Consider the following 70562-nt stretch of genomic DNA (forward strand, 5'->3'; position numbering starts at 1 on the left):
CAAGAAGAGGAGAAATTATTTGGTCTCAAAGACAAGGTAGAATAAATAGATTTCTCAGTCAAATGTTAGATCTTTAAAAGAAAGGAACATTAAGAGAACCTGGAGTACTATATGAAAAGGCCTATGAATAAGAGGAAAAGAAAGAATCCATGTCAAAAGTACAGAAGTATTTTCAACAAAATTACAGTTAGAAAATGTTCCTAATCTAAAGAAAAATGTCTTTCAAGGTACAGAAAGCATACAGAAACCAAATAATAAGAATCAGAAAAGAAAACACCACAACACAAGAATTAAAACACTAGATATACAGAACAAAGGAAGACTATTGAAAACCAGGAGTGGAAAACCAAGTCACATTTAAGGGCAAGCCCATCAGAATAACACCTGAGTTTACTAGTGACTTTGAAAGCCAGAGGAATTCTGTGAATGAACTATTTTATCTCCTTTTTTTTTTTTTTCTGTTGTTGGCTTTTCTTTTTAGAACCCTGTTAAAAACCTAGAAAGAAAACCTTTTTTTTTGTTTGTTTTTTTGTTTTTCAAGACAGGGTTTCTCTGTGTAGCCCTGGCTGTCCTGGAACTCATTCTGTAGACCAGGCTGGCCTTGAACTCAGAAATGCACCTGCCTCTGCCTCCCAAGTGCTAGGATTAAAGCCATGTGCCACCACTGCTTGGCCTGTTTATAAGTTCTGAAAGACCACAGATATCAGACCAAGTATACCTAGCAAAACTACCAGTCATAATTAAAGGAGAAGGAAAAAGATGTTCATGAGAAAAAACATTTATAGGGAGGCTAAAAAGATGGCTCAGCAGTTAAAAGTACTGGCTGTTCTTCCAGAGGACTTGAGTCAAAATTCCAGTACTCACATGGCAGGTCATAGCCATCTATAGTTCTAGTTTCAAGGAATCTGATATACTCTTCAGCTGCCAAGAGCAGCAGTCACACATGTGGTGCACAGCCATACATGCAGACAAAACACCAATTTACATAAAATTAAATGAAAAGATTTGGGGAATCCATGTCCATGTAGCTAGTTCTACAGAAGATACTGAAAGAGAATTATATTTGAATTATATCTCTTATATTTGAAGAGAAGCTTAAATACTTCAGGGAACACTCTTCCAGTTTTTTACTCCATCCCCTTCCCATCTGCCACTGAGAGGTTGTTCCCCCCCACCTATCTACCAACCCCCGTTACCCACCCACCCACCCACCTGTACCTTATCCCCACGATATCCCCCTTCCCTGGGGCATCAAGTCTCTACAGGATTAGGTACATCTCCCACTGAGGTCAGACAAGGCAGTCGTCTGCTTCATATGTGACGGGAGCCACGGAGTAGCCTATGTATGCTCTTTGGTTGGTGGCTTAGTCTCTGGGAGCTCTGAGAGGTCCAGGTTAGTTGATACTGTTGTTCTTCCTATGAGGTTGTCATCCCCTTCAGCTCCTTCAGTCTATCACCTAAGTCTTCCATAGGGGTCCTCAACCTCAGTCTAATGGTTAGCTGTAAGTATCTGCAACTGTCTCAGGCTGGTTGAGCCTCTTAGAAGGCAGCCACATTAGGCTCCTGTCTGTAAGCATAACATGGCATCAGCAATAGCGTCAGGGTTTGGTGCCTACACATGAGATGGATTCCAAGTTGGGCTGGTCACTAGATGGCCTTTCCTTCAGTCTCTACTCCATTTTTGTCCTTGCATTTCCTTTTGACAGGAACAATTCTGGGTCAAAAATTTTGAAGATAGATGGATGGCCCCATCCCTCCACTGGGGGCCCTGTCTATCTACTGGAGGTGGTCTCTTCAAGTTTCATCACCTCAGTGTTGGGCATTTTGGCTAAGGTCAAATATATAGATATCTATCTATCTATCTATCTATCTATCTATCTATCTATCTATCTATCTATCTATCTATCTATCTATCTCCAGGAGCAGTATAGCTGGGTCTTCAAGTAGAACTATTTCCAGTTTTCTGAGGAACTGCCAGATTGATTTCCAGAGGGGCTGTACCAGTTTGCAATCCTACCAGCAATGGAAGAGTGTTACTCTTTCTCCACATCTTCACCAGCATGTGCTGTCACCTGAAGTTTTGATCTTAGCCACTCTGGTGTAAGGTAGACTCTTGAGATTGTTTTGATTTGCATTTCCCTGATGGCTAATTTCTTTAAGTGCTTTTTGACCATTCAAAATTTCTCATTGAGAATTCTCTATTTAGTTTTGTACCTCAGTTTTTATTGGGTTATTTGGTTCTTTTTGGAATCTTAACTTGAGTTATTTATATATTTTAGATATTAGCCTTCTATCGAATATAGGGTTAGTGAAGATCTTTTCTAAATCTGTAGGATGCTATTTTCTTATATCACGTACTGACTTCATCATGATAGTGGGTAATTTCAATACTCCTTTCTTACCAAGAAAAAGGTCACCCAGACAAAAACTACAGAAACTCTGGAGTTAAGTGATGTCACAAATCATATATATCTAACAAACATTTATAGGACACCCACTCAAACTCTAAAGTGACCTCACAGTCAATTATTGTACTACAAGACCCAGAAAATGAAGTAGTGCTCATATTTGATTCTTCTGGTACTTAAAGAGATAGAAAAAAGTGAGTAAAGATGATCCTATTGTTGGAAATGATGAGACTTTTGAGTTAAAAGACCCAAGATGTTGGTTCAGATACTGGTAATAAATTCCATGGAGGGGTTCAGAGAGATATTCACAGCAGTTCTCAACTTGTGGGTCTTTCTTACTCTTTTGACAAACCTTTATCTCTAAAAATATTTACATTATGATTCATAACAGTAGCAAAATTATAGTTAGAAGTAGAAACAAAAATTTTAAGGGAGGAGTGTTCACCACAACATGAAGGACTGTATTAAAGGGTTTTAGCATTAGGAAGATTTTGAACCACTGGTAAATAAAAAGATAGGTGTATTATCTAGTCTGATGACCTGAGTTCAATCTCAGGGACCCACATGCTATGAGGTTAGAACAGACTTGCAAGTTTGATCAACATGTCTGTTTCTGTACCAATACCATTCAGTTTTTGTCACTATTGCTCTATAGTACAGCTTGAGACCAGAGATGGGATACCTCCACAAGTTCTTTCATTGTTTAGGATTGTTTTAGTTATCCTGGGATTTTTGTTTTTCCATATGAAGTTGAGAATTGCTCTTTCAAGGTCTGTAAAAAAATTATGTTGGGATTTTGATGGGAATTGCATTGAATCTGAAGATTCCTTTTGGTAAAAAGGCCATTTTGACTATGATACTCTTACATATCCATGAACATCTTTCCATCTTTTGATATCCCCTTTAATTTGTTTTTTCAGGGACTTGAAATTCTTGTCATACAGATCGTTCATTTACTTGGTTAGATTTAAACCGTTATTTTATATTATTTATGGCTATTGTGAAGGGCGTTATTTCTCTGGTTTCTATCTCAGTCTGTTTATCATTAGTATAAAGGAGAGCTATTGATTTGTTTGAGTTGATTTTATATCCAGTCACTTTGCTGAAGTTGTTTGTCAGCTGTAGGAGTTCTCTAGTAGAACTTTGGGAGTCGATTAAGTACACTATCATGTCATCTGTGAATAGTGATACTTTGACTTTTTCCTTTCTAATTTGTATTCCTGTGATCTCCTTTTGTTGTCTTATTGCTCTAGCTATAACTTCAAGGACCATACTGAATAGATATGGAGAGAGTGGGCAGCCTTCTCTTGTCCCTGATTTTAGTGAGATTGCTTTAAGTTTGCTCTGTTTACTTTGATGGCAGCTATTGGCTTGCTGTATATTGCTTTCATTATGTTTAGGTATGTGCCTTGAATCCCTGATCTCTCCAAGACTTTTAACATGAAGGGGTGTTAGATTTTGTCAAAGGCTTTTTCAGCATCTAATGAGGTGATCATGTGATTTTTATTCTTTCAGTTTGTTTATATAGTGGATTATGTTGATAAATTTTCATATATTGAACCACCCCCGCATCCCTGGGATGAAGGCCACTTGATCTTCATCAATGATGTTTTTGATGTGTTCTTGGATTCAGTTTGCAAGAATTTTATTATTTTTGTGTCAATGTTCATAAGTGAAATTTGTCTGAAGTTCTCTTTGTTGATTCTTTGTGTGGGTTAGGTGTCAGGGTGACTGTAGCCTCATAGAATGAATTAGGTAGTGTTCCTTCTGTTTCTAATTTGTGGAATAGTTTGAGGAGTATTGGTATTAGTTCTTCTTTGGTAGAATTCTGCACTAAAACTATCTGGTCCTGGGTTTCTTTTGGTTGGGAGACTTCTTCTATTTCCTTAGGGCTTATAGGACTGTTTAAATAGTTTATCTGATCTTGATTTGACTTTGGTAAGTGGTATCTGTCTAGAAAATCATCCATTTCATTTAGATTTTTCAATTTTATAGAGTACGGGCTTCTGAAGTAAAGCCTGATGATTTTTTAAATTTCCTTAGTGTATGTTGTTATGTCTCCCTTTTCATTTCTGGTTTTGTTAATTTGAATACTGTCTTTGTGCCTTTAGTTACATGGGCTAAGGGTTTGTCTATCTTGTCTATCAAGAACCAGCACTTGGTTCTATATATAGTTCTCTTTGTTTCTAATTGATCAATTTCAGCCCTGACTTTGACTATTTCCTGCCTTTGAGTGTGTTTGCTTCTTTTTGTTCTAGAGCTTCAGGTATGGTGTTAGGTTGCTAGTATTAGATCTCTCCAATTTCTTTATAAGGCACTTAGTACTATGAATTTGCCTCTTAGCATTGTCCCATAAGTTTGGGTATATTGTGCCTTCATTTTTATTAAATTCTAGAAAGTCTTTAATTTTTTTCTTATTTCTTCCCCTACCAAGTGATCATTGAGTAGAGAGTTGGTCAGTTTCCCTAAATATGTGGACTTTTCTGTTGTTTCTCTTGGTGTTGAATTCCTGCCTTAATCCATGTTGATCTGATAAAGACGAAAAGGGTTGTTTCAATCTTCTTGTGTTTGTGGCGGGTTGCTTTGTGCCCAATTATATGGTCAATTTTCAGAGAAGGTTTGAGAAGTTTCTGTGTAATGCTGGGATAAATATATATATATATATATATATATATATATATATATATATATATATATGTATGTATGTATACATATATACATATATGTATATATACATATATATGTGTGTATGTGTATATGTATATATATGTATATATGTGATATACATATATACACATACATATGTATATGCATATGTATATGTTTATGTATATATGCCTTCTACCTTAGTAGACCTTAGTAGAAATATATATTTGGGGTATGTGAAAGGTTCTGTAGATAGACCCATTTGGTTTATAATATCTGTCAGTTTCATTGTTTTTCTTTTTTAGTTTTTGTTTTGATGACTTGTCCATTGGTGAGAGTGGAGTGTTGAAGTCCCTCACTATTATTGTGTGTGGTTCAACATGTAATTTGAGCTTTAGTAAAGTTTCTTTTACAAATGTAGATACCCTTGCATTTGGGGGATGGTGTTCAAAATTGAGACTTCATCTTGGTGGATTTTTTCTTTGATGAGTAAAAAGTGTTCTTCCCCATTCTCTTTTGATTACTTTTGGTTGAAACTCTATTTTAGGTATTAGAATGGCTAATCCAGCTTGTTTCTTGTGTCCATTTGCTTGGAAAACCCTTTTTCAGCCCTTTACCCTGAGGTAGCATCTGTCTTTGTTGCTGAAGTGTATGCAGCAGAATGATGACTTCTGTTTACATTTTCAGTCTGTTAGCCTGTGTCTTTTTATTGGGAAATTGAGTCCATTAATATTGAGAAATATTAAAGACAGATGACTGTTAGTTCCTGCCTTTTTTTTTTTTTTTTTTTTTTTGCTGGAGGTGGTATTATGTATGTATGATTCTCTTCTTTTGGGTTTGTTGTGCGATGTTTAATTTCTTGTGTTTCCTTGGGTGTGGTTAATGTTCTTGTGTTGGAATTTTCTTTCCAGTATTCTCTGTAGGGCTGCCTTAGTAGAAAGATATTGTGCAAATTTGGTTTTGTCATGGAATATTTTGGTTTCTCCATCTATGGTGATTGAAACTTTTGCTGGGTATATTAATCTTGGCTGGCATCTGTGAAACTTTTGCTGGGTATATTAATCTTGGCTGGCATCTGTGAAACTTTTTTTTGCTGGGTATATTAATCTTGGCTGACATCTGTGGTATGTGGTCTCTTAGGGACTGCATGACATCTGTCCAGGATCTTCCGGCTTTTAGAGTCTCTAAGAAGTCAAGTGTAATTCTAATAGGTCTGCTTTTATATATTTGTATTTATATTATATTTTATTACTTGTAATATTCTTTCTTTGTTCTGTACATTTAGCATTTTGATTATTATGTGGCAGGAAATTTTTCTTTCCTGATCTAATATATTTGGTGTTCTGTAAGCTTATCTAACATTTATGGCCATCTCTTTCTTTAGATTAAGAAAGTTTCCTTCTGTGATTTTGTTGAAGATACTTTCTGGTCATTCAAACTTGGAATCTTTACCATCTCTTATGCCTGTTATTCTTAGGTTTTGGTCTTTTAATAGTGTCCCAAGTTTTCTGGAGTTAGAAGCTTTTTACATTTGGCATTTTCTTTGACTGATGTATCAATTTCTTCTATGGTATCTCTATGCCCGAGAGTCTCTCTTCCATCTCTTGTATTTCTGTTGGTGATGGTTATGTCTATAGTTCCTCTTCCCTTTCCTAGGTTTCTCATCTCCAGGGTGCCATCATTTGTATTTTCTTTATTGCTTCTATTTCCATTTTTAGGTCTTGGACTGTTTTATTCATTTCCTTCAGTTGTTTGATTGCATTTTCCTGTATTTCTTTAAGGGATTTATTTGTGTCCTCTTTAAAGGCTTCTACCTGTTTGATTGTGTTTTCCTTTGTTCCTTTAAGGGATTTATTTGTATATTCTTTAAAGGCCTGTATCATCTTTGTGAGATGACATTTAAGGTCACAGTCTTGCTCTTCAGATGTGTTGTGATATCCAGGGCTTGCTGTAGGAGAGCTGGGTTCTGATTGTGCCATATATTATTGGCTTCTGTTGATTATGTTCTTGTACTTGCCTTTCACTATCTGGCTATTTCTGGTGTTGGCTGGCCTGGTGGTCCCTGGGACCACCTTTGGATAAGCCTCTGGGACTGGTTGTCCCGGATAGCTGCAGGCCTAGCACATTTTTTTGTTGCAGGTGGAGGTGTGGACTGGAAGGATTTAATTTTTTATCACCTGAATAATATTGAATTGTGTAAACACATCACATTTTCATTATTCATTCATGAGTTATTTGACATGTAGGCTATTTCTAGTTTCTGGCTATTATCAATACAGCAGCAATGAACAGGGATGAGCAACTATCTCTGTAGAAGATACAGAGTCCTGTGCATATATGTTCAAGAATGGCATTACTGGATATTGGAATAGAGTGATTCTCAGCTTCCTGAAAAAACTCCATGCTAATTTACATGGTGGCTGTATGAGTTTGGATGCATACCAGCAATGAATAAGTATTCCCATTTCCCCATATCCTTGCTCTAACTGTGGCAAGATGAAATCATAAAATGGTTTTAATTTGTATTGCTCTGGTGGCTAAGGATGTTTCTTTTAGTGGTTTTAAGCTATTTGCATTTCATTTTATGAGACCACCTTGCTCAGTTCTGTATCTTATTTATAATTGAGTTATTTGCTTTCTTGATGTTCAGGATTGTTTTTTTTATTGTTGTTATTGTTTGCTTTTTAGTTCTTTATATATCCTATACACTTACCCTCTGTTAGATGTATAACGGGCAAATATATTTTTCCATTTTGTAGGCTGCTGCAATTTAAACTGACCTACTACCTGTAGTGAGATAAACGCTGTAATTAAATGTCTCCCAACCAAGAAAGGTGCAGGGCAGATGAATTCAATGAAAAATTCTACTATATTTTCTTTTAAAAAAAAAACCTGACAGTTTTTAAAATTTTTATTTATTTATTTTATGTATATGAGTACACTGTTGCTCTCTTCAGTCACACCAGAAGAGGGCATTGGATCTCATTACAGATGGTTGTGAGCTACCATGTGGTTGCTGGGAATTGAACTTAGGAACTCTGGAAGAGCAGTCAATGCTCTTAACCATAGAGCCATCTCTCCAGCCCTCTACTATACTTTCAAAGGGAAACTAACAGTGATACTCCCCAAATTATTCTACAAAATTGAAACTGAAGGAACATTTCCTATTTTTTTTTGTGTGAAGCTATTATCTCCCTGTACCCAAACTGCACAAAAATCCAATTTAAAAATTCCAGATCAACATCCTTTATGAATACAGATGCAAATTTTTTCAATAAGGTTTTGCAAGCCAAATTAATAAAACTCATCAAATAGATTGTTCACCATGGTAGAGTTGGCTTCATCCCAGAGATGGTTTACAGATATGTAAACCAACAGATGCATTCCAACACATAAACATCCCGAAAGACAAAAGCCACATGATTATTAGGTGCAGAAAATGAGTTTGATACAATTCGAAAGACTCAATGATAAAGCTCTGGAGAGAGTAGAACGTGAAGGGACATACCTCAACATGATAAAAGCAACTTACCACAAGCCCACAGTCAACATCATCCTAAACAGCTAGAAACTCAAAGCATTTCCACTAAAATCAGGCATAAGCCAGGCATGGTGGCACATACTTTTCATCCCAGCACTTGGGGTATTGGGGACAGAGGCAGGCAGATCTCTGAGTTCAAGGCCAGCCTGGTCTTCAAAGTGAGTTCCAGGACAGCAAGGCTGCATACAGAAACACTGTCTTGAAAAATCCAAACCAAAGCCAAATCCCGTAATTTGAGTGTGGATGACGCTTTCCCCCTTGTATTGAAGGTCAACCTTATGGTAGAGGAAGTAGTGGAAGACATGATGAGCTCCCAGAGAGAAATGTTCAGTGTCCCTGGCTCATTACTAGGGAATGACCTGTAAGGAGACAGTTGTCTGAGTCCAGTCCTCTAAAGGGCAACTTCTTCATCTTGCTGGTAGGGTCAAACTGAGTTCATATTCCCAGGCTCAGGAACTAAATCCGATTCTGTGGTTTCAGATGTTTCTTGCTTGTCTGATAACCAGTAAATAATATTAAAAAAAAGAAGTTACCTGTTAAGGAAACTAAGGTACACACCTTATAAACGTCATGACCTAATTGACTGCCTGCAGCTTACCCACCCCTTTGTGCCCTTACCATTTTGAGTTACAGGCCAGATGTCCAGAATGGGGCCTGACCACCAAAGCTCTGACTCATGGACCTTGAAACCGGGTGACCCAGATAAGGCCCAATCACCAATGTTCACTCCAGAACCACAATGGAAACTCCTTTGTTCAATCCATTGTGTCCAAATATGAGTTCCATATGCTACAGCCCAGTCTGCTTCCACCTTGACTTATGGTTTCATCCTTTAAATATGTTATACTATTTCCCTTCAGGGATGCAGTTCAGATCTTGAGCTGGCCACCTCCCTGTGTGCTCAGAGAATAAAGCTTTCATTTTAAGTAGCTGTCTTTGAAGTGAGTTTTCTCAGCTTCTCCTCGAATCCAACAGATCCACTGTGGTACTCTTGGTTCAAAATCAGTGTGATCTGGAAGATTGGGAAATTTTACATTTCTGAATGTAGAATTTCCTTGGGACCTTGGGCAAAGAAAGCTTTCTGTCTAAAGTTTAAAGGTTGCTTTTCATACCTGTTGAATCCTTTATGGAATACTTCTGCAGTGTAATTCCATTTTTTTTACAGACATTGTATAATTTAATTCCTTGTTGATATGTTTTAATTTTCTTGGCAGAAAATGGATAGATTGAAACACAAGATTTGAGAAAGCCTTAGCTTACCCTTCCCAGATCTCGAGCTTGCATGTCAGGTCCTCCTTTCTGTTCCTGTGCCTCCAGATTGACATAAGGACTCCATCTAAGGTGATGTATTGAGTTTTTTCCTTGAGGTATTGAGTCTAGAGGCTCCACTGTAAAGCTGTAGCACTATTTCTTTCAGGAATAGGGTGCGGAGTAGGAAGGGCCCACTGAATACACAAGGCAGCAAGCACATGTACTAAAAATTCTGCTGAATGTTTCCTTAAATGCTACAAAACTTCAGGTTGTGCCAGGTTTGTTAGAGCGAAGATCAAGCTAAAAGGGTCGTGAGTGACAGCTACTGGTTCGCAGAAAGGCTAATTTCTCTTTAATTCCGCTCATAGGAGGCAGGAGAGTTATTCGCCAATCAACGGCGCTGTTATTCCCCTGTCCAATAAGAAGCGCAGGTAATCGAAGGGTTCCGCTATTGCTGCCATTTTGAAGCCTGTGCAGCTGCGGGAAGAGTCGTGGAAACTCTGCCTCGGTTACTGTCCCTTCTTCCGATTTCAGGTTCTTTGGAGAGGACACAGGATGCATCAGAAGCAGAGGATGGTGAGTGTGTCGCGGGCTTCTGGATTCGAGGGTGGCAGATTTGTGACACTGCCAGGAGACCAGCATCCAGTTCTGTCCCTTCTCTGTGAAACGGCTTCATGCCAGTCCTTTCAATGTGGGTCCGTGCCTCGAACTTGCCCCTCTGCAGAAATTGTAACGCTGGCAGGTAGGTGATGCTGAACCCCAGAGTGCATTTTGAATGACAGTGAGTGTGTGAGCGCTGTTGCCGGTCTTTCTGCCCCTGCACTTTCGTTTGTCATGCTTTAGTTTTCCTCTGTGATCACGGTGTGTTTTTCTTTTTTTCTGCGGTTGGGGTCCGAAAAAACAAAATAACACAAGCAGGCACAAGAGTCCGGCAAAGCAAGATCCTTATTTTAACTAAGCAGCAAAAGCTGACCGGTCAGGGACAATAGCATAGACTGCGTCCCTGAAGGAAAATTGCGCAGCACGTTTAAAGGATGAGAGCACAGAAGGGGAGTGGGGTGGGCTTTAGCATTGTCCAATCGTCTTTTGACCCAAGGGGTTGGGCAAGGGAGTCGCCAATGTGATCTTGAGCCGACTCCCTTGGCCTGTCACCGGAAAGGGGTAAGGTAAACATTGGTGAGGAGATCTCCCCGGGGCACCTGGTTTTAAGGTCTTTTTCTCAGAATCTTGGTGGTCAGGCTCCATCCTGAACATTTGGTGTGTAACTCAAAATGATGAGGGAACAAAGGAGCTGGTTCCTAGGCTTGGGAAGGTGAACTCAGTTTGTTTGATCCTGTCAGCAAGATAAAGAAGTTGTCCTTGAGATGCCTGAATTCAGACAACTTTCTCCCAACAATTTGGCCAATTGAACTCTAGGCTTTATTTATGTCAAGCAAAGGCTCCTTGTTGTGTAGAGGGCATTTTTCTCCTCTGGAAATCTATTTCAACCTCTCTTTTGAGCTCTCCTCTTTTTAATATAATGCAGGTCAAAATAGTTAAAAATAGAAATATGGAAAAATGGGGGGAAAGTCTGAGGGAAGGGGATTCATGTAACTGTAATTTCGTTTTGCTCTGGTGGGCTTCTCCAAACAGAAAGAAGTAGGAGAGTTCATCAATCAGTATTTAATTGGAATACAGTTCTTGAAATATTAAATCTTCAGCTTTTTTGCCTTCAACTACTTGTTCTATGTAGATAGTAATTTCTGACCATCGAGAAAGTCTGCGAAGTCTGGAGACCAGGCTGGCGTCAAAATTATAGAGATCTTCCCGCCTCTGCTTCCCAAGTGCTGGGATTAAAGGCATGAGCCACCACTGCCTGGCTTTCTTTTGTGTGTGTGTGTGTGTGTGTGTGTGAATGGAACTTAGGTTTTCTTCAGTGGCTAGCAGGTATTGTGAGAACTCAGCCTAGTCCTTAGCTCTGGTGTATCATCTTTAAAAATTTGCGTCAGGAAAGCTGATATACCAAGTGACACAATTGTAAATTTAAATGTGGAGTGTGTGTGTATACCAATGAAAAGGCAGAGACATAGTATTAGCATATAATACCCATTTCTTGAACAGGAGAAAGGAATATGAATGTGTATGTGTGTATATGAAAATGACTCTAAATAGATGGATGGGGGGAAGAGGGAGGGATAGTGATCGTTTGTAAGAGTTTTCAGAAGGGAAGTAGTTCCAAGGACTGATCGAACTAAAGCAAGAACAAAATTCAGTGGGGGATCTCAGTAAATCCTGAGGCTCTGTAACTAGCACCTAGGATGCCTCTAATAGAATCGTCTCAATTCCAAAGGGCTTAGATAGGCCTTCTCTTTGAGTTGTGTTTCCTATAGTACAGAAAACCTTTTTCCTGGTTTTATATATGCAGTGGCCATCTCGTGGTTATGACTACTCTCTCCATCATCTTGAGGTCTCCATTGAAACTGGGGCTTCATTTTTACTGTGTCACATGTTCGTCCTTGGTGACTCTCTGTGTCCTCAGTCTTGCATCCTTCATGCCCCCAAGTAGCACCACGTAGACTACTCAGCTGTGACTTCTTCTTCCATCTTTGGATGGAACCTGACCCACTAGGACTACAGTAGTATCAGTTTCTGTGTGACAATCCCAGGGAAACAACCTCTTCCCCAGAGAACTCCTTGGCTGAAGTCTCAGTTAAGGTTTTTTTCTTTCACATGAATTTGCATCTTTACACTTGAAATATTTGATGGGTAGTGTCTTGCCTTCATGTAACTACTATTCCTACTGTTGAAGCCAGATCAACAAATCTTTTCCTCCCCAAATTGATTTTTTTGGGGATCAGTGTTCTTTTTTTTCCCCCAAGTTTCAGCGATTTATTCATCAGTATAATAAACTCCTAAAAAATTCATGATTTCATGCATTCTGAGATGTATTTCCTGCTTAAGTGGAAAATTGTGCAGATGGCTTCTGGAAGACCTTTATTATAAGCAGTTTTACAGTGAACTTCATAGTTTAGAAATCTGGGCCTTCTTCCTTCAGTTTGCTGTAGTCCACATTTACTGAGTAGAACTTATATTGGGACCCAGTTTGTTCCAAAGCTCTGGGTTATTCTTCCTGTTCCAGCTGACATTTGGATTGAACAGTGCCAAGTGCATCACATACAGTGCTGCTCCAGTACCCCCTGTTCCAATAAATACGAAGCAAAGAATAAAGCTGGGATGCTTCTTAGCTTGCCTGAGAATCTGTCGGAGCATGTTTGTGACACAGGTCTACCTACACAGAGAGAGAAGATTAGGACACACATTAAGCTGCTTCTGTAACTTGGCTCTGGGTCAGTGTTCTTTACAACAGCAATAGAAAACAAACTAGAACAGATAGGGATGTGTGCACAGTCCAAGGAGAGCCCCAGGTGTGTGGTGGTGGTTGTCTTCATGGTTGTTGTGGTGATCATCGTCGGTGTCATCATCGTCATCATCATCATCGTTGTCTTCGTCGTCACTCCCCTGCTCCTCCTCGTCCTCCTCTTTTCTTCCTCCTCCTCCTCCTCCTCCTCCTTTTTCCTGAGACAAGGTCTAACTATGTAGCTCTGGCTACCCTGGAACTCACTATGTAGAAAAGGCTGGCTTTGAACTCACAGAGATCTACCTACCTCTGCCTCCCAGATGCTGGGATTAAAGGAGTGTGTCACCATATTTTTGTTTTTATATTTGATTTTGATGGTGGTGGTGGTGGTGGTGTGTGTTAATGATACCTGATATTATTTTATAAGGAAATCATGGATGTTTTAAAAAATATGTACATTTTAGATTTTAGAAAACTAATGAGTGTCTTTGATTATGAAAGCCAAGAGCTTTACTCACGTTTTAAAAGGTTTATTTTTTAAAAAATTTTATTATATTTTTTTTCTGTGCATTGGTGTTTTACCTGCATGTATGTCTATGTGAGGATGTCAGATCCTGGAACTGGAGTTGTAAGCTGTAAGTTGTAAGCTGACATGTGGGTGTTGAGAATTGAGCCTGGGTCTATTTAATCATTGGTTTAAAGGACTAAAGATCATAGACACAAAGTATCGAGTACTTTGACAAATTTTGAAAGTAGATTAAAATATTTGTGATACAGCAAAAATAGAGGAACATTTCTTTGTAATATATTTTTTTTCTACTGTTCTGGCAGTAGTTTACCAGATAGTATGTGGGACTATCTGAGTGAAACGTATAAACTGAACATTTGGATAAAGTTCGATCATTGAAGTCTTGGCTCACTCAGTAAAAGGATAAAACAAAAATCCTTGTTCTTCATGGCAGTTTTTGGGAAATTGTTGCTAAGTGCAGACATTTAGTGCAGTAAGACATTTAAGAAAACCTTGTTATAAACTGAGTTAGGCATCAGTTTTTACTTAGGAATACTGAAAGCATCAGGTGGGAAGGGGGACAGCAAAACAGAAATCGTTGTAGGTTTCAGATATTGTCTGATGACATTCAGCTTTTGGACTGATGACACATTAGTGTAGGGTGGTAAGGTATTCTCCACAGAGACATGGACAGCCACTCAGGAATGGATCATCCACAGGATCAAGGTTAAGTCTGGAATTCCCTTCTTTCTGGGCTTCTCTGATTCCTTGGTGAATGGAGGAGTCTTGGTAGAGGACCGTGATGGCCTGAACGTAGGGAATCTCACCATTTTCCTTCTCTTTTACAGAAAAGATCTAGGGGAAATAATATTGTAGTTTGAGGCTGTTACGTTGTCATTAAGTCTCTGTGGGCCTTAGTTTGTGCTGGGTCTAGGCAGTGTTACAATGAAATATGACATCTTTTGTCTAGGTTAGACTTTTGTCTGTGATTACCAATGTACCTGAGACTTTAGGCAGATAAAGGAAATTTGGCACCACAGACAAGGAGTTTCCCATAGTAACCTGTAACAAGCAGGAGGAAATGGAGAACCATTGACAGTTTCTTCTGAAGTGGGTGATTTCCACTCAAAGAGGGATGGACGATCAGAACATATATTGTGGGATATCCCATGTAGCGTCTCTGCTTGGATGCTGAGCATCTTCAGGTGGCGCACCTGGAATCGATGCTGTACTTGTTTTTGTTATTTCCATATCTCTGTGAGTTCCTCTATAATCTATCCTTTGTGACTGCAGTGTTCCTCATGCAGACAGTGGCTTTTGTCTAAGTTCCTGTTGAAGCACATAATCCCACAACAGATGTCTTGTGAAAGACACTATCTCATGGATTGGGTCACTGCCTGAATGAGAGTTGGTGGAAAGGCTGTATCCATGGTTAGGAATGTAGGCTTATAATCATTGTAACTATAAGGTTGGGGCTGGAGAGAGCTGGCTCAGTGGTCTTAAGAGGTCATCTTGGAGAGGATCCAAGTTCTATTCCTAGCACCTACAACCATCTGTACCTCCAGTGCCAGGGGATCAGATGACCTCTCCTGACTTCTGGACACTGTTTTCATCTGTACATATTCACACAGAGACACATACATATCATGTGCATACAATTAAAAGTAAAGTAAAAATAAAAAAAAGTCCTGGTAGGCGAGGCTACCTGTCTAGTAAGTCAGTAAAATGCTTTTTCCCTCAGGGTTTTGGTAGGAAGTCAGAGAATGGAAATCCACTAATCAAGTGGTAGAATATGCTGGCTTATGATACAGAAAAGACAGGAAATCTGAGCCCTTACCTCTAGAGAATGTATTAGCCATGGTAGTCTTTACTGGCAGATGTCCTGATAGCTGTTAATTCTTAGAGCCTGCACACCAAGGAAGACAACAAGCTTTAAATTTTAAGCTTGTTCACACTCATTTTCTGTGTTAAATTATCTCATTTTCTTTAAATTCAGCTTCATTCAAGTTGTCAGGCTCTGGACAGAATGAAGCCAAATTTTGGTTAAAAATAAATCACACATAGCCCTTTCTCCTGGATTCTGATGGAGTCCTTGTTTCCTTTGAAACTTCATGAGCCAGGCCTTGACAATTTCTATTTCTTTTGGCATTCCCACGTTCTAAGTTCCTGTCAAAGTGGCCAGTTACTCTCTGCTTTTACTTGCAAGTATTCCTAACATCTTATCTTCTGAGTGGCTCTAGATCCTGTCAAGTTGGCAGTCAATTTTGACTTCCCATCGTGTGGGTTATTTCAGGAGCCTGTGACCTTTGAGGATGTGGCTGTGAACTTCACTCTAGGAGAGTGGGCTCTGTTGGATTCCAGTCAGAAGAAGCTCTACAGAGACGTGATGACAGAAACCTTTATGAACCTGATGTCCATAGGTAAAGAATATGCTATGAGTTCTTAATCAGTTAGAGACCGGCTGCTTCTTGTTCATGTGTGTGGCGTTGGAAGGGAGCTTGATGGTGACCGTGATATTCCTGGTCATATTGCACAATGACAAAATGTAGAAGTTAGTAAGGTTTTGTGTGATACTGACTTAAATCATAATGATTTCTTTGGGTTTGCTTTTTAGGGAAAACAGAAGATAAAGAAAATATTGAAGACAACTACCAAAATCTCAGGAAAAATGTGAGGTAATGCTCAAAGAGAGAGGAATTTATTCCAAATATTTACAAGTGACAGGAAATCTGAGAACCAAGCAAATGGTTTAGTACATCTCCATGCAATTGATTTAATCTCAAAATTTCTCTCCAAGTGCACTGAGCTGGAATATTCAGAATTAGAGGATGACAACTCTGTAGTGTATGAATATTGCCAAAATGTAGTGCAACATTAACCTGTGTAAGATCTGTTTTAGTGTTTCATTGTGCCTAAATTATTCTTTATACAGAAAATTATATAGTATATTTTATCAAGTTACCTTTCATCTTTGGATGTAAGGTCTGTGCAGTAAAATGAATTTCAGGTTTAGATTAAAACCTGTTACCAATAAATTACATAAAGGATTTATTTTAAAACCCATAATGTTTGATGCACACCATTTTTTAATGACTATTCAACTTCATTAACTGTGGTACACATAGTTATAAGCAGTAATATTTAACAATTTATGTTTGTCTGCTGTCTTCAGGACCTGGGTTGAATGTTCAGTTAGCTCATTCATATTTACAAATTCTCATAGAAGCAAAATCAATCGTGCTATTCTCCCTCTTCCAGGGTCTTTGTATGTGGCCCAGGTAGACTTAACACTTGCTATTGTCCTGCTGCCCCAGAATAATAACAGGGGCCCAGCTTTCCACACTTCTCTTGGTGACTATAAGAGTATAGTTATGCTTTTCCCCATTTTTGCAGAACTCAGGTGGTTGAGAGGAGTTGTGACTACAGAGATGGTAGTCAGTGTGGAGAAACCCAGCAACAGATTCCAGAACATATCATTCATAGAGACATACTTCCTGAAATAACAGTGTGTGAAAACAGTGTGCTTGCAAGAGAAGCCCTTGTTCATTCATCTTCACATGTGTACCTCAGATGTGAAACTGCAGAGAAACCCTATGGGTCACAGGAACCTGTGGAGAAGGCTTTTACACGGGAGAGGTGTTGGAAAGATTCTACGTATTCTGAGTCCTTTCAGACAAATCAAAGTCCTCCTCGAGAGACACCCTATCAAGATAAGCAATCTAATGAAGCCTATAGGAGTCTTAATTCTGACCAGTATTGTGAGCGAATTCACGCTGGAGATAAACTCCATGAATGGAAGCAAGTTGAGAAAGCCTTCTGGAGGTACAGTTACGGTCAAATATATGAAAGGATCACCATTGGAGAGAAACAGTTTGTGTGTAAGCAGTATGGTGAAGCCTTGGTTAATTCCAGTCACCTTATTAAACATGAAGTAATTCACCCTGAAGAGAAATGTTACATGTGTAAGCAGTGCGGGAAAGCATTTAGATATTCCTCATCCCTCCAGAACCATGAAAGAATTCATAGTGGAGAGAGGCCATATGTATGTAAGCAATGTGGAAAAGCCTTCATTCGTTCCTATGACCTTCTTATCCATGAGAGAATTCACAGTGGAGAAAAACCTTACACATGTGAGCATTGTGGAAAATCTTTCACCCATTATAGCGGCTGGTACAGTCATGAAAGGATTCACACTAGAGAGAAACCCTATGTATGCACACAGTGTGGGAAAGCATTTGCATGTTCTACATCGTTTCGGAGGCATGAAAGAATTCACACTGGAGAGAAACCTTATATATGTAAGCACTGTGGAAAAGCCTTCACCCATTCCAGTGCTCGTTACATTCACGAGAGAATTCACACTGGAGAGAAGCCCTATGTTTGTAAGCACTGTGGAAAAGCATTCCTCCGTGCCAGTCATCTCAACAACCATGAAAGAATTCACACTGGAGAGAAACCGTATGTTTGTAAACATTGTGGGAAAGCCTTCATCCAGCGTGATGCTTGTTATAATCACGAAAGAATTCACACTGGAGAGAAACCATATGTATGTAAGGAATGTGGGAAAGCATTTAGGATTTCCACATCCCTTCGTGACCACGAAAGAATTCACACTGGAGAAAAACCTTATATATGCAATTATTGTGGGAAAGCGTTCAGGGTTTCCACATGCCTTCACAAACATGAACGTGCTCACACTGAAAAGAAACCCAGTGGGTAGAACTTAAGACCGTGTATATCATGTGGAATTCTCTTTGATCAAGTTGCTGTTAGGAAGTGCATGCAGGGTCAGTCAGATGGCTCGGGTAGAAGCACTTGCCCCAAGTGTGACAGCTGTAGTTGGATTCTCAGAACCCTGTGCAGAGAGAACAGAGTCTCCAAGGCTTGCCTCTGACTTGCACACATGTGCCATCATTCGTATACATACCCTCACATACACATAAAAATAAATGAGATAATTTAAAATACCTTTTGTTAATTTTTTTGAGCCAGGGTTTCTCTGTGTAGTCCTGGCTGTCCTACAACTCATTTTGTAGACCAGGCTGGCCTCTAACTCAGAGATCTACCTACCTCTGCCTCCCAAGTGTTGGGATTAAAGGTGTGCACGACACCGATGCCTGGCTTTAAAATACATTTTGATGTTGTTTTCTGTTTTTGGTTATGTGTAGGAGTATGGGTATGTGCATGTGAGGGCTGGAGCATGCAGAGGCCAGAGACTTCAGGTTCCCCTGGAGCTGGAGTTAAAGGTGCCTGTGAGCTTTCCCATGTGACTGCTGGAAATTCAACTTGGGTCCTTTGGAGAGCAGTATCTACTGAGCCATCTTTCTAGTTGCATAAGTGTAATTTTTTTTAAAATCTGGAAAGAAATAGCTGGAATAGGAGACCTTAAAATGTAAGGTATTTGATGTTGGATAATAACCAGTTCCATCAAATGTTTAAGGCACTTTATTTTTGAAAATTACATTTAACATAAATTACAAATCACGAAGGTTACATTTATATAGATATATGTGCATGTTGTCCATATACCAGAGTATGCGTGTGGAATTGGACAGCTTTCAGAAGTCAGTTCTGTTCTTTCCACTCTGGAGGTCCTGAGAAGGAACTCAGGTTGCCTTCAAAACAAGTACCTTAACCTGCTGGGCAGCCTTGCTGTCTCTGCTCATGCCTTTTACTCATTAAAGAAGTAGAGTCAAGAAAATGACAAAACTGAATACAGTGGATTTGAACACACCTAGGAGAGTTATGAAGAACCCATTCCAACCAATGAAAACTTCAGCATTAAAAATAATATAAGTCATATGTTGTTTCAAATAAGGTAAAAGGGAATTCTCCTGTATGTTGTAAAAGCAAGAAAATTGAGCACTCCGAGCAAATGCTTTCTCTTGAAAGTCTGATTTTTGTGGAATTTGTGAAAATGTTGGCATGATTTTGCCTATCATTTCTGCTGTTTGGAAAACCGAGGTTATAAAATCCTGTCTCAAAGAATAACAGTAGCAACAGTATACACTACATGCGTTGAAGTGTTTTTTAGTTTGATAAATGAATTTGTACTGAAGTAAGTTCTCATGATGTAGATCAGGCTGGATTATATTAAAGGCGTGTGCTACCAAGTCATGGTGATTGATCTTATTTCAATGGGCATTTTCTAAAACCCAAGTGAGGTAGTACCTTTTTCCATTTCATGTAAAACTGTTTGATTGATGAAGCTTTGTGAATTGTAAGAGTCAGGTAGACTTAATTTATATGTAGTTGTTTGTCGGCTCCTTGCAGCCAGCAGGTCCAGGAGAGAGAAGAGAGAGGTCCATGTCCAGCCAGGTCTCTCTGGGGCTGAGCCCAAAGAAACACACCCAGCCGGGAGTCTTGTCGAGCAGGAATTCAATTTTAATGTAACAATCTCTTATTTATATAAACCTAGAGCGTAGGGAGGAGGGGATTTGGAAGGGTGCAATGACATAGGGGGTGGGGAAGGGTGACAGAGGGTATGGGGTGACTGACAGGGCCAATTGCAAAGCTCTACATCAGCAACAGCTGAGCAGAGGCAGGGCCAAACAGGTCCCATTGAGTCACTGCAGGATGGAAGTGACTAAGACAGATCTCAAAACTCGAGCCTGGCTCTAGTTTGTCTTTAAGGCCCAAACCAGTGCCAAAATGGGGCCCAACAGTTTTTGAATAATTGTGGGTCATTTGAAATTGAAAAATAGGCTGCTTGTTAATTGTTAGTGTTTGCAGTTGTACTTACATGGTGGGTTATATTTTTCTTGCTATTCTTAATTTATTGGCAGTTTCTTTAAATTTTATGTACACAGATTTTGTATTTTGCACCTTAAAATATATTTTCTTCAAGTAAGATGTTTTGGGGGCAAAATTGGCTTAGTGGGTAATGCCTGAGGAGCTGAGTCTGACTCCCAGAGTCCACATGACACTATTCATTTGCTTAGAGAAAGTCTCATTGATCTATACATGTATAGCTCAGAGTTTATACCACATTTGAACAGGGCAATCAGGAATCTGTAGAAAAGCCCAATAAACATAGGTTGTGTGGGAAATGGTTCTTTGCATTCTAATGCTTTTAGAGCCACGAGACAACTTTACGCTGGAGAGAAAGCCCATGAAAGTAAGACACAGGATGGAAACCAGTAAGGATTGGAGGTCATGAAATGTCTCACACTTAGAAAAACATCATGAACATAAACAATGTGGGAAAGCATTATATTCATGAAAGAAACAAAATGCTATAGGGAATCATTTCTATATAAGCCAGTAGGAAGGACTTGTCTCATTACAGCTCTCAGGAAAAATCAAAGGAGTCACACCAAACAAAACTGCCATCCCTAAACAGTTCAGGAAAGTCTGTTTCTTCTAGTTTACTTCACAAATTTGAAGCCTCTGGAGAGAAACTCTATAGATGTATTTAAAATATTCTCCTTTGATCCAGGTGGTGGCAGCACATAACTTTAATCCTAGTTCATGGGAGGCAAAGGCAAGAGGATCTCTGAATTAGAGGCCAGCCTGGTCTATACAGTGAGGTCTAGGACAGTCAGGGCTCCACAGAGAAACCCTGTCTTGAAAAACCAAAAATTCTCTTTTACTTACCTACACATACATGGAAGTGAGTTATTGGAAAATCTTATGTATGCAAACAGTATGTGACAGTTGATTGTGGTGTTGAACTACTTTAATCAAGCTCCTAGGCCAGCCTGGTCTACATAGTTCCAGATAAGGCAGGGCTCCCCTAGCTCAACCAAACCAAACCACCACTCCCCCACAAAAAAAAACCTATATGACAGTCTTTCCTCATTACATTTCCCTTAAAACTCATGAAAGAATTCATACTGGAGAAAAAGAATTGTGTAAACCTTCATATACATAACAGAGAGCTAGAAAGAAGCCTGTACATCAGCAGTGTGAAATGTCATTAGGTCATGTTCACAGTTAGTACAAGACTCACCAGATAAATCCTATAAACATAATGTCTAAAAGTATTACTTCCATTTACCATTACAGGTGTGAGTGGGATGACACTGGAGAGAAACTGCATACTGTATACATGTATATGGGAAACTGTCTCAAATCACTTTCATCCACAGGAGAGCCATTCTATCCAATCACCTTCAAATACACAGAAGCTCAGACTGGAGGAAAAAAAAAATGTAAGCCATGAGGGCAAGCCTTGAATAACTGTATTTCTAATTGCCAACATGAAAATACATTGGAGGATAAATTTAGATGCACAAAATGTACAGATCTCAACATACTGCAATATTTGTGAGCTCATGAACATTCATAGTAGATTTTTTTATAAGTGTAATGCATGTCAAATTGCCTGTGGTCAACTTGTTTCAATCCACAAATATGACGCACACATTTGCACACAGGCTCAAATTTATCAGTTGGAAGACCAAGAAAGTGGATTAGGTTTTAATTTTTTTATCTTCTTATGGTTATTTTGGTTATTTTCCCTGCGTATATAACTGGGCTTCACATCATGCAATGCCAAGGGAGGCCAGAAGAGAGTAATTGGGCTTACCCAGTTGTAAGCTACCATATATGGAGGCTAGGACTTAAATCTGGCACTTTTGGAAGAACAGCAGTGAGTAGTTTTTTTGGTTTTGATTTTGTTTAAAAGACAGGGTTTTTCTGCATAGCCCTGGGCTGTCCTTGAACTCACTCCATAGACCAGACTGTCCTACAACTCAGCAATCTTCCTGACTGCCTTTGGAATACTGAGATTAAAGGCATGTGCTACCACCTCTTGTGCTCTTAACTGCTGATCAATCTCCAGTTCTCCAAATTTTTGCTTTTATTAAAATATAATTACATCTCTACCCTTCCCATATTCACCCCCCACTTCCGCCCAAATTCTTTTGTATTTTTTCACTGTTGTTACAGGTACATATAAATGAATAAATCCATAAATATAATCTGCTGAGCCTCTTCAGTGTTTCCTGCATGTATATGTGTCTAGGGCTACCCATTTGCTATTCGATAAGCAGTTAGGGCATTTATCTCTGGGGAGACTAGTTCTCCCTTTTCCAGTAGTTGCTGATTGACTCTAGCTCTTCACCTAGTTATGGAAGTCCCTTCAGAGTTCCCTCAACTATATTAGAAAGTCAATTGTTGGAACTATTCGGATCTTTGTTTTTAGACACTGTTTCCTGGGTGTAGCCTTTATGTCATTTCTAGAAGGTTCCATCTCAAAGCTGACTTTCTGGTCCTCTGGCTCTTAAAGTCTTTCTTTCCCTCTTTCAGCAAAGTTCCCTAAGCCTTAGTTGCTGGAGTTGAGTGTGTAGTTGTACCAATAGGACTGGGTATCCCATGATCACTTTGAACAGTTCTTTCTCTAATAGATTCCTGGCGCTGCAAAAATAAGCTGCTTTGATGAGGGAACAGAACTACTTATCTGTTGGCCAAAGGATAAGATTTGGAGTGCCATTAGGAATCACACTGAGTTAGAAAAGTGGACATAGTAGGTTCTCCTCTAGGGACTTTGACCTCTAGCCATGAGTAGCTGGTTAGGTTTACAGTACTAGGCAGGATTTCTCTCTTGTTGATTGGGCCTTAAATCCAACTGGACAATTAACACCCAAGATAAAAGTGCTGCTATTTTATCATTGTAGATATGTTACCAGTTTAGTCATTGTTGGTATTCATAGCTTTACAGTTGGATGGGTCTACTGAATGTTGTTCTTCTTCCTTGGTAACTTGCATAGCATCTTCTGATGCTCAGAACCACAGGGAAGAGGCTCTAGGTCAGTTAAGCTATATTACTCCATGTCCTGTGTCCAGAGTGTATCATGTCTTCAGCAATAGGGGCTTACCTATTGTTGGGATGCAACAAAAGACAACAATAGCCTACATTGTTTTGGGGCTCTCTGGCATTTCCTAACCAACTTGAAAGGGTTTTGTTGCATGCATACACACACACACACACACACACACACACACACACACTAATTTTAGGTAAGTATAAAATAATGATGCCCTATACCCTTTCTGATCATTTTTAGTTATTTATTCCCCCCCCCACCTCTCCTCAGTTGCCCTCCTTTTCCCCTCTATTTTTCTCATTTCTCCATATCATTTGTGTCCTGCTACTTCCATGCTAGAGCCCCCTGCCAATCTCTTTTTACTTTCCTGTGTCTGTGGTTATTTGATATTCATGTTTCAATATTCAGTATTAGAACCACAAAGAGAACTTTTTGGGGGTTTGTCTTTTTGGGTCTGGGTTATTTCACTTATTACAGTTATGTTCTAGTTCCACCCATTTACCTGAAAATTTCATACTGTCACTTTTCTTTACATCTGACTAGATTTCCATTGTGTACGTGTGCCACAATTGCATTACTTGTTCATCAGTTGATCAAAATTTAGAGTGCCTCCATGTCCTAGGTATTGTGAATAGAACTGATGGCTGAGCAACAATCTGTGGAGTAGGATGGTGAGGGCTGTTGGCCGAAGGGTGGTCTAGCTGAGTCATATGGTAGATTAACCTTTAGCTCTTTGAGCATTCGCCACACTGATTTCCAGAGTGGCTGAGTCAATATGCAGTCCCACCAATTGGGGGTTCTCCTTTCCATGCACCCTCTCCAGAATTTGTTCTTTGTTTTGTTGATCTTAGCCATTCTGATTGAGAGAAAATGAAACCTAGTTTTTTGATTTGCATTTCCCTAAGGAAAAGGGGTAATGGATAACCCCTTTCTGTTCCTGGTTTCAATGGCATTGTTTCAAGTTTTTCTCCGCTTAGGATGATGTTGGCTGTAGGTTTAGTATATTTACTATGCTTTGCTTGCAGAATGTGGATAAATCAAATTGGGAATCGATCTGGAATCTTTCTTGTGAATAGCTTTCATAGCGCCTTCCAAATACTTACATTTGCACCCATCCATACATGCTGATTTCAGCCTTGGTCAGAGAAGCTACTGTTTGCCTTGGGCAATGACTATTTCAGAGACTCATAACTGGTGCAAGTGTTGAGAACAAATGACTTAAAGTAGTTCATCCCGAAGTGGAAATTTCTGGTTTCTTTGAAGACTCAGTTATGTCATGTGACATTTCTGAAAACTGTCGTATGAGAAGATGTTTTTGCTGAAGCAGACGCATGGGAGGATGTTTTGCTAAGAACAGACAGGTGTTTTTCTAGAAGCTCCCTGGATAAAAGGCATGTGATATTTTGCTAGAGAAATGCTTGAGAGAACACACGATATGTGGAAAGGGTATAAATATAACCCAACAGACAGTGGATGATGCTCTGTAGTATTGATTAATGTTGCCACTCTGCTGATCATTGTTTGTCATGACTTCATAGAAACACACCAAAGAACTTCTGGTGGTGTTTCAGTGGCTTCTTGCCATTTTCATGGACTCGAGCTGATTGGCAAAGACTTGTAGTATCTTCTGGATCAACCTGGAGTTGCTGATTTGTGAATGGTGTTTGCTAGTGGATTGAGCTACCACTACTGATTCCTGTGAACTGAACTGCTGATATCCTGACAGCATAAACTGTATTTTCCCCAAAGAACTATGTCTAAACAGATCTACCCTATTTTTTTCCCTATTAACTTTTCCTTTCCACTACTTCTGGTGGGTGGTGGGCTAGAAGGGAGGTTAAAGCATTTAAGTACCCTTACTAAAGTAGGTTTTGAAAAATTTAAGCCTACATACCCCTAAATGAATGATCCATATCACTATGTCCTAGGATTAGGGAAAATTGTGGAAGAGGAAGCAGAAAGAATTGGAGTTGGAGGATGTGGAAGAGTATTGGAAATGATTATTTTCTCAACATGACATGGCTGTTGCGCTCATGAACTGAGAGCAGCTGCTGCTATTTGCCCATTAACATTGCATCACAGGTTTAGGGGCGGGCCATAAGATCTACCTCTCTCCAAAGAGATATAGGTAGTTAATGGCAGCAGGACCATTATTATTCCTCAATCATGTATCTTCACTAGTATGTTGCCCCTAGTCAAGTAAATAACTCTTGATCGTTCTCTTGCAAGCTACCCTAATTAAATGTAAACACACACACACACACACACAGACACAGAGGCAGGCACAGACCCAGATGCAGACACAGACATTAAAGTAGGAATGGGAACTTATTGGGAAGTTCGATTGAAGGTGAAAAGGGAAAATTTAAGACAATTGAATGAATATATGATCAAAATACATTATAAATATATACATGAATATGTATACATTTGAAGGACTGGAAACATGGATCAGTGGAACTTGGTGGATCAGAACACTTGGTGGTTTCCAGAGAACCAGAATTCAGTCTCCAGTCATGTGGTTCACAAATGTCTGTTAGTCCAGTTCTAGGGGATCTGTTTTTTTGTTTTTTGTTTTTTGTTTTTTTGCCTCTGCAGTTGGCTTTATACACACAAAGGCACACAGGCATATGCATAAATAATATATAAATTATATCTTGTGAAGAAATTTTAATATATCTTTTAATAAGGATATCATTAAAAGATCCAGGGCTGGAGACATGGCTCAGCTGTGAGGAGCACTTTTTACTCTTTCAGATGACCAGGTTCAATCTCCCAACACTCACATGGCAGCTCACAACCATCTATAATGGGATTCCAGGGGATCAGGTACCCTCTTCTAGACTCTTGGGGCACTAGGCATACAAGTGACACACAGGTGACATACATGTAGGCAAAACACCCATGTACATAAAATCAAAAGTGTGGGACTGCATAAGGGTATCCTGGGTCATGGTTGAACAGTTGCCTAGAACCCCGAGACTCTGCGTGAGAACTGGCAGGAGTTCGGGTGCCCCAAGAACCCAGGGTCCTGAAAAGCAGTTCAGTCTCCATAGAATTACATTGTTCAGTCACATAGGCCAGACTATAGGCCTCAGGCCCTAGGGATTTACATACTAATGAAGGCCAGACAGCCCCTCCCAAAGTACAGGGGTAGAGAGTGTGACTAGAGGCCTAGGGACCTAGGGATTTACATACTAATGAAGGCCAGAGGGCGGAGCAAATTAAGCATGCCTCCCCAGATCCTCCCCCAGTCCTCCCCAACCCTCCCCCTTTCTCCCTCCCTATATAACTCGGGACTGCCTTGAGTTTTAGGGGGTGTACTTCCAGATTCATCTACCATCCACTATGACAATAAACCCTTTTGGAACCAAGGACTTCCTTGTGTCATTAGGGCCTGCCGCCGCCGAAGCCTCCAGGCTGCTGGAACCATAGACCTCCTGCCTACATGTGGGACCTGCCGCAGCGTGGAAGCCTCACTGGGACGCCACAGCTGCGGCCCCCTGTAATTTTTCCCCACAAAAAAGGACTACTGTGATGGCTATTTTTGGTTGTCAACTTTACTACATCTGGAATTAACTAAAACCCAAAAGTAGTTCGGCACACCTGTGAGGAATTTTTTTTCTTAAGTCATTTGCAGTGGGAAGACCTACCTCTACTCTGGGCCACACCTTCTGGAAGCTGATATAAAGACATAGAAGCTTCCCTCTCTTTACCTGTTTGCTTTTCCCTTGCTAGCAAGTCCATTCCTTCCTTGGCACTAGAGCCCATATCTTTGGGATTCTGGCATGTACTGAAGACTAGCTGACATGGCCAACTATATGGACTGAATAACTACTGCATTCTTGAATCTTCCATTCACAGGCAGCCATTGCTGGATTAGCTGGACCATTGGCTGTAAATCATTCTAATAAATCCCTTTTCTCTATATATAAAGATTCACTTTATAAGTTCTGTTACTCTAGAGAACCCTGACTATACAGTGAGATATCTATACAATGGGTCTCAAAATAAGTAAGTAAAGACTATTCCCGAGGGTTTGTAATGTAATAAGTGAGATATGTCAGTATTCAATCTTTCAAGTTCAGTGCCCAGCCTCGATCTTGTCCATTTATTTCTTTCCCACATTTCCATGTTGTCTTTGTTAATCTGTATTATGATCCAGATTATATCCAAAGTTACCTTTAATGTTGTTAGACTCGTTTTTCTCCATGTCTCTGAGAACATACTGAGAAGCAGTTGACATGGGGATCAGTAAAATGAGATTGAGAAAACTTGGCCTGAATATGGGCAGTAGCGTGCCCATGGGCAGAAAGGCAAAATGCATTTGTAAGTTGTTTTTTTTAATAACCTGGTGTGTGCATTTTCTATTGCTACCATTTCAAAACATCAAAGTATATCATCTGCTGACTTTGGACCAAGGAACTTCTATGTCTAAATACATTTAAAAATATATCTTGAGTCCTTATTGAATACTGCTGCCATATAATTAATTTTTCTGTGCACCCAGTAATTGTATTTCCTGGCTGGTATTTTAATTTTCTTGATAGAAAATGGAAAGGTTGACTAGCAGGGTGTGTTAGACTGCACTCTTAATCCTTGAATTCTGGAGACAGAGGCAGTTGATCTAAGTCCTAGGCCAGTCTTGTCTTGTTCCAGGATAGCTAGTGCTACTATATAATGGGAGACCCTGCTTTCAAACAAACAAACAAACAAACAAGCAAAAAAGAAAATGAAATGGTTGAAATATATATTGCTGTGAAACATATATATATATATATATATAATGAAATATATTTTTATATATGTGTGAGATACATATATGTATATATATATATATATATGTGTGTGTGTGTGTGTGAAAAAGCTTCCAATGCATTTATATCATTCAAATAACAGCAACAAAACAACAACAAAACCCAAAATACTTGCTCACAAACACCTGCAACATAAGAAGAATCTCTGCGATGACTGAAGAATTCTGTGGTCTAATATGATGAACATTGTATTGAACAGTGGAAAATCACTGAAGAATTAGACTTTTGACAAGAGGAAAGAATCATGCAACAATTTATAGTTTAGCTATCTCAGGTATCATAGTCAACAATAATGCATTTTTGAAAACATTATATGATTTCTATCCAGCATAATCATTCTCTTATTTACCTTCTAAAGTCATGAATAAATATTTTCAGAATAATGTAGGTTAGAGTAGTGGTAGATACACAGAGGTACAAAGATAGGCTCTATTTTTTAAAATAAAAATACAGCCCATTGAATCTAATTAGTGCAGCCTCTATTTGCAATGTGCATAGGGTCATACATTATGATATGGCTAGCCTACCAGTGGCTATAATCCTAAAGGGAATCACCTCCCCACCTAGAAGCCATTAATCAACACTGGGATCTCAGTAAGAGGTGGGACCTCAGATCACACCTCAGTCTATTGTGGAAATTTTCACTGCCCGTATCTCATGGAGATCTTGTGAGTGTCACCATAGCTGCTGTAGATTTATTGATGCAACAGCCACGCCGTGGACAGAGCACAACATTTCCCAGTCCTCCCGTTCTCCAGCTCTCACATCCTCACTTCAGCCTTTCCTGAACACTTGTTACCATTGTTTTAATGATTGTTTTCAACTTTTAGTCTAGTAACCTCTGTTTCTCTCTCTCTCTTTCTCTCTCTCTCTCTCTCTCTCTCTCTCTCCCCCCCTCCCTCTTCCTTGTTGTTTGACTGCGTTTTCTGTGTAACCCTGGTAGTCCTACAACATGCTAGGTAGACCAATCTTGCTTTAAACGCACAGAGATCCACTTGCCCCTGCTTTCGGAATGCTGGAATTAAGGTATGCCTATCCATTAATAACTCTTAATGGTCTGTCTCTATAGACACTAGCTAGCCTGTCATAGAAAATAAGCTTTTAAAAATTTCTGTCTTCAAAATATATATCTCATCACCAAAGAAAGATATCATCTTAGGGTAAAAGAATAGAAAAAAATTATTCAAAGCCAATAAAACCAACAAACTATGGGTATTTAGGTAAGTTTTATGTTAAATTAACATAACTTGTCACTTAAGAAGGCAGACTCTCAATTGAGAAAATGCCCCCATGAGATATTCTTGTATGTAAGTCTTTAGTGAATTTTTGAGTTGGTTGAGTTTCTTGAGACAGGATCTCCCCTAGATATTTCTGGCTGATCTGGAACCTGCAGTGTAAAACCCACTGGTCTTGAACACATACAGAACACATCTACTCCCAACTCTAGGGTGGTACTAAAGGCATGCAATATCATGCCCAGTGATTATTTTCTCAATTAGTAGCTGCTGTAGGTGGTCTCAGCTCATTGCAGACAGTTCTACCCCTGGGCAGAACGTCTTGCATGGTATAAGAAAGAATCCTGAGCAAGCTATGAGGAACAAGCCACTAAATTGCACTCCTCCATGGCTTCTGCTTCAGTTCCTGCCTCCAGCTTTTAGTTTTAGTTTTAGTTTTTGTTTTTGTTTTTGTTTTTTTTACACATAATATGATTTTATTCACCTTTAAAGATAAAATAAATTATTGACACACAATTAACTATATAGAGATGGAAATAATCCTGTTGAGTAAAGTAAAGGCAGGTGTTTCATTTCTTATCTCATGCAGAAGTTTTCTTTGATTCTTTACATTATATTGCTCATACAAGGCAGAGAACTAGTAAGGGACCATAGTAGTGGATTTCTAAGGAAAGGAAATATAATACAAACGCCATGAAATAAAAGTCTAAATAATGGAAGAGGAAAAGTAAAGTTGTTGGGGATGTACAACATCTACTATTATAAAAGTATATAGCTTTTAGTTTTTTGCCTTGACTTCCTGCCCTGACTTCCTTTGATGGTGATAGACTATGATGTGGCATTGGAAGTGATAAAAAGGTCCTCACTCTCTAAATTGATTGTAGTCATGGTGTTTTATCACAGCAATAGAAACCCTCAATAAGGCAAGGGAACATATTTATTATAATATCAGACAAAACAAACTTTAAGCCAAAACTAGTCAGAAGAAGGTCATTTAGTGCTTCTTAGAGAAAAAGCCACCAAGAGCATATTATTACAAGGCTAAACACAAATGCCACACACGCTGGTATAATCAATTTCATAAATGACATAGTTCTGGGTCTAATATTACAGATTAAGCTCATCATTGTAAGTGCCTTTAGTAACTCTGCAGTTATCAAATGATGTGCCGTTTGAATCTAAACAGTCATTGAAACAATCATAAATGGACTTTACAGGAATCTGCAGATAATTTACATGAACACTAAAGGATAAACATTCTTCTCAGAAGTCCAGTTGATCTTTCTTGAAAACTGACCATATACTAGGACCAAATAACTGCCAACAAGTATAGGGAGACTGAGATCACAGCTTGTGTTCTATTTGATCACAATGGGATGAAGGTGGATAGAAAACAATAGAAAACAGGGAAAGTGCATCGATTGATGGAAACTAAACATCACACGTTTGAATGGCCATTGGGAAAAGAGAAAAACCAAGAAGGAAATTTAGCCCTGGCCCTAGAGGCATTGCAGGTATGGCTTCTGTGTCACATGTGTGTCAGTAGGTGGCAGAGAGGGGAAAGCCTATGAATAATTAGAAAGTAGCCTATCACTCTGAAAAAAAAAGTGATCCTGAGACCTCCACCAGTCAGCACTGAAAAGACCCAGATAGACTTCCAGGGTAGGAAGCAAGCTGGAGACTAAAAGAACCCTGCCCTAGACCTCGGACCCAGGCAGGAGTGAGCCCAAGACAGACAACCCTTGCATGGGGCCACTAGAGGAGGCCCAGGCTAGAAGCAACCACCAGACTGGTGCCATGGGGCCTGGACAGGGAGCCGGCCTGAGATAACCACCAGTCTGGTGTTGTGCAGGCCTTTGGGGGCAGACCATGCCCATGACAACTCCTGCCTGGTGCCATAATACATAAACTGGAGAGTTGAGGGTAATATGATGTGACTAGCCAGTGATGCCACCTGGGACTATGGTGGGGTCATAGTCTGCGCTACCACCAGGAACATGTCTGGGTATTTGGCCCTGCATCAGCAGCAGGGGTCTGTTACCACCAAAGGCCAGGTGGATGTCCCTGGTCTGAGCGGCTACTCTGGGGCTTGCTGATGTCTGAAGGCTCTACGGAACTGGCCCCACCTCTCATCTGGGCATTGTGGGAGAGCTGGGCCTAGGGGTGGGAGACTGGGAGAGCTGACCTGTCCCTAGCTAGTGTCAATACTAGGGAGAGTAGGACCTACACATTTTGGTAGTTTTGGGTGAGCTAACCCTGAGAATATGAGCATGGGAGGTCTGATCCTGCCACTTGTCTCCAGTGTAGTGGTGTGGATGAGGGAGAGATACCTTTCTCCCCTTCCCTCACCCCTGTGGCAAGTGGGAGACCTGGCCCTGGAGTCATAGGAGAAGGAGAGCTGGCCCTGCCTCTCACCTTCTGCAGCACTCAGGAGAGCAGGCCCTTCATTTTTGCCTGGACAACACAGTAGAGCTGGCCATAGTGGCAGGGGTATGGGCAAGCCAGCCCTGAGGGTGTGAGTGTTGTCTGCCATGGGGCAATGTGAGCAAAGGAGTGATGCCCTGCCCCACCTTCGCCCCTTGCCACTTATGGCAGACAAGAGAGCTGGCTCTGGGGTAAGAGCAGGAAAGTTGTCCCTGTCTCTCACCAGCTACAACACTTGGAAAATGAACCCTGTACCTTGCCTATCTCACCTGGGCAGCACAGTAGAGTGGCTATTGACATGGGAGTTGCAGGTGAGCTGGCTCCAAGGACATGTGTGCAGGACACTCCCCCCCCCCCTTATTATCTTCTGTATGGTGACATGGAGAAGGGAGAGATGCCTTCCTCTGTTCCCTCATCCCTCACCACCTACAGCACATGGGAGAGCTGACCTCAAGATCATTAGATGGGTAGAACTGGCCTTGTCCCTCACAGGCTGCAGCACTCCAGAGAGTGGGCCCCGAACCTCGCCTAGGCAGCAGGGTAGAGATGCCTCTGGTTCCTGGGGGAAGCAGGGGTTGCTGGTGAGCCAGCCCTGGAGGGCATGAGAGCAGGAGAGAGCTGGAGTGTCGGTGGTCTGACCTGCTCAGATACCTCTCAGGCCCAGATCCTGGGCTTTGAATCAGCTCGCTCCAACATCTACCCCATCCATTAACTGCTGCAGTGCATTAAGGGGTCAGTCCTACAGATGCAAATTACAGGATCTCCATGACACAGGTCAACAATAGGATATTCAAGAGGAACCCCAGTGAGATTCCAGTATTGATGGAGCAGCAGAAGCCAGAGACCACCTAGTCATCGAAATGAACATTTGCAAATATAGAAGTGTGGACAAAAGGGTGTACTGTGGGACACACTGTGACACACTACAGCTTCCGTAATGAGATTGTTTCTCTCTGTTGTGGGGGAGGTTGCAAGGGTTGAGAGTGGGTACAGGGGAGGGGAAGATGAGTGGGATTGGGGTATGTGGTGTGAAATTCACAAAGAACTAATAAAAAGTTTTTTGTTTTTTAAAAACATTTAGAAAGTTAATTACTTAATCAGCATAACAATAAAACAACATAGCAACACACTAGGCTCACTCAGCAGGAGGTAAGAGATGGCCACCTGATGTGACAAGCCAGGGTTTTAATCCCCACACAGGGTGAACTGCTCACACACTGGGGATCAGTCCCTGAGTCTTGTTTACATGTGACAATCACTCTAAGAAGGAGCTTCCCACTGACAGAGCCTCACTATGGTATTCTTGGAAGTTGAAAGATGGCTGTGGCTTTCCTGAAACTTGGAACTCTTCTGCCTCAGACTCTAGATGTCTGGTTTAACACCTGGCTTTCCTTCTGAGAGATCTTAAATTTTTACTATTCAATTCCCACAGGAGTTCTTTGTTTTTTTTATAATTCCACTTGCTGTCTCATTGTCATTCTAAGTATGGTTGTTTCCACAGATGTTGGTCAGGGAAATGGTGGGTTTCACATCCCAGTGAAGAAGATGCTGTTGCTGTAATAGACTGTGACATGCTGGATACTATATCCTTATAACTATTTGAGTGTTGCTAAAATTCCTTCCCTAGAGAAGATATAGAGCAATTCTTTCTAAGGCACAACCAACAAATGGAGGCAGGATTCTGCCATAGTTTCATCTAGGGAATCCGTGAGTTGATTGGGATTCCTTAGAGAACGTAGGTAAAAATTGCTTACAGGGATTTGATCATTCTTCCCTCAGCCGACTGACCTAGAAAGCCTTACCCAGCAGGGATGAGAGCTGCCCAGTAGTTGCAAAAAAGAGTCTCCCTCATGACTCCTTTATTTATTCATTCCCACCTTAATATATTTTATTCCTTTCTCAGACCTCGTTCAGCTGGATCCTCAGCCAAGACACTTCTTCCTTCCTCTATCCTTCACATGGGGTTGCAAATAGATGGCCATCAAGTCCAGCTGAGATAATATTCCGGGGGGGGGGGATTTCTGAACTCCCCAAGATGGTAGTTATTTAGGAAGACAGTTACAACTTAGATTAGTTACCACAGTCCCTCTAATATGAAGAACATCTGTGCCAGTCATCTTTACAGACACAATTTGGTAGACTTCTGTAGGAAGTAATTGTGAATTTTACTTTTTTTTGTAAAAGCATGTGTATAAGTGAGGGAGAGATGGCTTGGCAGTTAAGGGCACATGCCTCTCTTCCCAAGATCACAGTTGATCCCCAGCACTTCTACGGTGGCTCACAACAGTCTATGACTCCAGTTCCTGGGAAAACAATTCTATCTTCTGGCATTCCACGGTACTGTAAGGGTCCAAAAATTGCTGAAGGAAGACCCCAGAATCAGATAGTTTGCAAAGACAAAGAGTGTTTATTCTGCAGAAACAACCAGCATTCGGGGTCAACCATTTTCCAAAATGGTGACCCTAGACAAAGATGTGAAGGCCTTCTTATAAGGAGCTGGGGGAACTCTCTAGAAGGATTAGGCAATCTAAAATTTCATTGATGGATGCTTGAGTGTCACAGGTGGTCAGTGGTCTGCATTCCTATGTCATGAACGTTTACCCATAGGTTGAGATAGGGCTGCCTTACACAGATGGCCCATTCTGAGATATTTCCCCATTTTTGAGGTTATTTCCAGGCTGTTCTTTGGAAGGGGGTTTTATGCCTTTGTTTCTGGATTTTATGGTCTGTTCCTAGAGCTGGTGCCTTATGGCCTTCTTTTTTGAAATCAGACCTGGTTCTTAAATGGGGACAAATGGGGTTTATGTCATCCTTTCAGCACCACACACACATGAAGCACACTGATGTGGATGCAAGAAAAACACCCATACTCATAAAATAATCTAAATATGTGTGGTTGATATTATTACTCTGGTGAATATTATGCTGTTGAAAGAATTATTTCATGACCTAGGAGCACAGCAGGCATGATAAAGTCCCATGGTTAAATTCTTGGTGTGTCTGCATCATCACTAGAGAATGTCCATTGTTAGCAGTATGTGCAATCCAGATGCTTGGGAGTATTCACTCTAGTGAATGGAGACTTCATGATCTAGGGCCAAAAAAAGCTTGCTTTTCATACCTCTGAATTCCTGCATGTTTTGTCTATTTTATCCATCCATTGAGGAATTGTATTCCCTTGTTGCTGTGTTTTAATTTTTGAGACAGAAAATGATACATTGACACATGAGATAGTCATGGGCTTTTGCAACATCCCTAATCTTTAAGGTTTCCTATCAGATCTTATACATGCTTCCTGTGCTTGAGCCGCTCTGAGCCCTGTTTCTACCCTGAAGTCCTGTGTTTTCCCTTTGGGGCATGAGTTTGGAGTGTATAAAGCAAACTTAAGGCTCTGTTTTAGGGGGAAAGGCAGGTGGGGAGATTGTGGATATGAGAGGAAAGTGAGTGCACCTGAAATCCCAGAGCATGTCTTATAATGCAGTGAAATTTCAAATTGGAACAGGTTTATCCACAGTACAAGGACCAGAGTACAAGAATAATATGTAATTATTCTTTTTTCTTTTTTTTGGTTTGTCTTTTGTTTTGCTTGTTTGTTTTTCCAAGACAGGATTTCTTTGGGTTATCCCTGCTATCATGGAACAAGCTTTCTAGACCAGGCTAGCCCCTAACTCCATCTTCATGTCTCTGCCTCAGTGCTTTTATTAAAAAGGCATGCCACCATGTCCATCTCCTTTGGTTTTCAGATAAGATGTCACCACGTGGTGCTGCATGGCTTTGAATACACAGAAATTCTCTTTCCTCAAGAGTTCTAGCATTAAGGTTGCACATTTGAACTTCCTTCAAATGTCCTGATTGAGGAGGCAGACTGGGTACAGTTCACCACTCACAGACCTTATTCCTAAAAGGAAAGAACTGTCCAGCGAGGATTATGAATAGACATAGGGTGCTGCCTCTGCAGTCTTTTTAAAGGTTGGACAGTAATGGGGATCCTTGTGACTACCAGGCTTGGGTGACTATGCGTTCTGGTGACTGCAAGCTACTTTGAAATGACACCGGGACACATCTGAAGTACATAAATGTAAATGGTGAAGGTATGTGGGCTCCTGGAGTGCTGGGTGGGGCACTAGCAGCTTTGGAACTATGTGGAGCTGCCACCTGAAGGTTTTCCTCGGGTTGGGCAGCCCAGTGAAAGTGGGATCTGCCACATGTGCTCTTGAAGCATGCACCCCTGGACAGCCTTGAACCTTGAGTCCCTCACTGTTCTGTTCTGGTGAAGCTGCTTCACCATATTCCACAGCTCTCTTGGGTGAGTCCTTGCTATGAACCTCTGCCTACACATACCTTGCAGTGCTGGCGGGCTGGTGATGCTGAGTCCAGGCTACACTGTGTACGGATGTGGATGGACTGTGCAGTTTCCCTTCTCCTCTTGTGTGTCTGTTTGCACTGATTTGGCCCCTCTTCCCATCACCTTGGATTTCTTTCCTCTTTTCTCTCCTCCCTTTACCTCCCATATTGGGTCTCCTTTAGAATTGAGCTCAGTGCCTCCTGCTGTAAGAGAAATTTCCCATAGAGCTGTGTCTTTACTTGTGGGGAAAAAAATCCCCTAATATTTCAACTCTTTCCTTCAGCCTTCAGATAGTTGGTTTTTGTAGGCAGTGTAATTTCTGATCATTGGAAAAGCTTCAGAAAGTTCATAAGAAAAAGAAAAATAGTATGCTTTCTACCTGCTTGAGAAAACTTTTTTATTGAAAGATTACTTGAGTATGCAGTAGATTCATAATATATGTATTACTCTTTCTGCATGTCTAACACTTTATTATTTTTTGTTTGCTTGCTTTTGTAGACAGGGTTTCTCTGTGCAACCCTGGCACTTACTCTGTTGACCAGGTTAGCCTTGAACTCAGATATCAGCTTGCTTCTGTCTCAAATGTTTCCTAAAATGTATTTGAATAGAATAGGCAGTTACTAAGGCATTACTAAAGGAACTAACTTGCTGCTATAGTTTTCCATTAATTAATTTATGTATTCACTTTGCATTCTGGTAGCTGCCCCCTCCTAGAAGCCCCCCCTCACACAGTCGCTTCCTCCGTCCATCCCTTCCCTTAACCTCTGAGAGGTTGAAAGATCCCCCTGGGCATCCTGCAAGCATGGCACATCAAATCTATGCAGGAGTAGGCTCATCCTCTCCAGCTGAGGCCAGACAAGGTAACCCAGTTAGGGGAACAGGATCCACAGACAGGCAACAGCTTTAGGGATAGCCCCTGCTTCTTCTGGCCCTGGGCTTTTATTGGTTGGGATACTTTTAATGACTGTTTATATTTCCTTAGGGGTTATAGGTTTATTTAAATTGTTTGTCTAATCTTGATTTAACTTTGATAAGTGGTATCTACTGAAAAAAATTGTCCATTTCTTTTTAGATTTTCCAATTTTGTAGAGTACATGTTTTTGAAGTAAGACTCTTGAGATTTCCTCAGTGTCTGTTGTTGTGTCCCCCTTTTTATTTCAGATTCTGTTAATTTGGATATTCTTTCTCTGACTTTTAGTTAATTTGGCTAAGGGTTCATCTATTTTTGTTGATTTTCTCAAAGAACCAACTCTTCATTTCATTGATTCTTTCTATTCTCTTTATTTCTATTTTATTGATTTCAGCCATGACTTTATTTTCTGCTGTCTTATGTTCTTGGGTGTGTTTGCTTCCTTCTGATCTAGAGCTTTCAGGTACATTGTTAAGTGCCCAGTATGAGATCTCTCCACTTTCTTTATGAAAGCATTCAGTGCTACCCTTGAAGGACACCCAGCAACTACAAACTGTACCCTCTCCCCTGGTCTCCATATTCCAGCCTACAACTGTGGCAATAGCACTCTGCTTTCCCAGAGGCCATGCTGTTTCTAGGGGCACTACAAACAATGTTGGTACCCCAAACCCCAGAAGTCACACAGGACACAAAAACCCCAGTGGAGACACCCTACTGGACCTGAAGATGAGCTGATTACCAGAACCCTAGTGCACTGGGGCCAGAAGATTGAGAGAAGAAATTAAAATCAAGGGAAAAAAACTCATCTAACAAAGAAAATCTCAGAAATCAGCATCTAAACCTATAATAACCCCAAACCCAGATGTAGCATAAAAATGCAATCAACAATAGCCAGGGGAATATAGCATTACCAGAGCCTAGCTATCCTACTAGAGCAATATTCCAACACAGCTGAAGTACAAGAAAAATACCTTACATCCAGTCTCATGAAGATGATAGAGGCCTTTAACAAGGGAATGAATAAATCCCTTTTTAAAATATAGGAAAATACAAACAAACAGGTAAAAGAAATAACTAAAAGTGTTTTAGACCTGAAAATGGAAGTAGAGGAATAACAAAAACACAGACTCAGAGAGAATTCTGGAGCTGGAAAAAAAATTCCTCAACAATAAAAACACAATTGGAAGCATCACTATTACTGATTTCAAGTTATACTATGGAATCCTAGCAGTAGTAATAATTTTAAAAAGGACCATAGTAGTAGAACAAAAGCAAATCTGATCAATGGAATACAATTGATGATCCAAATAGAAGTTCAAACAACTAGTGATTTGACTTTTTAGAAGACAAAAATACATATTGAACAAAAGACAGGAAATGATACTTGGAAATCTGAATATCTACAAGTGGGAAAGTAAAATGTGACCCTTATCACTCTTTCTGTATAAAAAAATAAATTTCAAATGGATCAAAGAGAACAATGTTAGACCTGAAACTCTGAAGCTACTAGAAGATAAGCAAAGAGTACATTAAAATGCACAGGCACAGATATGGCTCCTCTGAGTCAGAGTCTAGTAGCTCAGGAATAAGCCCAACAATCAACTGCTGCCACCATGTGGAATCTAAAAACTTCTATTCTGCAAATCTTGTCAATCAAACAGTCTATAGAATGGGAGAAAACTCTCCACCAACAACATATTTAATAGGAGATTCCTGCATAGAATACATTAAGTAACACAACCCAAAACTAATGGAAAACCACCCCATTTAAAATGTTGTATGCAAAGAAAGTTTTGAAAGACAAAATATCAATAAGAAAATTATAAAAAGTAAGTAAAAGCCTTGGCCATGTGAAAAATGAAAATTTTGTCGACTTTGTGTCTTCATCTTATACCTGCCAGAATGGCCAAGACTAAGAAAAAAAATGTTGATAAAACAAACAAACAAACAAACAAACAAACAAGAAAATAGTAACCCAGATCTATTGTTGATAAGAGTGCACATTGGCAGCCAGGCGGTGGTGGCGCACGCCTTTAATCCCAGCACTTGGGAGGCAGAGGCAGGTGGATTTCTGAGTTCGAAGCCATCCTGGTCTACAGAGTGAGTTCCAGGACAGATAGGGCTACACAGAGAAACCTTGTCTCGAAAAATCAAATCAAATCAAATCAAAACAAACAAACAAAAAAAGAGTGCACATTGGTTAGCGCAGCCATGATGGAAATTAGTGTAGTAGTTCTTTTAAAAATAATCTAAAAATAGAACAGCCACATGACCTAGCAATTCTACTCCTGTGCACATACCCTAAAAGAGAGACTTATACTTATGCACTCAAGGAAGTGGTACCTGCCTGAAACTCTATCAGTTGTTGAGTAGATAGTGAAAACTCGGTACTTATACATACAGTGGAATTTCATTCATGGGTTAAGAATGAAATCGTGAAATTTGAAGGAAAAGAAACTTAGAAAATATACTGAGGTAACCCAGACTCAGAAAGACAAACACCTAAGGTTCTCCCTTTTATGCAGTTCCTACCTACACATTTTTATAGCAGTGCACTGAACATTGTATGCTATAAGGCTCAGGTAAATAGAAAGGGGTCATTCAAGTGAGCGAGGAAGAGAGGGTTTATTCAGCTTACACTTCCACACTGCTGTTCATCACCAAAGGAAATCAGGACTGGAATTCCAGCAGGTCAGGAAGCAGAAGCTGATGCAGAGGCCATGGAGGGATGTTACTTCCCCTGGTTTGCTCAGCTTGCTTTCTTATAGAATCCAAGACTACCAGCTCAGGGATGGCACCACTCACAAGGTGCCTTCCTAACCTTGATCACTAATACAGCTGGATCTCATGGAAGCATTTTCTCAACTGAAGCTCCTTTCTCTGTGATAACTCCAGCTTGTGTCAAGTTGACACAGAACCAGCCAGTACACTGTTCAGACCCTAAACAGTCCCATAAAAACACTATTATACTACTGCTATAATATATATGCAGAGGACCTGGTGCAGACCCATGTGGACCCAATACTTGCTGCTTCAGTTTCTGTGAGTTCCTATGAGCTTTGCTTAATTGATTTCCTTGGCCTCTTGGTTCTTCCATCCTCTGACTTCTACACTCTTTCTACCCTTCTTCTGCAGGGTTTCCTGAGCTTTGAGGGGAGGGATTGATGGGCATATCCCATTTACAGTCTCCACATGCTTTGCTGCAGATCTCTGTATTCGTGCCCATGTACTGTGGGAAGAAGCCTATCTGATGATGGCTAAATAAGGCACCTATCTATGAATGTAGCAGAATGAATACACACACACACACACACACACACACACATAGTAGTATTTGATTTTACCCTTGGTCTCTGGGATATCTAGTCTCTGGTTTTTGGTCACCCAGTATTGGGTATGGATTCCATGTCATGGAGAGGATCTTAAGTCAAATGACATTGGTTATTCCCATAATCTTTGTGCTACCCCTGCCCTAGCATATTTTGCAAGCAGGACAGATTGTAGATCAAATGGTTTGTGCCTGGGTTGGAATTTACATTTCTTTTTTTGTAGCCTGCAAAGTACCTTCCCATACCAAAGACACTAGAAGATGCAGTGAGTGTTCTATGTAGGCACCAGCTCCACCTCTCTATGTCCAATGAGTTGCGTTGGTGTTGTCTTAAGCAGGGGGTTCTTGCTGTCAGTTTTCAAACCATAGCCTATTGTCTTGGCAACATCCTGGGAATTTTATGGGATTCCTTTGGCCAACAACTCAATTGGATGTGTCCCTGCACTGGAAGCTTTGTTTGTTGATAAGAGATGCATCCCTAGTTCTTCAAATCCAGTTTAAAAGTCTGTGGCTGGTGAGGCCATATCCTGGGGGAGGGGGAACTTATTAGTATATTGCTACATGGTCACTCAAGTTTCTTTCTCAATTTTCTCTTCAGAAGATAATTTCTAATCTATGCTTGAGCAACAAATTTGAGTTACAGTGGGGCACACATAAGACAGGGAAAAAAAGAAGGGGACTTGTTAAGGATCCCAGCAGGAGAGGGAGGGGGATGAAAAGGAATGTGGGAGAAAAAAAGTACTAAAATTAATTATGTAAGTGTATAAAACTGTTAGAAAACATAAGAGCAAGAAGGGACTGGAGAGGTGGCTCAGCAGTTAAGATCTTTTGCTTGTCTTCAGAGTTGACTTCAGTTCCTGGCACCTATTTCAGCTGTCTGACAACAACCTATAACTCTAACTCCAAGGATATGATAATTGTGGCCTCCACAGGCACCCATATGAAGGTCAGTGTAAACATATACACTCACTGATAACAATTTTTTATCATTTTTCTCCCGAAAAACTCTGCAAAACACAGAGCCAAGCATTGGCTTGTGCATTTTAATCCTGGCCATTGGAAGTCAGAGGCAGGTGAATCTGTATGTTTGAGTACCAGGACAGCTAGAGCTATACTGGGATACCCTTTCACAAACCAACCAACCAACCAACCAACCAACCAACCAACCAACTAACCAACTAACTAACTAACTAACTAACTAACCAAAGAAGTAAACAAAAATAAAACAAAACCAGCCAACCAACCAACCAACCAACCAACCAACCAACCAACCAACCAACCAAAACCCCTGTAAAACACACATACAAAAATCTCATTGAGCCAGAGGTGGTGGTGTAAGTTTTAATTCCAACTGTTTGGAGGCAAAGGCAGGAACTATGTGAGCTCTCGGCCAGCCAAGCCTACATAGTGAGATCCTGTCTACAAACAAAAATGAAAACAAAATACATACACTGAAAAGCACAAAATATAAAATCTATACAAGCACCAGAAACATTCTGTTTTTCACACAAATGTTAGGAAATTGCAAAGGAATCAATAATAATTTTTTTAAAATGACATATAATAGTGAGAAAGCACTTTCAAGAATCTTACATTTTCATTTTCAAATGAACCACACTTACCAACAAGCTAGATAAAATTAAATCTGTTTCATTATAAATGTATCTCAGTTCAGTGAATCCAACAGCTCTACAGTAAAGTAGAAAAATCACTACCTCACTTCATTTAAACAATACCTACTGAACTGAAATTAATCAAACTTACATCACCTCAGTGCAAATGTCTTGTATGGCTGTAGTTGCTATTGTCAGACATAGTGTCCTGGCAGCTTCAGCAGTTAAAGCACCAGGCAATATAGGCAAGCACAATCATGACATTAGTCACCTAATCTTATTTCAGAACTATAAAAATCAATAATGCAAACTAAAGATCTCATGTAAAATCAAACAATGGTAAAAATGCTCATAATTTTACTGTACTCCAGGTTATTTCCAGCAATATTCTGTGCAAATAAATTTGCTCAGTCTCCACATTTATTATTTTTATAAGGTTAGACTACATAATATTTCATATTTTTTGAAAAAAAAACACTTTTTCCTATTTGCTTTATACACATAATTTTTAAAAAGACTTATTTATATGTGTATCACATGTGTTCTATACCTACACAGGCCAGAAGAGGGCATCACAGTTCTTGGATTTGGGATTGCAGATAGTTGTAAGTCACACAATGTTGATGCAGAGAAACAAACTCAGGTCCTCTGGCAGGGCAGCATGGGCTTTGAAGAGTGGAACCATCTCTCTAGCTTTGTTTTCTTTTCCTCTTGCAAAGAAAATTCCACATTGTATCTGGCTCGTACTAAACTTCCCATGTGCTGTTCAAATCCACTATATCCATTATAATTCTCTAATCTTTACCATCCCCACCTCGCCCAGTGCTAGAATAAAAGGTATGTCTTACCATGCCCAGTGCCACTGGATTTTATCCTATATATGCTTGCATATCAGGGACACAACTACACTTTTGAAGGTTTCAGTTGTTCTCCATATGTATATACATTTTAAATAGTGAGTTTGTGTGTGAGCCCACATGTGTACATGGAATTCAGAGGTAAATTTTGGGGAGTAATTTTTTATTTCTATCATATGGGTCCCTGGGATGGAACTCAGATTATCAAGCTTAGTAACAAGCACCTTTACCCACTGAGCCTTCTCATGAACTGTTCATACACATACGTTGTATACAGACAAGGCCACCAGATATACTGCTGTAAATTTTTCAGTTCTTTTCTGTCAGCTCTTTAGTGTATTTAAAGGAATGTGGAACACATAAAAGCTTCTCTATTCTTACATGTGTAAGGCTTCTCTCCAATGAATTCTTTCATGCTTCACAAGGTAGCTACAGTCACTGAAGGCTTTCCCACATTGTTTACATACATAGGGTTTCTCTCCAGTGTGAATCCGCTCATGACGGTAACGGGCACTCTGATGTGTGAAGGCTTTCCCACAGTGCTTACATATATAAGGTTTCTCTCCAGTGTGAGTTCTTTCATGGTTGCGGAGGTATGTGGAACACCTAAATGATTTTTCACAATATTTACATGCATAGGGTTTCTCTCCAGTATGAGTTCTTTCATGATTGTGACAAGCCTTTCGTTGAATGAAGGCTTTCCCACAATGCTTGCATGGATATGGTTTCTCCCCAGTGTGGATCTTTTCATGGCTGATAAGGTGACTGGAATGAATGAATGCCTTGCCACACTTTTTGCATACATATGGTTTCTCTCCAGTATGAATTCTTTCATGACTATACCGGGTACTGGAATGGGTGAAGGCTTTCCCACAGTGCTTACATGTGTAAGGTTTCTCTCCAGTGTGAGTCCTTTCATGGTTGCGAAGGCATGTGGACCACGTAAATGCTTTCCCACACTGCTTACACACATAGGGCTTTTCTCCAGTGTGAGTTCTTTCATGATTGTAACAAGCATCACGTTGGATGAAGGATTTCCCACACTGCTTACATGCATAAGGTTTCTCTCCAGTGTGAATTCGTTCGTGGTTGCGAAGGGATGTAGAACAAGTAAATGCTTTCCCACATTGCTTGCAGACATAGGGCTTCTCTTCAGTGTGAATTATTTCATGTCTGTAGCAGGCACTGTGATGACTGAATGCTTTCCCACAATGCTTACATGTATAAGGTTTCTCTCCAGTGTGAATTCTTTCATGGACGAGAAGGTGTGAGGAGCGAACGAAGGCTTTGCCACACTGCTTACACACGTAGGGTGTATCTCCACTGTGAATTCTTTCATGTTTCTGGAGGTATGAATAGTGTCTAAATGCTTTTCCACACTGATTACACACATAACATTCCCCTCCTGTATGAATTCTTTCATGGTAGACAAGTTGGTTGAAATGAACAAAGGCTTCTCCACATTGCTTACACTTAAATGGTTTTAGTCCAGTGTGGAGTTTTTCATACATCTGAAAATAAGTGTATCTCTGGACAGCTTTTTCAAACTGATTATATATACCTTCATTGTAAATTTTCTCATAATTTTGATCAGAAGTGAGAATCCTATAGGCTTCATTAGGTTGTTTCTTTTGATAAACTATCTCTCTAGGACCTTCTAGTATGTGAAAGGGTTCAGAAGAAGTGAAATCTGCATAATGTTTCTCATACTGAAAAGCTACACGCACATGTCCCTTAGTCTCAAATGGTTTCCCTCCAGTATCATCTGTGAGATGCACATCTGAAGGGGAGTGACCACTGATGCCTCTTGCACACACACTGCTCTCACACACTGCTGTTGCAGAAGGCACATCTTTGTTAACAACATATTCTGGAATCTGGTGGTGGGCTTCTCCACACTGAAAACTATCTTCATATTTACAATGTCTCACAATCATCTGAGTTCTGCAAAAGATGAAAAGAACATAACTAATATTTTATGATTAGCCAAGAGAAGCACCAGGGGCTGGGAGCTGTGGCTAACTCCTGTTAACTCCTGCTAACAGAGTACTTAGGAGGCAGCAGCAGAGTGACACCAGCTTTGAGGCCCACATAGAAAGAGCTTGTTCTAAGAGTTGAGTTTACTCTTATAAGGAATTTTTCTTCAGGAGTTTGAACTCTTGTGGGTTCATCATACTTCATTGAAATACCCTGCACCCATTCCTACAGAGGTAATACTAGTGAGATTCCATGGGCTATGAAAAAAAAAAAAAGCAAAAACAAAAAACAAAAAAAGAAAAAAATCCTTCTTTTAAAAATAAGACAAGAAGTTATCAGAAGAGGAATATGAGGAAGGATGCCGGAGGAATTGAGGAGGAAGGATAGACCTATAATTGGATACGTAGCATACAAGTATGCAATTATCAAAGAATAAGGTTTTTTTGTTTTTGTTTTTTTGAGACAGGGTTTCTCTGTGTAGCCCTGGCTGTCCTGGAACTCACTCTGTAGACCAGGCTAGCCTCGAACTATCGAACTCAGAAATCCACCTGCCTCTGCCTCCCAAGTGCTGGGATTAAAGGCGTGCGCCACCACCGTCCGGCAAAGAATAAGTTTTTAAAAATGTCTATACCAGTTAACAATGGGAAATAGGACCTATGCGAAGGATATGGATCAAGCATGATGCAATCAAAATATCTGAATATTCTTCATGAGATTGATTGAAGCTAGATCCCAATTTAAAACTAAAATTCACTATATTTAACATATATCCAAATCCTAAAGAAAACCTGATAAAAGTATATTAAATACTTTTGTGCATGAAGAGAAGGTTGTATATATACAACAATGTCTTACATTGCTTAATGTAAGACATTTAGGAAATATTAATAGATTAAACAGATGGAATCCTCAACACCTCTGGATGCACAAACTCAGTGCAGATTTTAGAAATTTGTCAAAGAACCAATTTACATTTCGATGTACTTGGATTATTGGTTTTCATATTTCCTAAAACAAATTACAAACATTTGATGCCAATCCTCCTCTCTAAATGTGGATTACCGCATATTTCTTCTGACATTTGCATAATCCTCTTCAATGCTTTCTTCTGTTTTCCCTGGAAGTAAATCAAAAGAAACCATTATGACTTACCCAACACCAGGAAACACTTTTACTTTTACTGTGCTGTGACTTGACCTGCTCCTCCACCATCATGTCCCTCTCCATATTCAATTCGTGAAACTACACAGACAGTAAGAAATAGCTGTTCTCTCCCTGAAGAAGCAGAAGAATCATAGTGTTGTTACCTGTGGAGATCAGATTCATAAAGGTTTCTGTCATCACATCTCTGTAGAGCTTCTTTTGGTAAGAATCCAGCAGAGCCCACTCTCCTGGACTGAAGTTCACAGCCACATCCTCAAAGGTCACTGGTTCCTAAAACATCAGGGAAATGGTTAGTGTTAACTGACAATTTGACAGGACCAGGCCACTGTAGAGAAAGCCGGAAGCCAAGAATGCTGACAGCATGCAGACAGGCATCCCTCCTGTGACAAGAATGCTGACAGAATGCAGACAGGTGTCCCTCTTGTGACGTTTTTGAGATAAACTAGAGCTCTATCAGAAACAGAGGGCATCTGTGTCCTAACCTTTGCCACAATCTGGATTAATTCTGCTCAGGGCTTAAGATCCTTGATGACTTTATTATAAAGACAATGGGCTAATTATTTGACAGAGGAAAGGAGAGTGTGTAATTTTAAAGTCTTGGACAAGCAGATCACAGATAACAAGGCAGCCATATTGATTAAAGAGGTCAGCTTTGGACACTGGGGCAATGCAGAGGTGGGCAAGAATAGGAAATAACAACAAGGTGAGGCTGCACTTGGCTTGGATAGTGTAAATATCCATTTCTGAAAAATTGTACCTGGTAACTTATTGTCAGTCTAATACTCTCTATTCACCAGTATGCCCGCATTAAACAATCAAAATACATTATAGCACTTCCTCATGCTTTGCTAATGTCTGGACTCCATTCAAATACAAATTAGAACACATCCAGACTGTCTAGATCTGAACAGAACTAGTTTTAGGTACTCGGGCAATAGACACATTTTACAAATGAACCTATAAAATAATCATTTTTCTACCTTATGCTTATGTATAACTGGGCATGGATGTGATCACATTCTGATGAATTATGGCAAAGGACGTGTGCTATGAACAAAGGCTTACCCCAAACCAGCCTATCAATCAGAATCATCTGGACATGTTATCCTCCTTAGCAACCAAATTCCTTTTTCAACTCTATAAGGAAGCCAGAAACGAGTGACCTCACTCCCCAGTACTGAAAGCAAACTTTGCAGCTACATTTGTTTTAAAGGGCTGGAGAGATGGTTCTGCAGTTAAAAGCAATCGTTCCTCTTAAACGGGAGTGGAGTTTGATCCCAGCACCCACTTTCAGATGGCATGTAACTCTCACCCCAGGGATCTGACTTCTTTGGGCATCCACTGGCACTAACACTCTCATGCACGCTGACATACATTTAGACAAAATTAAAAATTCTATAGCAAATGTGCAACTTGGTGTTCATGTGGGTCCCCTCACAAGTGGGACAGGGGCTGTCTTGGTTTCTGTTCCCTGCCACTGGATGCTCTTCCGCTCTACTTGGACTGCCTAGATGGGTCTCTGTGAGAGAGGATGTGCCTAGACCTGCTGGGACTGGATGTCCCAGGCTAGGGTGGTACCCAAGGGGTGCTCCCTTCTCTGAGGGTGGGGGCAGTGGGAGGAAGGATTTGTAAGGGTGGGACTGGGAAGATAAGAGGGAGGGGGCTGTAAAAAACAATTTTAAAAATATAAGAAAAAAGAAAATACATCTTTTCATAAAAACCAGATGTTTCTTTTTTCTCCTTCCATTTTATCCTTCTTGTGCTCTCACATGCATGTGAGTTACAGAGTGTCACTGCCTTACAAGTTAGTGTGTGCTTGTGGAGACAAGCAGAAAAGTAAAAGGACAAAGAGAAAAAAAATTCTCTTTGTGGGCATAGATTACAGAAAACAATTACAAGCTACTGTGTTGCTGGCCACATGTAACACTGAGAAATGATGGTGGAAAATGGCTTTGTTCTGGACCCCGGAGCACAGAGCAAACTAAGCCACTCCTCCCAAGGAGCCACAAGTTCCACAACCACCCAAAGAAAGCAAGCCTCTGACTGGGGAGCCTTTGCCTGAGTACTCATCTCTTTAAAACTTCTGGTCTCTGCCTACATTATATAGTTAGAGTCATGGTGGTGTCAGCCCATTTCAAAGTAGCCAGGTCATGGAATTAGGCATGTCAGACCCTTCTGGTCAAAACAAACTGTCAGGTTAATGTTTGCCTAAAATGAGTAACTTTCATCTTTCTTTCTGTGGCTTAACATCTTGTGATCTTTTCAAATCTCTCTTCTTCTCCACTAGTACAATGTGTAGACTTGAGGGCTCAGGAGCCCTCTCTTTTTAGGTAACATTAAAGTGTAATAACCTGTGCTCTCTAATTATGGAGTAATAGCTATTTTATGGATTATTTCTCTATTTCCTAATCAAATCTCAAGGAAGCAGCTCTCTCAAATCATAGCATTTCCTTGACTCTCTTAATTAGATAAACCTTCACCAACTCTCATTCAAACAGTAATTCAACTAATGAGCCAATGCTCAATAAGAGGCTTACTGGGGGTTCGTGTTCTCCAACTGGAGGTTGCCACAAACATATTAAGTCATAGAAACTGCTTTAGCAACAAGGGACTCCATTCGTCTTGGGCTACGTACATACAGCACTCAACAAGGCACCTAAGCATGTGGTAACAACCTGAGATATCCTACCACATCCCTGCCACAAATGATGGAAACAGGTTCCTTCCCTTAGAAAACACAAAGACCTATTTTTAGTATTAGCTAGTTTTTGCTGCAAGCACATTAAGACAAATTGTGCCCTCCAAAGGATTTTTTTTTTAAAAAAGTGAACCATTATTTATAGTCGCATGCCTAAGCATACTTAGGAGTGCATATGATTAAAATCAGATGCATTATGAAAAATAAGATATAAAGTCTCTGTCAATGATGAAGATGTGATTTTATTGAAGAAAATAAGTGGACAAAATTACAAAGGAAATAGGGCACATATTCTTAGGACCTCAATGTCACACATTAAAACATTATCATAGATGTATCAAAGTATGAAATTCTCACAATACTTTAGATTAGGCCAGGTCAAATTCCAGCATAGATTTGGGAGGGGCTCACAAGAGCCACTTCCTGATGGCTGTTGGGGGAGTCAGTATTCCTTTGTGCCTACAGGTAGGCTGATTTTGCTCCAATGGATGAGGCTCCACCCATCCATTTTCATCTGTATTTCATAATGGCTGAGGATGTTGAGCACTTTTATGTACCAGCCATTTACATTTCTTATGAGAATGATTTGTTCAGTTCTACAGTCGTCTCCTCCTCCTCTTCCTCCTCCTCCTCCTCCTCCTCCTTCTCTTCCTCCTCCTCCTTCTCTTCTTCCTCCTCTTCCTCCACCTTGGGTTTTCAAGAAAGGGTTTCTCTGTGTAGCCCTGGCTCTCCTGGAATTCACTCTGTAGACCAGGCTGGCCTTGAACTCAGAGATCCACCTGCCCCTGCCTACTGAGTGCTAGGATTAAAGGCATGTGCTAGGATTAAAGGCATCCATGCCTGGATGCCACAGTCCATGCCTTTTCTTTTTCTTTTTAACTTTTTATTGACTCTTTGTGAATTTCACATCATGTATTCAGAACTGCTCATCTCCCCGTCCCCCTCATACATGCCCTTCATCCTTGCAAACTCCTCCCTCAAAAACATATGACAGGGGCTGGAGAGATGGCTCAGTGGTTATGAGCACTGACTGCTCTTCCAGAGGTCCTGAGTTCAATTCCCAGCAACCACATGGTGGCTCATAACCATCTATAATGAGATCTGAGTGACACTGTACTCACATACATAAAATAAATAAACAAATCTTTAAAAAAAAACAAATGACATAAAACAAAAAACAAAAAACAAAGCATAGGAAACGTCTTATCGTGAAGCATGTCAGTATGTCCCACAGTATATTTTTCTGTTCATACACCTTCACTTGCAAACCTTGTTGCAGTGAGTCACTGATCTGGTTTGACATCTCTGACTGCTGTGACACCATCAATATTGGATCCTCACCAGGACTCCTGGTTATCCTGTTGTTGTCCTGTGTCATGGAGATCCTGCAGCTTTGGATCCGCAAGACTGGCCCTTGCATACATCACAAGTGTCCGCGGATGATATAGATTTTGGGGTGGGCCAACTCAGAGCTCTGGATCTGGGCATGGGTGGTAGCTGAGCTGGTCAGCCTGCTGGTTCTCCCTTATCTCCACCACCAGAGCAAGCTTTTCAGCACTGGTCACCCAGTGTCACCATTGGCAGGAGCAGGATCAGCTTTCCAACACTCATGCTTTCAGAGCTGGATCACCTGCGTCCATGCCTCCAGAGCCAGCTCCACTGTGCTGCCCAGTCAAGGCACAGGGCCCATTTTCCCAAGTGCTACAGTCTGGGAAGGGCTGGGACAGCTCTCCTGTTCTCACACCCTGGGGGCTGATTCATATGCCTATGCTATCAGAGTCAAGGCCCACTCACCTGGGTGCTGGAGCCAGGGCTAGCTCTTCTGCTCTTATGCCTTCGTAGCCAGCTCTCCAGGCTACTGCAGGTGGCAAGAGGGGCAGAGCAACACCCCAGCATCCACACCACCTCATTGTTGATGTGTGGCCTGGCCAGATCTCTTCTGCTCTTGTCCTTGGGGCTAGCTCATTGGTGCCCCTCTACCAGGGCCAGCCCCACTGTGCTGCCCAGGTGAGGCACTTGCCTGCTTTCCTGAGTGCTGCAGCAGGCAAGGAACAGAGCCAGGTCTGAACACTGCAGTTGGTGAGAGGCTGGGTTGGGGGGGCGCCACCTCACAGGAGACAAGTGGTGGGGTCAGCTCTCCCATTTTCTCACTCTCAGGGCTGGCCCATCCATGCCCTCTTGACCAGGGCCAGACCTATTATGTAGCTCAGGTGAGGTGCAGTGCCCACTCTCCCTAGTGCTACAGCTGGTGAGGACTAGTGCCAGCTCACCTGCTCTCATGACCCTAAGGTCGGCTCTTCTGACTCTCCCAGGGGGTGAGGGGTTAAGGGGTGGAGGGCATCTCCCCTGGGCCCAGGCCACCTCACAGCAGAGTGGCAGGGCCAGCTTTCCTATGCTCTTGCCATCGGTGCTAGCTCATCTGCACTCCTAGCACCAGGGTCAGCCCTGCTGTGGTGCCCAGGTGAGGTGCACAACTCTCCTGAGTGCGGCAGCTGCTGAGGGGCAGGCACAGCTCTCCCGAGCTAATGACACTTTGGGCAGCTTTCGCGAATGCCAGAAGTAGCGAGGGAGTGTGCAGGGGGCATCACCTCTGCATGCATACCATCCCACAGCAAATGAATGGTGGGGTCAGCTCCCATACTCACACCCTTGAGGCTGGCTTATCCACACCCTCACCACTAGGCAGGGCCAGCTCCAGTGTGCTACCTGGGCAGGGAGCAGGGCCTCTTTCCCTAGTGCTGCCGCCGGTGAGAGATGGGGCCAGCTCTCCAGAGCACCACATCCAGTGAGGGGCAGAGCCAGTTATGCATAAACCCTGGACATCCACATGGACCCTGGTAGCTGCCCTGACCAGGGACATCCCTATGTTCTCTAGTGGTAATACAAACCCTGGTAATCTACACTGACCCCTGAGCCATGGACTCAGACATGGCCTTGAGCAGCAGCTTGGGCTGGGACCTAATCATAGTCCCATGTGGCGGGGCTGACTACTCACAGCAGGCTCCTCCTCTCCACCCTGGAGTCTCCAGTTCCATCTCTCTTCATCACGCTCAAGTCGTTCCACTCCTCTTTCTCTCTGATCTGTCCACCAGATACTCACACTGTGGTTGCTTCTGCTCCAGACTGGCCATGCGACTGGGAGGCCCCTGGGTGACACTGTCTGTCCATGCTGCATGGTGTGGCAGTAAGCAGGTACCTGTGGCTCTCTGTGCCGTGCATTGGAGGGCAGGTCTGTGGGTGGCATGGCTGTCTGCAGCTCTTTCCTTGACTTCCTCCTCCTGCATTGTGCAGGAGAAAGATTTGATTTAATCTGATTTTTATGAGTCCTAAGCATAAGACAGCTTTGGACACCAAGCGTGGAATCAGGCTAGGATGAACAAAGGACCGTCATCAGATTTACCTCTGACTGATACAAGAACACCACCACCGACAAGGTGTGTCTTTGACCATTGCTGTGTGTGTGTGTGGGGGGGGGGGAGTGCACAGTCTACATTTTAGTTGGTGTTTGATGTCTTGATTTTTAGTTGTTTTCTAAATTGTTTTATATGTCCTAGACAATAATCCCATTAGAGATATAGTTGATTTTCTTCCATTCTGTGGGCTGCCTCTTCTCTCAATTCTTTATTTTGCAGTACAAAAGCTTTTCAGCTTCATGAAATCCCATTTGGCTTACTTCTTAGTTCAAACTATCGGAGTCCTACTTAGAAAGTCCCTACCTGTACCTGTAAACTGAAGTGTATTTATTAAGTTTTTATCTAGGAATTTCTGGACATTGAGTTGTGTGTTAAGGTCCTTAATCCATTTGGAGTTAAATTTTGTGCAAGGAAATGATCCAGTGTCATTTGTATGTACCTTCCAACTGCATTAAGAATCTCTCTCACCCGAGTTAAATGGCTATCATGAAGAATACAGAGGACAACAGATGCTGGGCGGGATGTAGGTACAAGGGAGTCCTTGTGGTGAAAATGTGAACTAGCATGTACCTGCTGGTTATCAGTCTGGAGGTTTCTTAAATAAAATAAAATAAATACATACATACATACATACATACATACATACATACATACATACGGCTGAAAGGATGGTTCAGCAGTTAAGAGTACAGGGAGTGCTTCCAGAGCCCCCAGGTTATATTGTTAGCACCTACATGGTATCTCATAACTGTCTGTAATTTCAATTCCAGGAGATTCAATACTCTCTTCTGGATTCCTCAAACGCTATCTGTCTATGTCTACTTCCTGTCTACAGACATGCATGCAGGGAAAATATCCATACAAATAAAAATAAATGAAAAATTTAGAAACTTGAAATAGATTTACCATATGGCCTAGCTATATCACTCCTGTATGTCCAAAGCACTTTGTATCTTATTATAGAGATACTTGCACATCCACGATCATTACTGACCAATTCATGATAGATAGGAAATAGAATCAACCTAGATATTCTTCAGCTTATGAATGGATAATGAAAACATGGCACCTATGAATCATGAAATATTACTCAGCTATAGAGAAAAATGAAACTTTCATGAAAATTTCAGGTACATAAATGGAATTAACAAAAGTTTACTTAAGAGTTCACCCAAGCTCAAAAAGAAGCCCTGAAAGGTCTTCCTCAGATGAAGTTTCTAGGTTCAAATCTTTTGTTTTTGTGTTTGTGAGTATATATGGAGGATAAGAAAGCAAAAGTAGGCTATGGGGGGGTGGTGGTGGATGTACAGGGGGTTAGAATATGGGTAAATTGAAAGTAGAGAGTCGCCGGGCGGTGATGGCGCACGCCTTTAATCCCAGCACTTGGAAGGCAGAGGCATTTGGATTTCTGAGTTCGAGGCCAGCCTGGTCTACAGAGTGAGTTCCAGGACAGCCAGGGCTACACAGAGAAACCCTGTCTCGAAAAAACAACAAAACAAAACAAAACAGAAAGTAGAGAGTAATACAGGAGACAAAAGGGCTCAAGGAGGTTTGTGAATGATAGAGATAGGAAAAGGAGGGGCCAGAAAAAGGCTTAAACAAAATGAAACTCACATGAAGAAGTTATCTGGGCACTTATGACCTTGCAAATCAAGGGGATAGAAGACCATGTGCAATGAGTGAACAGTGAGAAAACACTGGAGACTGAAGATTTAAGGAGTGATGTGGATGGAGCGTTAGGAGAAAGAAGGGTCAGGAACTGGGTTAACTAAAACTCAGGATGTGTGAAGTAGCATCATGAAACACCACTAGTTTGCAAGTGAATTTAAAATACAATTTTCTTGGAGGGAATAGGAAACAAAGTCTTACTAGGTAGCCCTCATTGGCCTAGAACTATGTATGCAGATCATGCTGGCCACAAGCCCACATAGATCAAAACAAACAGAATTACCATATATTAGTGAATAATGTTGCTCCCAAATGTCACAGGGACAAGTCATCATTATATAATTTATTGGTCATAGAGCCCCCAGTGGCATCCTGTCTTAGAGTTTCTATTGCTGCGAAGAGACACCATGACCAAGGCAACTTGTATAAGGGACAATATTTAATTGGTGCTGGCTTACATGGCAAGAAGCATGGGGGCATCCAGGCAGGCATGGTGTTGTAGAAGGAGTTGAGAATTCTGTATCTTTATCCAACTGTAGCCAGGAGAGAGCCTGGCATCCTCAGGCAGCTAGGAGGAAGCTCTCTTCTGTAATGGGTGCAACCTGAGCATAGTAGGAGACCTCCAAAACTCATTCCCACAGTGACACACTTCCTCCAACAAGGCCATACCTCCTAACAGTGACACTCCCTGGGCCAAGCATATTCAAATCACCACATTCCACTCCCTGGCCTCCATAGGCTTGTTCAAACACATGACTCTATGGGGGCCATATCTAGCCATAGCATAGTGCAAAAATACATTTAGTTCAACTTGAAAAATCCCCATGGTCTATCAGTCTCACCAGTGTTCAAAGTCCAAAGTTCAAAGTCTCTTTTGAGATTCATGCAATCTCTTAACTGTAATCTCCTATAAAATCAAAATGCAGATCACATACTTCCAACATATCATGCCATAGGATATACATAATTATTCCAAAACATCCTAGCAAGGAAATACTGGACCAAAGCAAGAAAATACCAGCTGGTCAAACTCCAAACTCCATGTCTCCATGTCCAGTGTCAAAGCAGTCTTCAGATCTCTAACTCCTTTCATCCTTGTTGACTGTTGTTGACAGATCTGGCATTCCGCAGTAACAAACTACATTCTTTTGCGCTGGTTCCACTACCTTTTAGCAGCACTCCTCAGCAGATATCCCATGGCTCTGACATCTTTAATATTTTGGGGTATCCAAGGCAACTTCAACTTAACAGCTTTTTGTTCCAGTGTCTGGGATCCATACACATGATCTTTTGGGTTCCTCCAAAGGGCTCAGGTCACTTCTCCAGCTCTGTTCTCTATAGCACTCTAGGCTCTGCTTGACTCGACTCCACTGCTGCTGCTGTTCTTGGTTATCATTCAAGAGTACTGTCATCTCCAATGTGCTGTAGTCTTCTACTGCAACTAGGCTTCACCAATAGCCTCTCATAGGCTTTCTTCATGATGCCAAGCTTCAATTTCTTTGCATGACCCCTTCAGTCCTGGGCCATCAACTACAACTGAGGCTGCACCTTTACCAATGGCCTTCCTAGGCCTCTTACAGTGCCAACCTCACCTGTTAGTCATGATCCCTTAATGCCTTCAAAACCAGTACCACCTGGGTGACTCTTATACATTACCAAGTCCAGCTGCAGCATGAGGTACAACTTTAGTTATTTCTGGAACACAGCTTCTTTGTGTTCTCAGATAACACTTCCCAGAAGATTTTACTTCAGTGATGCTGGTCTCTTCTTAATCACTGCTAATTTCTTAGCTCCAGCTAACCAGCATCAATTGTCCCAGTAGTCCCTTCTATTCTTGATTCTAAAGTCAGAGTCACACGGCCAGAGCTGCCAGGTACTGATGCTTGCTTGGGCTGGATCATGGCCCCCTTGTTCTATTATATCATCACCAACTTTCTGTTTTTCAATGTCTTCACTGCCTAAGCTTAGCTATCCTGGAGTTTGCTCTGTAGATTGCTTTGAACTCAGAGATCTACATGCCTCTGTCTCTTGAGTTCTGGGACTAAAGGCATGTACCACCCCATCTAGACCTAAGATTTTCTCTACTTGGAATTTGCTGAATACCAGGCTGGCCTTGAACTCGGAGATCTGTTTGCCTGTCTCCTGGGTTTAAAGGTATGTACTAACTACCATGCCTGGACCTATGCTTTTTATGGCCACTATTCCTCAAGATCTGGATCAAAAGCCTGTGTCCTCCATTTCTGGACTGTAGTTCATTCCAGATTAAAAGTCCAAATGAAAACAATAAACAAGTAACAATAATGCCAAAATGATATAACTATTCCTAATGCAATGGCAAATACATAGACAATAAGCTTAGCTGGTAGGATCTTGCCCCAAGGTCACCACTCCCTTAATCTGTTTATCTCTTCAAATAGAGGATCTAGCTCTACTGTACTCCCTGGTCCCTTTTATTACTAGAACTAAACATTTTGTATTTTTCTTTCCTAAGCTGGCTAAGCTTGATCAAAATGATCTCCATGAGAGTACACCAGAGGACAAAGTCTAGGCTGAGCTTTTTTCTGAGACTTCCTTTGTCAATGCAATTAATATAAATCTCTTTACCTTAGCCTCAGCAGACTCTTCAGACAAGGATAAAAAGCAGCAACACTCTTCACTAAAACATCAAAAGAATGAGGTCCAGAGTTCAAATCACCCTCAGCACCAATGTCTTCCATATTCCTACTAGGATGGCCCATTAGGTCCCTCTTAAAGCATTCCATGGCTTTCCAAATCCAAAGCTCCCAAATCTACATTCCAAAAAACAAAACAAAAAAACAAAACAAAACAACAACAACAACAAAAAACCATGGTCAGGCCATATATCACAGTCACCCCACTCCTGAAGTGCTGCTGGGGGATGTGAGCAGTGCCGTGAAATGCAGTGTTCAGTGCATGGCATGGCTGCTGCATACATGAGTTAACAATAGCTGTGGTTACCCACACAGGTTCTGCATGGGATCATGCCAGTGAAACACTCTAGCAATGGACTTGGGAGTGGCTTCCAAAGCCCCACCATTAGCTGAGAAGCAATTCAGGAGTTCACTACGATAAGCAATGGCTCATATTTTTAATCCCCTCAACAATGGCACCATCACTACTAAACTCCATCTCTTACATGTGATTATTTTTCCCATATAAGAAAGATAGGTTTTCTATTCTAATGTTTTCTGTCACTCCCTTGTGCGAGTGGCAACCCCCCCACACACACCTGACATTCAAATGGACAATTATTAACAAAAATTTGTATGTCTTTTATGTGTAACTGCTCTCATTGCAATAAACTATATTTTGCTTGTTTTTATTTAAGATTTATTGTTTTATATGTCTCTGTGTATGTCTGTGTGTATACAATTTGTGTACAGGCTTTAGAGGCCAAAAGAGATTTACAGGTGTTTGTGAGCTGCCCAGCCTGGCTCTGGGGACAGAATCCAGGTCCTCTGCAAAAGTAGCAAGCATTCTATTGATAGCTGAGTCATCCGTCTCTCGAGATCTTATTCTTTCCTTTTAATTTGGTATTGTTTTCTTTTCAAATTCTACTAGAAAATCAAAAGTGCTCTTTTCTAAATACTGTTTACTCAGAGTTTTAAAAAAATTCATTGTACAAGTAATTTAAATTCATTTTCAAATAATAGTATACAGTTTCATAACAATGTTACCCTCTCCATGATCTTTCTCATTTTAATATGCAACTACTCATTATTGTACCTACAATTAGGCAAAATTATCTAGTACACTCCTAACATTGCCATCAATTTGAGCATGAATACAATACAGAGAGAATTTTAAAAAGTAATATTTTTGTATCATTTAATGCTTTTTAAACATAGGGCATAAAATCAATATACAGTAAACAATAGCATTTCTCTACTCCAATAAAAACTAGAGTGAAAGAAAAATCAGAAACAAAATACCATTCATAGTAACAGGAAAAGAATTACTTAGAAATAAACCCCAGCAAAAGGGTAAAAGGACCTTAACGATGACAACTTTGACAACTCAAGTCCACGAACTGACAGATACTGTACAAATGAATATTCTACTGAAAACACTAACTTCTTTTTTTCTCCCACAGAGAATGTCATCTGGTATTGATGACATATTGATCAAATACTCCCAGTCACAATTTCTTCTATTTGGAGAAGCAGCCTCCAGCACACAAGCAAATGACGTATATCCACAAGCACCTAATCTCCTTCACAGGCCTCACAAACACCAAGTCTAGGAAAGCTTTTTAAAAACCCGAATTTTGGCCTCAGAAATGGTCAGTGGGAAAAAAAAACAATCAAACTTATACTTCTCTACTTCCTCTAAGATTGAAAAATTTGGCCCACTCTCACAGAGGGCACAACTAAATACTCTTTAAATTTCATTTTTAAAAGGGCAAAACACAGAACACACAGACACACACACAGAGAAACAGAGAGAGACAGAGAGAGTTAGAGGCAGAGAGAGACAGAGTCAGAGAGAGAGAGACAGAGAGAGAGAGAGAGAGAGAGAGAGAGACAGAGACAGAGAGACAGAGAGAGAGACAGAGAGAGAGACAGAGAGAGACAGAGAGACAGAGAGAGAGAGATTGAGATTTATAAGTTGGAGTTTGGGGAATATAGCCTAAAGCCAAAGCCCTTGTGCGGGCCTAGTGTTCAACTGCAGTACTAAGGAGAATATAATTTACAAAGGCGATGAGAGAAAAAGTCTAAAGCAGCACAGACATACCTGTAAGGGTAGGAGCAACTGCTCACACCACCCAAGTCCCCTTACATCAGTCTGGACTCAGCGTCACCAACCTGGCAGTGCTGTAGTGTCTGCGGAAGCGCAGGTTCCAGGTGAGGACTTACCCCATGAAGATAGGGGCCTAGGACGAAGTAGCTTCCCTAGGACAGAACGGGGCGGGCTCCAGTGCCCGGCCGCCTGCCCTGCACACAATTCCAGTGCTTTGGGCATTACTGAGCCAGTGCCCGGCTCCAGGGCACAGTCGGCTGCACAGCACCAAGGGAACTGCAGGCAACAGCGCCACAGACTCTGCAGTGTCACAAATCTTTCACTTACGGCTCCAGGAGCCCAAGGCACACTCACCATTTCCTCTTTCAGATGCATCCAAGTGTTCTTCCCAACAGGCCTAAAAACGGGAGAGATAGTCCAGATCCAACAACACAGACCTTCTCGACGACACAGGACTCAAACATGGCGGCAAGGGCGGGGCCTTCCGAATATATGGGTTCGTCATTGGACAGTTCCCGAATAGCAGTAACAGCACCCCTGATTGAGGAAAGATAGTGACAGCCTTGAGCTTAAATGCCTTAATTAATAACATTCGTCTTCTCCAATGCAGTTAGAATGGCAGATTCTTTTGTACCCCAGTCTTTTTGTTTTCGGTTTTTTTTTTAAGCTGGGCTAAGCCTGTCCCGACCTGGTTTATAACTTTGCATTTAAGGGAAACAGGCTACTTTTTGCTGCTTACATTCGCTTCTTGCGAACTCTGGGGCTCTCTATTGCTTTGATCACAAACAGTATCCAAGTTGGCCCTGAACATTCCTGATTCAAGTTCTTAATGGGAAAACCCACAAAATCAAAGGAGTCCCAAGATCTGTCCAGAGACAGGAACAAGGAGGGCCTATTATGGAAACTCATGAATTTGGAATGAGGCAAATGTTGTGAGGCTCTCTCATACTGTAAGGACCCAGGAAGAGGACCCCAACTCAAGTCCCAATTAGCGCGCACCCAAGGAGACACGAGAGACTTACTTGATGCAATGGCAAAAGGCAGTTTACTAACAAGGGCCCTTGGATCGAAACTCATCCCACGCAGGGGAGAGAATTTCGATGAAGACCCCAGGAAGTTTAGAACTTTTATAGGGGGAGGCACAAGGGGGAAGGGAAAAGTGGGAAATTCTGGCGCGATTACATATGATTGGATATTTCAAACATCAGCAGTTTGCGTAAGCAATCATTTTGACAGGTTGGATGGCCCACTATTTTTGACCATGATGTCTCAGACCTTCCAGGATAAACACCAGGTGGCCCATTACTCACTTGGGCATGTTTAGACTGGTCAAGATATGTCTTTGGTTGTTTCTACATTTCTGGTCACCTCGTCCCTAGAGGGGCTTGATATTTTTATTATGGCTATTCTCAGCAAGCTCAGCAAGCTGTCCTGCAGTCTTTGCCAAGTTGTTTGTGGTCTCTGCTAAGCTGTTTTAATTTTTACCCTTATAATACCTTGTGTTTCAATTTATTGAATTTGCTTGTTTTTATTGTTTGTGAGGCAGAATCTCTGTTATGTAGCTGTGGCTGTCCAAGTACTACTCATCATAGAGACCAGGCTTGTCACAAACTTACAGTGATCCATCTGCCTTTGCCTCCAGAGTGGTGGGTTTTAAAGGCGTGGGCCACTATGCACTGCTACTCAACCAATAAAATTAAAGCAACAACCAATGAATACAATTATTGAATTACAGAAACATGAAGTTACATAGCAGCAATATTCAATATAGATTTCAAGACATATGAAGAGTAACTCTTCAATTCAGACAAAAAAGTTCCTTGGCCCAAAGTCTGGAGGAATGTCTACATCCACAAATGTAAACATAATCACAATCCTCAAGGTCGTAGTGATAAACAGTCTTTTCGTAGTGCTGAGACAGAGACAACTCAGAAGTCTGGGAAATCACAGAGGAAGCCTTCTATTGCTTCCTACAAAACAAAACAAAACAAAAGGACAAAACAAAAACAAAACAAAAAAACCTCTTTCTACACCTTAGTATTCACAAGAGGGACAATGCTGTCCACACTGGCATTAAGATGTATAGGTGAAATTATCTGGGCTGAAGAGATGACTCAGTAATTAAGAGCACTGACTGCTCTTCCAGAGGTCATGAGTTCAATTCTCAGCAACTACATGGTGGCTCACAACCATCTGTAATGGGATTTGATACCCTCTTCTGGTGTCTGAAGACAGTGACATTATACTCATATGTATAAAGTAAACAAATCTTAAAAAAAATAGTTAAGAGGTTATCTGAGTCTGGAAGGCAGACCCCTCACATGCAGGTTCTTGTGCCTCTGTGCAGGGACTTGTAGAGACAGAAGAGAAGCTGTGGAGGAGCCTGAATATATGCCGTATCTGGACTGTGGCCTGGCCTTTAGACAGCAAAGTTGGGAAGGTGGTGGAAAGGGGCTGAAGGGAGGGCTTTTATGAGACTCCTCCAAGGTCTCATAATGGAGATTTCCCAAGAGGACTACCTTGGGTGCATGGAGCAAAGGTGTATTAAGGACGTTCAGGCTCTCAGCTACCACTACCTTTTATATGTTCATCCCTAGAACCTCTTGCCTTTTCTAATGGTTGTGTATCAGCTCTCCAGTGAGTGTTGTGCTCCCCAAAAGCTTTTAGGGCTGGAGAAGAATGATCAGTCATCTTGAATAAATATTTCCTTACTGATGATGATGATAATCACTGCCTAAGAGGAAGCACAAGATTCCATCTATTTCAAAAGGAGGTTTTGGATTTTCAGGAGTAGGAGTAGGATTTCAGCTTGTTTTCAGTGTTAGCAAGTGGGGCAGTAGATGTTTGCTTGGATTGTTAAAAGAAAACAAAGACCACTGATGATTTTGTATATAAGACTGTGGTGAGAAGCAGAGAATGATTTGAAGAAAGTGTCTCTTGATGAAATAGATGACAAGGATGACAAGATGGCAGAGATGTTGGGTGGCAACTGCTGAGCATCAACAGTGTTAAAAGAAAAACAAAGGAGAAAATCAGAGCGTGAATAAGGATGCAACTGTTGATAGGTTTAGACAAACTTATTTAAAGAGTTTTACATAGAGTTGTATACTTGGGCTGGCTGTGATTTTCCTACACAGTACAGCATTTGTCCCTTTCAAAGTCTAGGTTAGCTTTGTTTTGTCTCACAGCAATCATTTTCATCTTTGGCTATACTTTTCTGTTGGGTTATAAGACCATTATGTGTGGCCCAAAATGACAATCATCATCACCATCACCATCATCGTGGTCATCATCATTGTCATTGTTATTATACCACCTTTTATCATTTGTGATTGTGTCCAGGTGAATTTAGACTCCATTCCTTGAGATACTGTATATTTGAGAGAAATCCCAAGCTCTCTTAGGTTTTTACCGGTTGCTTTTTACAAGTCAGGATCCTTGTTGACAAATGGCTTCTCTTGTGAACACTGATGTCATTTCCCTTCCATGTTGGCTCTCCACTGTTCTCTACTTCTGGCTCTAGCTTTTACAGCCTCTTTGGATCTAGACAAAAGAAGTTACCCAAGTTGGAGGAAATTTTGAGGTGTCCCGTGTCCTATGGATATTAATATCCCTGGATGGAGATAGGGTCTAAAATACTATTCCTCTAGTCCTTGTCTATATAGGTACAGGTTCCCAAGGATGGCTATTGAACACCCAGAAGGACAGTTGCTCCAGTATTAATGAAGTTCTGTTTGAAAACAGAGCTGTTGGGGCTACAGAAATGGTGCAGAGGTTAAGAGCGCTTACAGTTGCACTTGACATGGGTCCAATTTCTGGCAACCAGTTCGTGGCTCAAAACCACCCACAACTTCATTTTTACAAATCTAGAGTCCTTCTAACTTCCTCAGGGCACCAAGCCCTCACATGTTGAGCATATACATGCAGGGAATCATTCATACATATAAAATATACAGATCTAAGCATTTTAATTAAAATAGTATTTGTCTATAATATAGTACTTGGCTAAAGTTTGACAGTGAAAGATTATAAAATAAACTTGATAATAAACCTTGATATGTTAAAAAGAAATCTGACATAGTTGTGGGAAACTATGAACAATTATTTTGGTGAGACATACTATTTGGGTTTTTTTTTTCTCAATGTGAATTTTATTAACAGCAGGAACTTTCCCAAGTACAATCCAATTAACATACCCTGTCAAAACATTTCTTCCCCCAAAGTGAACAGTAATTAGCCTGAGGTATTTTAAATGTGGCTCTCAGTGGTCTGAAACTTAAATGCCATCCTCCCCTGCCTCATCACCATCTCAAGAGTTATTACAATGCGGTCACTTGAAATATCTGAAGTGGGGTATAAAAAGCTAACCTCAAGAAACCCAAAACCCTTCAGTCTCTTGAAATCACACACCACTTTCATTCATTCCTACTAAAATGGGAGCCACAGGCTCAGATCTAGAAGGGAAGTGTTGAAACTTCCTTCTCCAGTTCAATCATCAAAGCTCGGTGTGAATAGAATGCTGAACGTCACACTCGTGGTATAGAAGCCCAATTTTTTTGAGCATTTTGTAAGACTGAGAGTTTGTGTGTGAGATTTACCCCAATATGCCTTAACGGAGCTGAGGTAGTTGAATCAACACTACTACCCATCCTTAGTTATGGACAGTAACCAGCATGGCTCACGACATTGGGTTTGTTTTTAAGCCTATTAATTACCTAAGGAACTGTGAAATCCCAAGGCTAAGTTCTTTTCTTAGTCTTTACATTTTAAGAATCACAGACCCTACAGGATCGTCTCTGAGAAGAGGGCCTTTCTCACAGTAATGAGATTGAATGCTGGCATAGCAGCTACAGTATCCTGAAGCAACAAGGGGATTGCAGTCTTCTTATGTCCTCAGAGCTGAGATGATAATTCATCAAACTAATACCACTGCTTTGTCTAACTTTAAAAAATATTATCTTTAGTTACACTGTGGACTAAAAGAAATTTAGGCCAGCTTGGAAGTTTTAATTAATATGATCACTTAATTATAAGCTAAATTCTACCATGGAAGCAATATAAAGACATAAGCACTTATACACACTACATATATACATAGGTATAATAAAGATAAATTTAAAGCAAAAAATATTAAATCATTTTTCAGTTTTAGATTAGGCTGCTTATTGTATCATATTTTACTAGTATCAACAATCCTTAATGTAAAGCTTGTCCTTTTAAAGATATAATTGTAATATAAGTTGAAAGCCTCTAAGTCAAAGACTTAGAGCCTAACCTGGTTATTGGTAAGACTTTAAAGCATCAGCTTGGTATTTAAATTACCAGAACGTTTAAAAAAAACTGTCATAAGCCAGGCAGTGGTGGTGCACGCCTTTAATCCCAGCACTTGGGAGGCAGAGGCAGGTGGATCTCTGAGTTTGAGGACAGAGAGTGAGTTCCAGGACAGCCAGGGCTATACAGAGAAACCCTGTCTCTAAAAACCAAAAAAAACCCAAAAAACAAAAAACCCAAAAAAACCCCAAAAAACTGTCATTAAAAAGGAGAACATAGACAGTCCATTGCTCTTAATTTTTACTGTTATAAGTTATATTTTATCTTAGAAGCACAAGATATTGACTATTGTTATTTTAATACTTAATAACACAGCCAATTTTCTTATGCATGGAGAAGGTATTCTCAGATTTTGAATGTGACCGTTGGTTGGTCTTGCATGTTGTCATCCTCACCACAAAAATGAAACAGCACAAAGAAATTGCTAAGCAAGTTTTTATCATTATATATGTGCATGTGCATATATATAATAAAGTATTACACTTAACAGTTGTATATTAGGTCTATTTCTGGGGACTTGGAGATAGTTCATTGGTCTTGCTGCTCTTCCAGGGGACTTGAATTTTATTCTCAGCACCCATGTGGTAGCTCACAACCATCTTCACCTCAAGTTGTGAGGGTCTGATGCCTTCTATCATCCATGGCACTAGGCCAGCACATGGTATCTAGACATATGTCCAGGCAAAATAGTCACACACAAGAAAAATATAAAATAAAACAATACTTTTGAAAAAGAAATGTATAGCAATTTGTCAAACAAAGACTTACAATATATTTTATCTACAGGCATCCCAAATATTATAAATCAATTTTTTTTGTCTTATTTTTGTTATTCATGAGAATCACCACAAATAAAATAAAATTTAAAAGTTTTGAAAATGGATCATTGTTAAAAATCTCTGGTCAGTGTTGACTGTAATAACTGAATGATAATTACATTTCATGGTAAAAATAGATATTGTGTCACAGAAATAACTAACATTTTTCATTTTAGAATATTTTTTATTCTTATTAAAATAAAGATATATATATAGAGAGAGTTTTAAAAATGGGACTAGCTTTCTGAAAATCAGTATCCTTGCATCACCCATCTCACTCTCTAGTCCTACCTCCTTTTGAGCTCTTGAATAACAGCCCCCACATCTCTCAGTAGTGGTTCCTCTGGCATCAGTTAGTTCCATGCTTTGCATCTGACTTCATTTAGGATACAAAAAGGCTCGTTCTTCTGCTCCCTCAACCTTCATCCCCCCCTCCTTTTTTTTCTTCTCTAGTTTCACCATCCACAGCACTGAGTGTGTTTTTTTTTGTTAAATCACTTTTCAGTATTTATATTATTCCAGGTGTGCTTGAGTTAGTTTCTTATAGCTACAGTGACAAATCATTTCAAACTTAATGCCTTAAAATAGCACAGAGTTATCATCTTACCATTGTAGGGACCAGAACTCTGAAATGGGCCTTATTGGGTAGAGCCAAGGGCTGTCTTCCTTCTATAAGCAGTTCTTTCCCTTAGAAGATTCTAGAATTCCTTAGCCTTGGCTGTATCACCTGACTATCTGTTTCTATCATGTCTCCAACTCTGGCTCATCCCTATTCTACATTATAAGGATTCTAGAATTTATACTGAATGGATGCCAAAAAAAGTGGAAGGTCGTTCTCTTGCCTCAGCGTCCTGAATCTGAAGAAAAAAGTCCCAATTGCAATGTAAGATGATTATTCACAGATTGGCATAACAACATCTTTAGAGGACCAATATTCTGTACCTAATGTACTCTGTATCACTCCCACTAATCACACTTCCGTTTTTCCCGTATCACCTTCCCACTGATCACGCTTCCGTTTTCCATATAACCATGGTTTTCATGGAACTGATCATTTTGCTGCTTTTTCCCTGTCTGGATTTTAAAAAATTATTATAATTTTACTTATTCACTTTGCATCCTGGTCATTGCCCACCTCTTGGTCACCCCTTCCAAAAAACTCCTTTCCCAAACCCCTTCCCCTTCTCCTCTGAGCGGGTGGGGGGCCTTCCTGGGTATCCCTCCACCCTGGCACATCAAGTCTCCATGAGGCCAGGTGCATCCTTTTCCACCAAGGTCAGACAAGGCAGCCCATACTAAAAATGGATATTGTGTCTTAGAAATAATTAACATTTTAAGATTTTATTAAGCATTTAATTTAGTAGAGCTTAAAATATCATATTAAGATATTTTAAGAGCTGCTGAGGTAGGTATTTAGGAGGAGGCACTGTCAACCTAAGTGACATAACACATACACATGTGTTTATGTGTGTCCGTATTTTATTTCACACATATGTGGTTTGTATATAATTTTATGTATGTAATAAATAATGACTCTTTAATGATGTATCAAACATCCTAGGCATCTGCACAATAAATGAAATTTTTAAAAATTATCTTTAACCTTTTTTTTTTTTACAGTCCAGGTGTTATTCCCCTCTCATTCTGCCCTCCAACAGCTTCAAAAAGATATCCCCACCCCACGCCCACACGCACATACCGCTAGGCCTCCTCATTCCCTGGGGTTTCAAGTTGCTCCAGGGTTAGATGCATCTTCCTTCACTGGGGCCAGGCCAGGCAGTTCTCTGTTGTATATGTGTTGGGGGCCTCGGACCAACTAGTATATGCTGCCTAGATGGTGGCTCAGTGTCTGAGAGATCTCAGGGGTCCTGGTTTGTTGAGACTGCTGGTCTCCCTATGGGCCGCCCTCCTCTTCAGCTTCTTCCAGCTTTTCCCTAATTCCACCACAGGAGTCTCTGGCTTCTATCCATTAGTTGTGTGTAAGTATGTGCATCAAAGACTATCAGAGAAGTTCATATCATAGGTTGTTTTAGGAATCCATGCTTTCTTGTCAGCTGGAGTTGAACAGTGACCTGGAAATAACAAGAAAATGTTATTTAGGAGAAATCTTCAGAGACTTAAGTCAGCACCTGAAGCAGGCTGCCTCTCAACCTGGCTGCAGATTATGTTCTTTCAGGCAGTAGTAATTTTGGCATCATGAGAGCTGCTGAATTGAAGGGAGCATGGAAAGAAATGGGGGCTAACCCTGTCAAAGGCCAGGGGAGGCCATGACTGAAGGTGGAGCTTTGGTTGCAGTGGAAACCTCAGGATTGGAGTGGTTATGAGAAAACTGAAGTGCCAGGATCAGAACCCCTGAAGAGAGGACAGGCAGGCATTGAAGGTACAAGCTGTGAAGACTGTGGATTATTAGAGATGCTGATTCCATGAGAAGACTGTCGAGGACGGAAGCAGCTGTGCAGTGGAGCTGGTCTGAGCCTGTCAGTCACGTTATGTGTTCTGTGCATGGCAGAACCAAAAGGGTGGATCATGCAAAAACACTCCGGAGATCAGGAGATTGTGAATGAACTCCAAACATGGGATACAAAACTAGATCATTTGATTTACACTGCATAATTTTTGTTTTGCTTTGGTTTGAGTGGAAGTCTATACTGGTTCTTCATATTTAGAAAGCAGAAATAAAAAAAATTGTTATTTTTCAGGAGTCCACAGTAGAGACTAACCATTTAAAACATTAATTTTTTTTACACACTGGGGGTCTTATAATGTTATTTTATACTTTGTGTAGAGATATTAAGAGTATCTGGTGATGAAAACATGCAATGTTATGGATTAGTAGTGACATATTCATGTGTCATGTTGACAAGGCTTCAGTGGTACTGGTTAGTTTTAGTCAACCTGACACAAGCTAAGACACACATCTGAGAAGAAGGAACCTAGCTGCATAAATGGATGAAATTAAGGTGTAAGCAAGTCTGTAAGGATATTTTTTGGTTAATGATTGATGTGCAACGGCCCAGCCTATTTTGGATGGTTCGCCCCTAGAGTGATGAGCCCTCATTGTGTAAGTAAGGTAACAGAGTAAGCTATGAGGACCACATGGATGCATGGCGCTTCTTCCATCACTTCTGCTTCAGTTTCTGCCTCCAGGTCCCTACCAGGCTTGACTTCATGCTCTGGACCCCTTCATGATTGGACTGACATGGAAGTATAAGCCAAAATAAACCCTGCCCCAAAGTAGGCTTTTTTTTTTTTATCATTTTTAAAAAAAGAAAGCAGACTGGGCAGTGGTGGTGCACACCTTTAATCCCAGCTCTTGGGAGATAGAGGCAGGCGGATTTCTGAGTTTGAGGCCAGCCTGGTCTACAGAGTGAGTTGTTCCAGGACACCCAGGGCTACACATAGAAGTCCTGTCTTGAAAACAACAACAACAACAACAACAACAAAAAAAAAAAAACAACAAAAAAGCAAATTAAATCATAGTCCTTATATTCAAAGCCTGAAAAGAATATTAATAAAAAATCTGAAGTATGAATGAAAGGTTTTATATAATGAACAACTGGAAAATCTCTTGCAGAATTTAATGTTATATCACATGCTTGCACTATTCATAGATTTCACAGTTGAGTTACTCAAATTCTGCATGACCCAGTTCAAAGCTCTGTCACAGGAATTTGTCTTAGAATCAATTTGGACTTAGATATATTTGAATTATTTGGTAAGTTCTTGGTGGCCTTCCAAATGTTTCATGTAAATTGCTTTCCATTTAATAAAAATTACCCCAGATGGGCTGGAGAGATGGCTCAGTGGTTAAGAGCACTGACTGCACTTCCAGAGGTCCTGAGTTCAAATCCCAGCAACCACATGGTGGCTCACAACCATCTGTAATGAGATCTGATGCCCTCTTCTGGTATGTCTGAAGACAGCTACAGTGTACTCATATATAATAAATAAATAAATCTTAAAAAAAAACTTACCCCAGATTCCCCCTGAAATCTCTGGAGTTGTCTTCAGAATTTTCTTTTACTGTTTTATTTAGCAGTAAATCCAAAGAATTTATAACATATTTAACATTAAAAACTTTAAATTTAGCTGTTATGAAATGGCCAGTCAAACTAAATTCACATGTTTCCTTCAATAATTAAATATACTCCATTACACACATAAAAAGGAAGCAGTTATTCTCTTACTGAATAAGCCACAGAAGCATGGGTAGTTTTTTTTTTTTTTAACTAAGGAGATCAGGTTCATAAAGATTTCCTTTACCACATCTCTGTAGAGCTTCTTTTGACTGGAATCCAACAAAACCCACTGTTCTGGGATGAAGTTCACGGCCACATCATCAAAGGTCACTGACCCTTAAAAAAGTACACATATTAGGATGTTGAGTTTTACCTGGCAGCCTCCCAGGATACAGAATCACCTAGGATGGAAGCTAAGGAAGATACCTCTATGTGATTATATAGATAAAGGTTAACCCACGAATACCCATGGGATGCTGTATTCATTATTTCAGGTAAGACAAGAATCCAGTATCTTAGTTACTATTCTGCTGTGAAGCAACACCATGAGCAAGGCAACTCTTATAAAGAAAACATTTAGTTGGACCTTACACCTTTAGAGGGTTGTTCCATGGAGGGAAGCAAACGGGTATGGTGCCTGAGCATGACTATTTTACTCCATGTCTAAAGGTAGCAAAGAGTCAGACAGGGACTTTTGAAATCTCAAAGCCCAGTCCAAGCCACACCTACAACAAAGGCACATCTTTGCATCCTTCCCAAACAGTTGTACTACCTGGGGACCAAGCACCTATCCACTTAAGAGACAGCATTGTATGGATTGTATCCTGGATTGCAGTATTCCAGAAGGGAACTAAAAGCAGTCATTCCTGTATCACTCTACTCAATTGTGGATGTGATTTGACCAGTTGTTTTATAGTCCTGCTTTTTGTGGACTGTACCCCATGGGATGAAGAAAACTCGTTCTACCTTATGTCATTTATATCTGCATAGTTATCACACCAAGTTGAAAAACATAAGAAATAGATACAAAATTGGGCCAGAGCCATAAGTAATTTTGCAAGGAATGGAGAAGAATTAACAAGGAAAGTTGGTTTTTTTTTGTTTGGTTGGTTTTTTGTTTTTTGTTTTTGTAGAGAAGGACAAAGCTAAAATCCACTGAAAGCAGAGCTAAATAAGCCATTCTGGTAGATATTTCTGACAGAAATGCTTGCAGAGGAGTCATGGATCAAGAAGGAACACGGATCAGTGGGGAACAAGTACTCTGTCAGGAACTGGAGTAAGATCCTCCCTGTGCTATCACCCTCAAGCATATAACTTCATTGTGCTCTACAGCAGCGAGCCTGAATGAACTGAAATTTAAAAATTGTCTAGTACTTTGGTAAAGGACAAGCAAGCTAACATTTTAGAGAAGCAGAGCAGCTGACATTGATAACAAGTTTAGTCCTAAGCTCTGGGCGACAGTGAGGCATACAAGCATAGGGAAAACACAGCAACCTGGGATGCTACTTGGCTTGGGCCAGGCACCCAGTCTTTTCACAAATATGCACCTGTTGCCATGTGGGTATCCTTCTTTGAACAATTATCTATGGGTAAGCTTGGACCACACCATTTGTTATGCTGTATATTCATCTGCTTTAAAAATACCAACAAGTCGCGGCCTGGGAACGCACAGGCCGCTCCTGCCAGGGAAGACCGCGGCCTGGGAACGCACAGGCCACTCCTG

The 70562-nt window shown here is 40.7% G+C and overlaps 2 protein-coding genes and 2 pseudogenes across 2 annotated transcripts; 2 read left to right on the plus strand and 2 right to left on the minus strand.

Moving 5' to 3' along the window:
* The first annotated feature begins 10309 nt into the window (after positions 1 to 10309).
* Positions 10310 to 19804, plus strand: LOC114634966 (zinc finger protein 14-like). The gene is made up of 4 exons (XM_028783584.1): positions 10310 to 10422; positions 15985 to 16111; positions 16306 to 16366; positions 17085 to 19804. The coding sequence occupies exons 1-4, from the start codon at positions 10402 to 10404 to the stop codon at positions 18409 to 18411; spliced, it is 1536 nt and encodes a 511-aa protein (XP_028639417.1). The 5' UTR covers positions 10310 to 10401; the 3' UTR covers positions 18412 to 19804.
* On the minus strand, positions 12854 to 13095 carry LOC114634967 (annotated as a pseudogene).
* Positions 19805 to 31005: 11201 nt separating the features above from the next.
* Positions 31006 to 31108, plus strand: LOC114634981 (annotated as a pseudogene).
* Positions 31109 to 42619: 11511 nt separating this feature from the next.
* Positions 42620 to 59103, minus strand: LOC114634964 (zinc finger protein 14-like). The gene is made up of 4 exons (XM_028783581.1): positions 59026 to 59103; positions 46275 to 46401; positions 46030 to 46084; positions 42620 to 44934 (listed from the first exon to the last, which is right to left on the minus strand). Exons 1-4 carry the CDS (start codon positions 59044 to 59046, stop codon positions 43368 to 43370), a joined length of 1770 nt encoding a protein of 589 aa, XP_028639414.1. The 5' UTR covers positions 59047 to 59103; the 3' UTR covers positions 42620 to 43367.
* Between the last annotated feature and the right edge of the window lie 11459 nt (positions 59104 to 70562).

This window comes from Grammomys surdaster, unplaced genomic scaffold, assembly GCF_004785775.1.
Source record: "Grammomys surdaster isolate TR1022 unplaced genomic scaffold, NIH_TR_1.0 1149, whole genome shotgun sequence".
Classification (NCBI taxonomy): domain Eukaryota; kingdom Metazoa; phylum Chordata; class Mammalia; order Rodentia; family Muridae; genus Grammomys; species Grammomys surdaster.

Excerpts from the sequence above, each read along its gene's own strand:
- LOC114634966 (XM_028783584.1), top strand. The coding sequence starts at position 10,402 with ATGCATCAGAAGCAGAGGATG. Across the intron at positions 10,423-15,984 it reads TGCATCAGAAGCAGAGGATG|GAGCCTGTGACCTTTGAGGA; the intron begins GTGAGTGTGTCG and ends GGGTTATTTCAG. Across the intron at positions 16,112-16,305 it reads TATGAACCTGATGTCCATAG|GGAAAACAGAAGATAAAGAA; the intron begins GTAAAGAATATG and ends TTTGCTTTTTAG.
- LOC114634964 (XM_028783581.1), bottom strand. The coding sequence starts at position 59,046 with ATGCATCTGAAAGAGGAAATG. Across the intron at positions 46,402-59,025 it reads TGCATCTGAAAGAGGAAATG|GAACCAGTGACCTTTGAGGA; the intron begins GTGAGTGTGCCT and ends CTGATGTTTTAG. Across the intron at positions 44,935-46,029 it reads AATGTCAGAAGAAATATGCG|AACTCAGATGATTGTGAGAC; the intron begins GTAATCCACATT and ends CATCTTTTGCAG.